Source organism: Papaver somniferum, chromosome 6, assembly GCF_003573695.1.
Source record: "Papaver somniferum cultivar HN1 chromosome 6, ASM357369v1, whole genome shotgun sequence".
Classification (NCBI taxonomy): domain Eukaryota; kingdom Viridiplantae; phylum Streptophyta; class Magnoliopsida; order Ranunculales; family Papaveraceae; genus Papaver; species Papaver somniferum.
The window spans coordinates 142781761-142852426 of record NC_039363.1 but is presented as its reverse complement, the minus strand read 5'-3'; the positions used below and the strand labels follow the sequence as shown (position 1 = coordinate 142852426).

At 36.5% G+C, this 70666-nt stretch overlaps 7 protein-coding genes and 1 non-coding gene across 13 annotated transcripts; 5 read left to right on the top strand and 3 right to left on the bottom strand.

Annotated features, from left to right (window-relative positions):
- The first annotated feature begins 36584 nt into the window (after positions 1 to 36584).
- LOC113289608 (pentatricopeptide repeat-containing protein At2g01860-like) lies at positions 36585 to 38992 on the top strand. Of its 2 annotated transcripts, none has more exons than XM_026538920.1 (2): positions 36585 to 36741; positions 37281 to 38992. In XM_026538920.1, exon 2 carries the CDS (start codon positions 37371 to 37373, stop codon positions 38910 to 38912), a length of 1542 nt encoding a protein of 513 aa, XP_026394705.1. In that variant the 5' UTR covers positions 36585 to 36741; positions 37281 to 37370; the 3' UTR covers positions 38913 to 38992. The 2 variants fall into 2 exon arrangements, with proteins under 2 accessions (XP_026394705.1, XP_026394706.1); XM_026538921.1 differs by lacking the exon at positions 36585 to 36741 and adding an exon at positions 36754 to 37091.
- Positions 37065 to 37127, top strand: LOC113292268. The gene has a single exon (XR_003331752.1). It is a non-coding gene; the product is annotated as a small nucleolar RNA snoR101 (small nucleolar RNA).
- A 627-nt stretch (positions 38993 to 39619) lies between the features above and the next one.
- On the bottom strand, positions 39620 to 43205 carry LOC113289607 (BTB/POZ domain-containing protein At5g48800-like). 2 transcript variants are annotated; one of them, XM_026538917.1, is made up of 5 exons: positions 42627 to 43205; positions 42133 to 42199; positions 40876 to 42048; positions 40252 to 40791; positions 39620 to 40075 (listed from the first exon to the last, which is right to left on the bottom strand). In XM_026538917.1, the coding sequence occupies exons 1-4, from the start codon at positions 43070 to 43072 to the stop codon at positions 40252 to 40254; spliced, it is 2226 nt and encodes a 741-aa protein (XP_026394702.1). In that variant the 5' UTR covers positions 43073 to 43205; the 3' UTR covers positions 39620 to 40075. The 2 variants fall into 2 exon arrangements, with proteins under 2 accessions (XP_026394702.1, XP_026394704.1); XM_026538919.1 differs by having other exon boundaries at positions 39620 to 40065.
- Positions 43206 to 43245: 40 nt separating this feature from the next.
- On the bottom strand, positions 43246 to 46841 carry LOC113289609 (nonsense-mediated mRNA decay protein 2). 3 transcript variants are annotated; one of them, XM_026538922.1, is made up of 5 exons: positions 46533 to 46841; positions 46384 to 46448; positions 46101 to 46276; positions 44464 to 44572; positions 43246 to 43810 (listed from the first exon to the last, which is right to left on the bottom strand). In XM_026538922.1, exons 1-5 carry the CDS (start codon positions 46816 to 46818, stop codon positions 43493 to 43495), a joined length of 954 nt encoding a protein of 317 aa, XP_026394707.1. In that variant the 5' UTR covers positions 46819 to 46841; the 3' UTR covers positions 43246 to 43492. The 3 variants fall into 3 exon arrangements, with proteins under 3 accessions (XP_026394707.1, XP_026394708.1, XP_026394709.1); XM_026538923.1 differs by lacking the exon at positions 43246 to 43810 and adding an exon at positions 43817 to 44306; XM_026538924.1 differs by lacking the exon at positions 43246 to 43810 and adding an exon at positions 43817 to 44264.
- Positions 46842 to 53135: 6294 nt separating this feature from the next.
- Positions 53136 to 55833, top strand: LOC113289606 (probable pectinesterase/pectinesterase inhibitor 51). Its single transcript, XM_026538916.1, has 2 exons — positions 53136 to 54365; positions 54978 to 55833. Exons 1-2 carry the CDS (start codon positions 53303 to 53305, stop codon positions 55661 to 55663), a joined length of 1749 nt encoding a protein of 582 aa, XP_026394701.1. The 5' UTR covers positions 53136 to 53302; the 3' UTR covers positions 55664 to 55833.
- Positions 55834 to 57481: 1648 nt separating this feature from the next.
- On the bottom strand, positions 57482 to 59580 carry LOC113286261 (transport and Golgi organization 2 homolog). The gene is made up of 5 exons (XM_026534923.1): positions 59347 to 59580; positions 59050 to 59233; positions 58440 to 58646; positions 58000 to 58197; positions 57482 to 57862 (listed from the first exon to the last, which is right to left on the bottom strand). Exons 1-5 carry the CDS (start codon positions 59427 to 59429, stop codon positions 57674 to 57676), a joined length of 861 nt encoding a protein of 286 aa, XP_026390708.1. The 5' UTR covers positions 59430 to 59580; the 3' UTR covers positions 57482 to 57673.
- Positions 59581 to 60545: 965 nt separating this feature from the next.
- Positions 60546 to 64689, top strand: LOC113289605. 2 transcript variants are annotated; one of them, XM_026538915.1, is made up of 9 exons: positions 60546 to 61000; positions 61460 to 61508; positions 61590 to 61668; positions 61784 to 61829; positions 61929 to 62027; positions 62684 to 62752; positions 62835 to 63132; positions 63247 to 63386; positions 63576 to 64689. In XM_026538915.1, exons 1-9 carry the CDS (start codon positions 60605 to 60607, stop codon positions 64569 to 64571), a joined length of 2172 nt encoding a protein of 723 aa, XP_026394700.1. In that variant the 5' UTR covers positions 60546 to 60604; the 3' UTR covers positions 64572 to 64689. The 2 variants fall into 2 exon arrangements, with proteins under 2 accessions (XP_026394700.1, XP_026394699.1); XM_026538914.1 differs by having other exon boundaries at positions 61587 to 61668.
- Positions 64690 to 65038: 349 nt separating this feature from the next.
- On the top strand, positions 65039 to 67891 carry LOC113286260 (protein RKD5-like). Its single transcript, XM_026534922.1, has 5 exons — positions 65039 to 65324; positions 65591 to 65762; positions 66418 to 66667; positions 66895 to 67115; positions 67198 to 67891. The coding sequence occupies exons 3-5, from the start codon at positions 66526 to 66528 to the stop codon at positions 67393 to 67395; spliced, it is 561 nt and encodes a 186-aa protein (XP_026390707.1). The 5' UTR covers positions 65039 to 65324; positions 65591 to 65762; positions 66418 to 66525; the 3' UTR covers positions 67396 to 67891.
- The last annotated feature ends 2775 nt before the right edge of the window (positions 67892 to 70666 follow it).

Genomic DNA, 70666 nt, shown 5'->3' with positions numbered 1-70666 from the left:
AACCTTAGGAGAGCCATAGAAGAAGAAATCAGAGTTTGATCAAAATATTTTTCTGCTGCTGCTGCTGCTGCTGCTGAAGAACACGAAGAACAGACCCTCACTGACAGTCGTTCTTCAACAGTGACTACGACCAGCGGCTGACGGTCTTAAAACAACAGCGTAGCAACACTTTTAATTTATCGTTCTTCTGTGACCCTTTCTGGCAGTCTTAAACTCACTGCTTTAGCACTATTTCATCTTTTAATCAACTTTTGGGCTATAAACATGTATTTTGAGCAATTGATTAATATGAGAAGCTAAACCCAAACACTGGGATGACGGAGGAAGCCTATTTCACGCATGTGGTAATTCTAATAATTCTTTTATGACTATTTGCATTGATTTTTAATCGATTTATGATTTTTATTGAATGAGTGTGATTTCGTTTGATGGTGTATGCTTGGTCTATGTATTTTTGATACATCATGCTTTTGATTTACGATCATTGCTTTTCAAAAATCTACTTTTTGGCAAAGAATAAGAGTCCATATTTTTAATATTTGATCTATAATTGATTGGAATTATTATTTGAATCACATGAATGGAATTTGGTGGAATCCTGAGTCTCAGTCTCTCTCGACATTGTGACAAACCTTTTGTATATATATTTTCTATTTTTATTTTAAGTCTAGAACCCAATCTTATCAAGTCCGAGTTGAACGAACTTTACTACCACTTTCAAAACTACATCAGGAAGTTGAAAAGGCAAGGGTACCCAAATATACCTCAAGCTAAAACTTTTCCTACCTATAAGTCCTTTCTCCGAAAGTGATTGTCTATAGACTGAGTCGAGACAATACAACTAATCGGTTCACACTTCATGTGATCGTCTATGGATATGAGATAATACAACAGTGAAGTATGTTTACTTGATACAAAGGTTCGGACTTAACCAAACACAATAGGATTGCTTATCAAGTAAATAGGAATTAACGTTTGTGTAATTTACTTTAATTATAATAAAACAATTATAATGCGGAAAATAAAAGTAAATGACACGGCAAGATTTTGTTGATGAGGAAAACTTCAAATACAGTAAAACCCCGGGACCTAGTCCAGAATTGAATACTATCAGGATTAAGACGCTATACAAAATTACACTAACTTCGTATAGTTGAGACCAAGTAACTAACCCTGTAGTTCACATAGTTTTGTCTGTATTCCCACGCCTCCAACTTATAAATAAGTCACGTACTTGGATCAATCCCTTTGTTTCATATTCCAAACAGTAAAGGAACAAGAAATCGGTTTGGTATCAACTCTATTCAACCAAGTGATATGAGTCGGACAAAGGCTCTTCCGTTTATCTCAACATAAATTCCTTCGTCAGGTATAAATCTATCTTATGTTCAATCACCCAAAGGTAATCGATTATTATTAATCCAACAACACTTTTAATCCTAAGAACCGTGTTGATGCCGATCTACTCAATTAATCAATCCAATCTACCACAAGGATAGACCGATTATTAATTGGATCCTCTTTTACCGAAACAAGTATTGTGCACACCAAAGATTGTAAAACCCAAGTCAAATATTCAATATCTTCTTTGTCTTCAAATCTTCTTAAATCTTTAATAAAAACCTGCACACAGTCGCTTGAATCTCTTGTGATCAATCACGCACAAAACGGAGTCTGTTAACAATGGATTATCACAAGATCGTCTTTAGAACTTATAATAGTCTAAAGATACCTGTCGAAACTCTGAACTAGTTTGAGTGAATCTTATATCGGAAGAGAAGATTCTCAACAAAAAACAAACTAGGTGCAATCAGATTTCAACCACTGTTAGTCACTCAAATCAATCGAAAAACAAAGATAAACCGCAATTATCTAGTTTCCCACCAACGGGTCGCGCTAGAGCTTCTCAATCCCAAAGAAGACTTTAAACTGAGCGGACGTAAGAGATTTCACCTAATTAGGTTACTCTCCTCTCCGATAGGCGGCTACACCAGTAACAACAACAAAAGAGTAAATTTGTTGTTACGAAGGATTAATTTGCTAGAAAGGCAAACTTCATGTATTTATAGACAAAGAAGTTTAGACACCAAGGAATTTCCAAAACCGAAAATATTCTCAAGATATTCATTAAAGCACAAATTCGGTATCCATAAATTTCTCGAAATGCTCTGTCCAAATATAACGATCGAAATATCTCAGAAAATCTAATTAGTAAATGCACATTGCTAATTCTGTAATTTCCCTACAAAATGAAATTAACAACCTTAATTAATGGATTCTTAACTTACTTATGTTTCGATCCTGGGATTCTCTTCCCTTATCCGTTAAGTAATATCTTTGAACAATTATATAAATAAACATTCACAGCACGTGTTCAAAGTTTGTCGACATCTTTACTTAGTAAGTTCTCTTTCATACTTACAACCTTGAAACCGATTTTCCACACTTCCAAACAAGTTTGGAATTGGTTCATCTGACTTTCAAAAACTATGTGATTGATCAAACCAACATTCAATCACAATCATGGGTTTAACGGTTTTACCAAAACAAGTTTCGGTTCTACCTCCATGTGAGTACTACGCATAGTCACACTAGCTTCCCAAATATTCGGTTGACTAGGTACTAGGATCGGTTCCCCACATATATATGGTATCTAACTTATATGTGTTGCACATGTCTATAGGATCGGTTCCCTTTCTGCTATAAACCTTGTTGCATCCCATACAAGGATCGGTTCCCCTTGATGTACTGCACCCCCTACAAGGATCGGTTCCCTTTTCCTTACTAGGATCGGTTCCCTTTTCCTTACTAGGATCGGTTCCCTTTCCCTTACAAGGATCGGTTCCCCTTCCCCAAGGTCAGACATAATACGATCATACCACAGGTGATTACTTAAGATTGGTTTTACTAATAAAAGTTATACCAATACATAAGTCAGGACTTTGTGAATAGTTCTACCAAGAACACAACAAGGTTTGAGCGGTTATACTCTATCACACATATTGGTTGTTCATAAGATATGAAATGAATAACAAAACCAATAACTCCTGGCAATTTCCTTTTCGGTTCACAAACAAGTTTATGAACTTACTTCCTTAGAACACATGTAAACATTGTTCCCTAGGATGAAATCCTCACCTCATACCCATACATAATCACAATAACATTCAAATGATTACGGTGATGTCTTATCTACAAAGTTTAATGGTTAAGCAATAAACCTCGTATTGTATTCCTTAATACTATGTATATCTAGAGTTCATATATGCTTCGCAGTTATGTTTTCAATATGCACGACTTGAAAGATACGTTAGGGAATGAAACAGTTCAAGTCAAATATCACTAACCTCAAGTGGAAGGATGATTGTTGTCGATGTAGCTCCTTGCTTCTTCACATCTTCAAGACTTCGCAATACTTGTAATGTATCATATCCTAATACTTTAAGCTAACCTATACGAAGTTTAACTCTAGTACATAATCAAGCGACTCTTAACATGAGTTTTGATTCACTAAAATATGACAACCAAACTTGACATACCAACGCTTGGTGGGTTCAACCGAGCAATGCTCTAACAATCTCCCCCTTTGTCAATTTTAGTGACAAAACTCTTACATCATATGGATAAAAAAATTACAAGAATTCATTACACTCCGCTTGATTCCCAATTCAACAGCACAGTAAAACTGCTTACATTCAATACTTGAAAATTCCGTTATTGACATTATAATAACAAAGAAAATACTCCCTCTAAGGAAGATAGGTATATATTCAATTCGCACGTCTTTTTTATACCAATCAATATGACATGTTACTCCCCCTTAGTCTGTGATTTTACTCTTTCGTTAGATAAAACATTCAAGTACCAATGTTCTTTTCCCTAGCGATGCCAATCAATATAAAATCAATACCAGTACCACCTATTTACTCCATATATTTCTCCCCCTTTTTCTCACAAAAATGACAAAGAAACGAAAAATAAAGGACAACACGAAAAGAATCTTACAAATCTCGGAATAGACTTGCAAACCTGTAGAGTTAGGCACGAGGGTTCCACACCTCATGTTCTGATAACCACTATCAAAACCGAAACTACAAGTAGTCTTATTTTGATATGTTACCAAGGAAACAATTGTCCGAAGCAATTTTTCCCATTTAGTTTAGCAAACCAAAAATAACTAATCACATTAGTCCGTTTGCTAAACCGATTGTTCAAAAACAACCGCTTAATTCAATAAGACCAAAATAAAGATAAACTCCATTTTTCTCATTAGGTTCTAATTATCCATAAACTTAGACCTTTCAATTTTAAAGAAGCCAAACACTAGGTTAGTTAACTAGCATTTCCTTGTTTAGGCATTCGATTAGACTTGAATAACCGAAACCTCACTTTGATAAGACAAACTAAGATCAGAATTAACTTAGTTTCTTATCCGGAATCGAATTGGACTAAACAACTCATCTCGTACACATATTATTTCGTTAAGCCATAGATAATTCATACAAACCAAAATAAATCAACTTGCATAATTATTCACCTCAACCAGAAGCAATTGAAACAACATAGATATTAAAAGCACCGCAATTGCACCGTAATTTTGTAAGCCTAAACAATTGATACCATACAAAAGCAAGATAACAATAGTTTTTCTTAACAAGAACCAATTGAATCACACACACATCAATTGTACCGAAATTTTGTAAGCCTGAACAATTGATACCACACAATAAAGCAAGATAACAATAGTTTTTCTTAAAAAGAACCAATTGAAACACACATCCACACACACATCATGGAATAAATATCAATTGAACCTAAATTTTGTTAAGCAAAATCAACAAATATATATAATATAAACTCAGGCTTTTCTTAAACAGGAAAACAATTAACTAACAATATTGTTACCTCAAATTTCGCATCCACATCTCCAATATGATAGCATCTTCGTCCAGGGAGAATTGATATCGAAATATCACCACGTTGTCATCCTTACGCATAAATAAAATAATAACAACTCACCTCAACCTTTACCAGAGAAAGGTTGAAAATCGGTTTTAACAATTGCAATAAAATGTTGAAAACCGTCGAAACACATATGCTTTTATGCTAAACCAAAACCGATTCAACATATTGTGACTTTTTCACATACTGTTTCTATTAGAACCCCTCATGATCCTTTGATAAAGCCTACCTACTAGGACTAGAACTTAATCCCGCTAAATCAAAAAGTCACCCAAACCATAAGGGTTCACAATATATGAGATCGAATATTAAGGTAGTAAAACCGAAATCAAACATCCCATAAACATACATAGAAATAAGATAAAAGCAATTAAGCACATGCTATGTAAACCAAAAACTATCACAAGAAAAATTACTAACCAAATAATTTTATTCATAATAGTTTTATTCATAATAGACCAATACAATCAATGAAAGAAATCAAAAATTGATATCTATTATCTTCTCATTTGTGAAACTCTGAAATTGACTTTTTAGAGTTTTCTTCTAAAACCGAAACCGGACCAGCAGATTTCACCGGATTCCAATCATCTTCTATAATCACAAGCCTAGATTCAGGACTCATAACACTGTCATTGACTTCTTTAACTTCCTTCCTCAAATCTTTTTCCATGTTCCTTACTTCACATAAAATTAGATCCAATTTTAATGAGAGATTCTTGAGAAGATTATCATTGAGAGAAGAGATCTCTTCATTAGGAACATCATGTTGAAGCTCTGGAGATGAATCATAATCCCCATCAGAAGACTCAAGACGAAGTTTCTTGTTTGGAAACAATATAGTCCAAATCTTTTTGTTTTTCCGAGAACTGCAACTAGAGGTAGACATTTTGTTAGAGATTTATGAAAATGAAGTAATATATCTTACTTCTTATAACCTTTGGACCCTTTCTTCAAAGATCTTTGAGAATATTTTTTTTATAACCGAAAACTCAAAAAAAAATTATTTGGAAATATTTAAAACTAAATATTTACACCTATACCCTTACATTATATTATCACGGATAAGACGTAATAATTCATGATAATCGGTTAGATTATCCCAATTTGATTGTTGAAATTTCTTCCTTAGGAGATTTCATCAAAGTGTTTGAGCACTTAGATTCACTTCTTAATCTTGTTGTGGGATCATGATGCTCAAAGAGATTATTCTCCTTTTTCGAAGAGATTTTCGATCTAAGATTAGATCTTGATTTTATGGTTTTATACAGTCTCTCTGTCTGTTTAGTATTAAGACATTCTCTTTGAAAATGACCACTTTGTTTGCACAGAAAGAAAACACCAAAACTATTACGTTTTCTGGAATTGAATCCCTCATATTTCTGTATTCTTACCTTCTTGTTTATTGAATCATTCATCCCAGGTGATGAATTTTTAAAGAAGTTGAGTCTCTCTCTCAATTCTGGTTTTCTGCTTTTAATACCCTAATCTCATCTTGACAAGAACGAATATCAAAAATGAGTTTAGATACTTGTACTCTTTCAGAGCATTGAGTAACCTCCATTTTTTTCAGACGCTTGTTAAATTTCTCTTTATCATTCAGAAAACTCTGTTTGAGTTGATCAAGCGCTGACTTTATTTCAGCAATGTCAGATTTAACAAGGTGAGTCCTTTTATCTTTACAAGGGAATGTTTTTTCGAAAATCAAAGGAGTGAACTCTTCATGAGTATCTATGTTTTATAGGGTTCAGAATCATAGATTTCCGTAATGGTTGCAACATGATCTATCTCATTAACTTGATTATTCTCACTAGGACAATAATCAAGACTGGCAGTATAAGCATTTCTTTTTCACTGTGTGTCCTTGGTTGGACAATCTGGAGAGATATGGAAAAAGCCTCTGCACTTGTAATATTGAGGAATAACATCATCATCATCCCAGGTGTCTTCACGTTTATGTGGAGGAACACTTTTCCTTTTTGACACATGTGCTCCTCTTTTTCGATGTCTCAACAGTTTTTTGAATTGTTGAGTAATAAGAGACAAGTGATGGTTTAGTTCACTTCCATCTTCAGTAAAGAGATCTTCCGGATTATCGGAATCTTCCGAGTATTGAGTCGAAACTCCCTTTATGGCTTTATAGCTCAAATTGTCTTTTTGTTTAGACAAATTTTCTTGATCAAATATCTTCAATTTTCCAACTAGGGAACTTCTAGATAGAGACGAAAGATCATTAGCTTCAACGATTGCATGTTTCTTAGAATCGTATCTAGATGGAAACGATATGAGAATCTTGCATACTATATCTTTTTCATAAATAGTCTTTCCTAACGAGAAAGAAGCATTAATTATCTCAGAGAGCTTAACGTGAAACTCCGCAAGAGTGTCGTTGTCATCCATTCGAAGGTTTTCCCACTCGGAAGTGAGGGTTTGAAGTCTAGCTTCTTTCTCTGAAGAGTTTCATTTGAATACGATCTGAAGATTATCCCAAGCTTCTTCCGAAGTCTGACATGTAGACACATGATGTTGTAAGTCACGACTTACAACATGAATAATAACATTCAAACCATCTGAATTCTGCTTTGCAAGTGCCTTTTCTTCGTTCGAAAACTCTGCCAAAAGTTTAAGTTCAGTTTCTGAATTTTCTTTCTTTGGAAGAGTATAACCATCGACGACTAATAACCAAGTATTAAAGTCTCGTGATTGAAGAAAATATCTCATAGCATATTTCCACCATAGATAGTTTGTTCCGTCAAATCTTGGCAGTACGTTAATTGAATTCGATTCATGAGAACTTGAGTTCATTCTTATAGGTTGAATCGCACCAAACACAGATTGTTAGATCTTTTCGTGTTTGCCTGCTCTGATACCAATTGAAAAGGCGAGGGTACCCAAATATACCTCAAGCTAAAACTTTTCCTACCTATAAGTCCTTTCTCCGAAAGTGATTGTCTATGGACTGAGTCGAGACAATACAACTAATCCGTTCACACTTCGTGTGATCATCTATGGACACGAGATCGAGACAATACAATAACAAAGTATGTTTACTTGATACAAAGGTTCGGACTTAACCAAACACACTAAGATTGATTGTCAAGTAAATATGAATTAACATTTGTGTAATTTACTTTAATTATAATAAAACAATTATAATGCGGAAAATAAAAGTAAATGACACAGCAAGATTTTGTTGACGAGGAAAACTGCAAATGCAGAAAAACCCAGGGACCTAGTCCAGAATTGAATACTCTCAGGATTAAGCCGCTATACGAAATTACACTAACTTCGTATAGTTGAGACCAAGTAACTAACCCTATAGTTCACCTAGTTCCGTTTGTATTCCCACGCCTCCAACTTATAAATAAGTCACATACTTGGATCAATCCTTTTGGTTCGTATTTCAAACAGTAAAGGTACAAGAAATTTGTTTGGTATCAACTCTATTCCACTAAGTGATATGAGTCGGACAAAGGCTCTTCCGTTTATCTCAACATAAACTCCTTCGTTAGGTCTAGATCTATCTTATGTTCAATCACCCAAAGGTAATCGATTAAGATTAAGCCAACAACACCTTTAATCCGAAGAACCATGTTGATGCCGATCTACTCAATTAATCAATCCAATCTACCACAAGGATAAACCGATTATTAATTGGATTCTCTTTTACCGAAACAAGTATTGTGCACACCAAAGATTGTAAAATCCAAGTCAGATCTTCAATATCTTCTTTGTCTTCAAATATTCTTAAATCTTCAATAAAAACCTGCACACAATCACTTGAATCTCTTGTGATCAATCACGCACAGAACGGAGTCTGTTAACAATGGATTATCACAAGACCGTCTTTAGAACTAACAACAATCTAAAGATCCCTGTCGAAACTCTGAACTAGTTTGAGTGAATCTTATATCAGAAGAGAAGATTATCAATAATAAACAAACTAGGTGCAATCATATTTCAACCACCATTAGTCAATCAAATCAATCGAAAAACAAAGATAAACCGCAATTATCTAGTTTCCCATCAACGGGTCGCGCTAGAGCTTCTCAATCCCAAAGAAGACTTTAAACTGAGTGGCCGTAAGAGATTTCACCTAATTAGATTACTCTCCTCTATGATAGGCGGCTACACCAGTAACAACAACAAAAAAGTAAATCTGTTGTTACGAAGGATTAGTTTGCTAGAAAGGCAAGCTTCGTGTATTTATAGACAAGGAAGTTTGGACACCAAGGAATTTACAAAACCGAAAATATTCTAAAGATATTCATTAAGGCACAGATTCGGTTTCCATAATTCCTGGAAATGCTCTGTCCAAAAATAACGATCGAAATCTCTCGGAAAATCTAATTAGTAAATGCACAATACTAATTCTGTAATTTCCCTACAAAATGAAATTAACAACCTTAATTAAAATATTCTTAACTTACTTATGTTTCGATCCTGGGATTCTCTTCCCTTAGCCGTTAAGGAATATCTTTGAACAATTATAGAAATAAACATTCACAGCACGTGTTCAAAGTTTGTCGACATCTTTACTTAGTAAGTTATCTTTCACACTTACAACCTTGAAACCGATTTTCTACACTTCCAAACAAGTTTGGAATTGGTTCACCTGACTTTCAAAAACTATGTGATTGATCAAACCAACATTCAATCACAATCATGGGTTTAACGGTTCTACCAAAACAAGTTTCGGTTCTACCTCCATGTGAGTACTACGCATAGTCACACTAGCTTCCCAAAGATTCGGTTAACTAGGTACTAGGATCGGTTCCCCACATATATATGGTATATAACTTATATGTGTTGCACATGTCCATAGGATCGGTTCCCCTTTCTACTATAAACCTTGCTGCACCTCATACAAGGATCGGTTCCCCTTGATGTACTGCACCCCTTACAAGGATCGGTTCCCTTTTCCTTACTAGGATCGGTTCCCTTTCCCTTACAAGGATTGGTTCCCTTTCCTCAAGGTCAGAAATAATCCGATTATACCACAGGTGATTACTTAAGGTTGGTTTTACTAATAAAAGTTATACCAATACATAAGTCAGGACTTTGTGAATAGTTATACCAAGAACACAACAAGTTGTGAGCGGTTATACTCTATCACACATATTGGTTGTTCATAAGATATGAAATGAATAACAAAACCAATAACTCCTGGCAATTTCCTTTTCGGTTCACAAACAAGTTTATGAACTTACTTCCTTAGAACACATGTAAACATTGTTCCCTATGATGAAATCCTCACCTCATACCCATACATAATCACAATAACATTCAAATGATTATGGCGATGTCTTATCTACAAAGTTTAATGGTTAAGCAATAAACCTCGTATTGTATTCCTTAATACTATATCTATCTAGAGTTCATATATGCTTCGCAGTTATGTTTTCAATATGCACGACTTGAAAGATACGTTAGGGAATGAAACAGTTCAAGTCAAATATCACTAACCTCAAGTGGAAGGATGATTGTTGTTGTTGTAGCTCCTTTCTTCTTCACATCTTCAAGACTTCGCAATACTTGTAATGTCTCATATCCTAATACTTTCAAGCTAACCTATATGAAGTTTAACTCTAGTACATAATCAAGCGACTCTTAACATGAGTTTTGATTCACTAAAAATATGACAACCAAACTTGACATACCAACGCTTGGTGGGTTCAACTGAGTAATGCTCTAACAGAAGTACATATGGAATATTAGCATGTCAAAATCTCATTATTGTTCCATACCAAGGGAAACAATAATTGGGTTACGAATCGTCATTCGTTGGATCATGTTGTTGAGTTGTCTTTAACATGAAGTTGAAGAATGTGAAGATGGATTCATACTCGTTCTACCTTAGTTGTTTGTTGCAATAAGAATTTGGGTAAATCTCGTAGTAGGTTTTGTTTTGGAAGTATTGTATGTTGGCCAGGGTTTGATATGTTCCAGAAGTGAATAGTTTGATTTTCAGTCTTAGTATTTGAAGCATGTGGCTACAAATAAGTTGCAGGACATGGATCATTGGATGCGATGTGATATTGGTTATGGTGGAGTTATGGATTCTTATTATCGTATAAGAAGCAGTTGGTAGACACAGTTTGTAGGGTTTGTTTGTCTGTGTTGAGTATGGCATTGTGTCGGGTAAACAATGTCTTGGAGTTTCTCTTGTACTGTTTTCGATGGATAAGCTAGATAGTTTGTGATCTTTTGATTCTTGTTGATGACATTCAGTCGAAAAGTTGTTTGGTTGTGCACCATTTGAAGTCGATCGGAGCTAGTTGAAGTGCAATACCGTTTGAAGAAACAAGTTGGTCTATTTATGTTGCGGATACATTCCTACTTTGGTAAAGACCCGTTGTAAGGAATTAAAAAGGTATCGCTTGGACACTTCAAGATTTTAAAGAATAAAGATACAATACTACAATGTTTATGGTGGTATGGCTACGAGCTAGCGCATACTATTTGGAGAAAACACGGTGCATGAATTTCAGAAGGGCTACAAGTTCGGCATGTTTTTCCATCAACCTTTTATTATGCATTGGCTATTTGATTTCCAGATGATCAGTGTGAGACTTTCTGTTGGATAGAGCTACATTATAGCAGTGATAATATTCAGCGGTTTGCTCATCTGCTATGGTTATTGAAATTGATTTCAATAGTGACAGAGCCTGTATAAATGAATGTATAAATTTCTATTGAGAAATTTGGTTCAGCAACGATATAGTTTCCGTCAAGTTATTTTCTCTAATTAGCATGAGAAGATAAACACAACAGCGTCTTGAATTGCTTGGATCTTGAGGAAGTTACCAAAGGTTTCAGATTATGACTGGGTGTGATTGGGTCTTTGTGTGAAGGACGGATTATCATATTTTGAACGTTGGTGTACGTTTAGAGCAAGATTGGGAAAGGGATATGCACAAGGAAGAATGTGTGACTTTATGCAATGTTACGAGGGTAACAGTGAATTCTTCGACGATGGTCACAGTTATATCTGAGTCCAAATTGTGTTGTGGTTTGACTGTCGCGAAGTCAAAAGTACATGCTTTCTTAAGAAATTGATAAAAGACTATCTTGAAAATAATGTTAAAGCTCGTAAAACGGACATTGTTGTCAAATCCCATTGAGGTTGATGAAGTGATGAAGATGATTGGTGTGTCAGCTGTTGAAGACTCTGTGAAGCTGGACATATTTAGTGTGGTATGTATACATTAGTTAAGGATATGATGAGATTTTTGAAGGAGTAAAACTCAATTAGGGAAATATGGTCGTAGAATCATGATCCAATCGGAGATAGGCTCGTAAAGCAAGATTCATATAGATGATCTCGAGATTAGAACGCAGTGTAAAGGATCTGTAGATTGGTTATAATTGGTGCGCAGTTAGTCATGCTCAATATGCTTTGGTACATACAAGATGGTTAGTTTCTTGGAAGCTAACATAAAGGTTGGTCTATTACAAACTAATTCAAGGTTTCTCGTTAACTCGCGTTGGAGGACATGCTCGTGGAATAGAGCAAGTATGTGATCAGTTGTTTAAATAAGCAATTGACTCAGCTGGAGTTTAGAAACGAAGATGAAGACTATGGTTATGCTAAGTGGATTATAAGAGCGTAACATTAACTCAGGTGGAGCAAGGAAGGCCAAAACGGAGTAGTGTTCGTAGCATGGAGGAAATTCGAAGGTGAGAAGACTCAAAGCGCATAATGACTATAACTAAGTTCGATGGTAGCACATGGACAATTATTGTGTATGGTCTGATTGAGTTGGCATGGAATATACCTCAAATGGTGCCAATCAATGTGGAGTTGTGAACATAAAGGAGTAAGGTGTATTTTCTCAAGATGTTGCATAACGGGTGATCATATGATGATGGTTGGTAAGATGGTCAAGATTTTTCTCCATGGTGGATATTTGTACAATCACAGATAGGTTGGATTGTTAAGTCTGAGTTGGTGATGTTCAAGGTTGGTTTGCTCTCTTATGGTGGAGGTTCTATGGAACAATTTGGATGAACTACATTTCGGTTTGATTCCTATTGAGGATATGTAGGCAACCAGTGATGGTGCAATCAATGTTCAGAAGATTGAGGGATAACAGTTGATCGTCTCATGCATGAATGCATGATCCGAGGTGGAGAATTGTAAGGAAACGGTGGGTTTCCTAAACTGGGTCAACTTCCATATATAATATGGGTTGCCTAATGGACCATGGTTTCCTAGTATGAGTTGGTTTCCTAAACCAAGGAGGCTAATACTTGGGAACCAAGTTTGTGACTCTTATATAAGGAGGTCTAGGCTAAGTGTTTTTGTCATGGAATCCTCAATGTAAATCTCATAGAGATGTGAGGGATTCATCCCACCTATTGAGGTGGTTATGTGAGAGACCTAATGGTGGAAGGAGTACATCATTATGGTGCTTATGGGAAACTTATCGATGTTGGAAGATATGTCGTTATGGAGTATTCATATGGAGATGTTGGGCTGAAGGAGTCCACGGTAATCTATGTCAGGGTGTTGAGCTGAAGGAGTCCATGGTAATCTATGTCAGGGTGTACAACATCTTTAGTTTCTTCATCGGGTTGTCAGTCCTGCAACATTTAATGGTTCAAAGTCCGCGTAGAGGTTGCGTTGACCCTCTTTTGTTTTGGGTATAGCCCAGACCAATACCACATCAAATCTTTTCATCCCTGATATTTCTTCGTCCAAATCTACCTTAGTCGATGTAATTGGTGACATTCAGGATCAACATGATTTGGGAAACAATGATTATATCACGGTTCAATTCCTTGGCATGAACCTTGGCATAGTTTATCATGCCGTAAGATAACTACACAGACTTGATATACGACCATGTTTGCACATGTAACCAGGTGAAAATATTACCTCGTGTGTGATGCTACACTTTGGTTTTTGTTGCACAAAAATGTCTTTTTGTACACCACATGTCAAATTTCATTACCACCTTTTTCTATAAATGCAACAATATTAATAAATGAGGCGGAGAAAATAAGACAACTTGCAAGAATGGAAGTAGACTACCAGAAAATGAAAGAGCTGGCTAATTTTGGCACACGAACAGAGGAAAGAATGAAGGCCACATAGGAAAAGACTGCAAAAAGTGGTTATAACAGAGGAATAGATTAAACTTCAAATTATATAATAACAAATTTGATTAACAAGTCTTATCTTGTATAACCACAAAAAGGATGGGCAACAGAGATTATGTCATGGCCCGACCAAACTTCACATTAACCAAATCACGCGGTAACGCAAGACCATAAACCCAGGCTACCCATAAAAATCTCCTACCACAGAATGCCATGAAGGCATTTAAAACCAAGAGGGATCCTTGGCTTTAAGACCAAAATTACGTATTTTTAGGAAAAGGAGGTAACTCCTCAACAATTTGGGACTCCTCCAAGAAGTATTAGACTTAAGCTCATAACCAACCTTTCCTGAAACGTAATGGCAGACTAAATCCGTTTCCTGAAACACAATTATCTTGCTAGCTGAAACATAGTTAATATTTTAGCAAATGTCATGACAAAATTTACCGAAGAGCAAAATCGGAACTTTTTCTATACATTCAGTGAAGAGATTAATTTATCATTACCATTTTACTCTTTCAATCTATTTTGTTATATCAACTTCCTCATTTTTTCTCCAATTTCCCCTAAAGGTTTCAATTCTTTTCGGTGTTGGAATTATTTCAAACATGAATCTGGTCAATCATATTTTTAGGATATTTTGAAATTCGAAAAACTAGAATTTTAGTTATTTGAGATATTTTTGATTTTAGTCTTTTATGTTATCCTAGTCTCTAGGAAATTTACATTTTAGTTGATATTTTGTTTTGCAATCCTAAAGTTTATGAACTATCTTTCAAGTACGGTTAATTAAGTTTTAGGATTTGTAGGTTTTTATATTATGTAGCCTATAAAAGGTCGGTCCAAAAATCAGTGAATCATATATGAAGAATGGTTTAAGTATTTTTATTTCACATGTTTCTTTTCAATTTTTTATATTTCGTAATCAAATTTTGTACATTTGGCATCGAGAGCCAGACGATCTTGTGGAGACCGATGGAAACTAATGGTACGCTTCTGCAACCACATATTCTTATATTCAATGGTGATAACTTCAAATTTTGGTATATTAAATTGAGAACTATTTTCATTTCTCATGATTTATGGTTATGATGAAATTAATCCAGATGAACGGCTAACTGCAACACAAAGGAATGAGTATAGAGAAAAAGTGAAGAAAGATGCAAAAGCTTTGTCATTCATACAAGAGGGTATGAATGATTTAATATTTCCAAATATTTTTAACTGTAGAACAAAAAAAGAAGCATGGACCTTGTTGCAAGGACAATATGAAGGTACTAATAAGGTAATTACTATGAAACTGCAAACTCTTCGTCGTGAGTTTGAAATTTTTTCCATGGGAAACAATAAATCAGTGCAGAAATTTTTCGACAAAGTTATGAAAAATCTGAATGTAATCAGGTCTTATGGTGAAGAATTCTCTGATCAAAATATTGTGGAAAAGTTATTAAATTCTCTTCCCTCCAAATTTGAGCATATGGTAGATGCTATTGAAGAATCCAAAGATTTGTTAACTTATTCTTTGTATGAACTAATTGGGTCTATTCAATCACATGAACAAAGGTTGAACAAGTTACTGAAATTGGAATCATGTGAAGAAAAAACTCTTATGGCTAGTGAAAAGGGTATAAATCCTTCTTATCAAAAGAGGAGCATGCAAATTTTTGTGTAGGAGCATCTGATGAAGAAGAAGAGTTGATTTTATTTTAATGATGATACTGATGAAGATGATTATATGATGATGTATGGTGGAGATATTATGATGATAATGTTGATGATGGTGGCAAAGAAGATGTTTGAATCATGGGAGGATGTTGGAATTAATTCAAACATGAATCCAGTCAATCATATTTTTAGGATATTTTGAAATTTGAAAACTAGAATTTTAGTTATTTGAGATATTTTTGATTTTAGTCTTTTATGTTATCCCAGTCTCTAGGAAATTTAAATTTTAGTTGATATTTTGTTTTGCAATCCTAAAGTTTAGGAGTTATCTTTCAAGTACGGTTAATTAGAGTTTTAGTGTTTGTAGGGTTTTATTTTTCGTAGCCTATAAAAGACCGGTCCAAAATCAGTGAATCATATACGAAGAATGGTTCAAGTATTTAAGTATTTTTATTTCACATGTTTCTTTTCAATTTTTCATTTTTCGTAATCAAAATTTGTACCAAATTACATAAATATTGACATAAGTACCAAATGATTGAAGTGTCTGTCTGGTTTGGCTAATTTTGAAATACAAAAATGTTGAGCCACTTCAAAATGATCAGGAGGTTGTGATGTTAGAATTTTGGAGACTCGGGGATTGACATGGGAGAACCCAAAAATGTTGATGTTACTTTAAAATATCTATTGGATACTTTTTTAAAGCAGATATGATCAGGGGATATCCGTTTGGGTAGGTACCATTGACATCCAACGAGCTACTCATTGAGCCGTTCCACTATACAACGGCTCCGGATCACCTGTTCCTTATCTGTGTGTTCCTTTGTGTCCTTCCAATTGGGTACCGACATGTGGTGTTAATTTATTTCCTCATATTTTACCACCCGATTATCCGGTTAATCTAAGAAAGAGAATTCAAAATATATGCACTTTCCTTTTTCGTCATGAAGTCATTTGCCAAGCTATACTCTTTTTTAACCAACATGGTTTTTCCATTGAGAAAGTATTACCCATCTTCCAATTGCTGATTAAAGCGAATACTAAATGGAAATGCAATTACAACATGTATTTTTACTTATTTAAATTCTTCATAGGTAAATCTTCTGAGTCTGACAATGTGTTAGCCATGATGAAGCTTATAGAATTTATGGTTTTGTAGGATATATATATGGATATACATGGATGTTAATTATGTAGAAGAAGATCACCAAAGTTAAGTGAGTTGAATTAGATATTAATCTTGTCTTGGTTTATTGTGTTTTTTTTTTAATGCAAAATCAAAGACTCACAAAAATAAGAGAAAGATGAGCAACAATAGAAAAAAATCAAGAACAAGAGACGCAGGTTATGAAGATTTTGCTGTTAAAAAGGATTAGGAAGATTTAAACAGACAAGCAGAGTGTACGTGCGATGCACGTTGTCGAACCAAGAAGCGAGAACTATACACATAGGGGTGTAAATTTTGCCCGGCAGTCCGAGGCCAAGTACCGTCCGCCTTGTCCCATGACAGCCCATGGGTGACCGTGGCCCTTTACGGGCTGGCCCGACCTAGCCCATTTAAATAAGAGGGCGGGCATAGGCCACAATTCAAATTTTCTTGCCCGGCCCAATACCCTCCCTATTATCCCGTCAATGCTACCCGCCAGTGTTATCCATTTACCTAGCCTAAGTGACTGTTCCAATTTTGTTTTATCCTAGAATATACTTGGTACGTATACTTAATACAGTCAACCCTCATAGTTTTCATATGTATTTCTTAACTTTTATTTCATAGGAGTCTAATTTTGTTAACCATATAGAGAAAATATTGAGCAAAATCTAAGGCACTTTCCTTTTCTGATGATTCAATTCTGGAAAAATTATAGGAAGTTTGGTGTATCTTATTCTCATCTCAATTTCTCGTATTTGATTATTAATTTTAAGTAAAACTTGTGTATTATTACTACTTTCTTTTTATTTTTAACAATATATATGTATAATATATATTTGTTTGTAATATTCAAGGCCCTCCCAGCCCTACCCGCCCGAGCCCAAATTACAAAACAGGCTTGGGTAGGCCATGGGTACTTACTGTAGATAAATAACCCTGCCCGCCCGGCCCTTTTAATTTCATGGATAAAAGATGTTCCGGCCCGCCTTATACCGTCCCATTTAATAAATAGGCCGGGCTGCCCGGCCCGGTCCAATTTACACCCCTATATACACGGGACAAGAACCAAAAATACGTGAAGTAAATAGTGCATTTTTTATGTAAGGTACTTATACATGTTTATTATTTCAAATAAATCCCTAAATAATCTATATATCCAGGCGAAGTCCTTTTCGATCCAACATATGAGTTATAAAAGCAAATCATATCTGATGCATGCCGTGAAAAGTTCACACGGAAATAATTTTCGGAATATCTTCAGATCCGACGGATGAATTTTAAATTCGGAAAATTGGACTGCTAGGAAGAGTGGAGCTTTGAGATTCTTGCTCTGATTTTTTTTTTTGAAAGAAAAGAAACTTTATTTGATATAAGAGCAGTTACAAGTTAGCTTCTGTTAAGTAGAAGCTTCCTCCTAATTAAATTAAGAGGATTGGAAAACCACACTCCTGTATACATATGCTTACGAGAACACTTTGCCAGTTGATCCGTTGGTTTATTACACACCCTATGTACAAAAACAACCACACAGGAAGAAAAAGAAGATACCATAGCTCTAATGTGGATGAAGAGATTGGAATCTTCTTTGTGGCAACTAGTATACATGAAAACAACATCAGCCACACATTTATTATCTGTTTTCACAATAACTTTATTACAGCTAAGTTGTTGAGCCCATTGCATACATTCTAGCACTGCTAAGGCTTCTGCTTGATCAATATCCCTAGATGTGAGTGAGATACCCATACCCAAGCCAGTAGAATTATTAGTTTTACCCATAGAAGCATCCACATAAATATAAAACTATCCTGCTGGAGGGGGTGACTAATGCATGAGCTGAACATAAGGCCTAGGAGTATCTACAACGTGATCTAAGGCAATGTCTATATGATATGAATTGCAGAAATGATATACGCAATGATTTGTACTAGTAGGATTGGGTTTAATGTGTTGAAATACAAAGGAACATCGAGACTTCCATATCTTCCAGAAAGTAACCACAATCAAATGAACCAGTAAAGGTTGTCTGAAGGAGATAGGTTCTGCCCATTAGTCCATGATTTTAACCACTCTTGAATATTGCTGATAGACAGTAAGTGATGAAGAATATACTCTGAAACAACAAACCAAACTGCTAGAGCAAATGAGCACTAGATGAAGAGGTGTAACGTAGTTTCACCACATAGAGGACATAACATATTTTTATGTTGTAAATGTTTGAACACCACTGTAGATACTGGAAGGATATTATGACATAACTTCCGTAAGAAAAGTAACAATTTATATGGTAGTTTTAAATGCCACAGTTTAAGCCAGAAGGTTCCAGTAAATGGTGTAATGGAATGTTGTGATTGTTGTCATTGTAATATGAGTTGGTGATATGTGGAACTTATAATGAATTGTCTAGACCTGGTAAGAGACCACTTAATTAAATCATTAGTGTTGGATATAACCTGATTTGCTGAATGTGCTTGATTTGCTCCTGCATGAAGAATTGTTGAAGCTGGTCCAATTTCCACTGCTGCTCATCAATGAACTGATGTAAAGTGGTAGCAGAATGACCAAATCTCATATTTTCTGGTTCAATAATAGAGTTACATAACCATTTATGCTTCCATGGATTAATAGAACAACCAACACCAACAATCCATATATAGTGTTTCCTCAATTTGTAGCCCCTGAAGAATACTCTGCCATATCCAAGTGCCTCTGCTAGGTAATTTATCATATAGTAGATCTTTATCTTTAAAATATCTTGCTCTTAGAACTTGTACTCATGGGGTATCTGGTTCTGTAACTAATCTCCATGCCAATTTAGTTAACATTGCTAAATTAAACAGGTGAGGATTTTTAAAACCAAGACAACCAAATCTTCTAGGTAAGGATACATAGTTTTAGGATTTAGGAATACCTTTATATGTGGTCTTATTCCACCAATATTGTCTCTATATTCTATTTAAATCTTGAATTGTAGTCTTGGGCATCCTAAAGTAGTTCATATGGAAGTTGGCCATTGAGATGAGAACTGCTTGTATTTGAGTAGACCGTCCCGCCGCCTGATTAATAATTTTTCCTTGCCAGCCTTGTAGTCTAGATTGCATCTTGTCAACGGTACCAACAAAGCATTGTGACTTGTTTCTTGAAGTGAATAAGTTTATGCCTAGATACTTCTCATTAAGTGTCATCTGTTGCATATTAAGCATGTGCATAATATCCTCACAAGCTGCTGAAGACAGATTAGAGCTAAAACATACACTTGATTTGGAGTAGTTGATTAGCTGGATAGAAAGTAAACTGAATTTTTGAACCACATCCATTAAGTTCTGAATAGCCAAACTAAACAAGTGGCAATCGTCTGTGAAAAACAGGTGAGTAATTGTTGGGCTTTGCATAACTGGTTTCACACCTTGGATGAGTCCTTCAGATTCTGCATGTTGTATTAATCGACTAAATCCTTCCATGCATATAATAAATAGGAAAGGTGAGAAAGAATCACCTTGTCGTAGTCCTCGAGTTGGGAAGAGGCTGGATTAGGAGATCCATTCACCAATAGAGAGATAGAGGCACTGCTAATGCATTGTTAAATAAGATGACACCAGTGAGGACAAAAACCCATTTGCTGCATGATTTGTAATAGGAAAGACCACTCCATACGATCGAATGCCTTGGACATGCCTAGATTGATTCCAAAAACACCCGAGTACCTTTCTGTTCGCTTCATATATGCAATAACTTCATGCGCAATGATTGTATTGTCTGCAATATTTCTACCAGGAACAAAGGCAGCTTGCCAGGGAGAAATTATCTTGGTAATTATGGGTTTGAGTCGGTTAGTGAGAAGTTTCAAGATAATTTTATATGATATGTTACATAAGCTAATAGGTCGAAAGTCTGTAGGTTTATGAAATGATTGATATTTGGGTACAAGAACTTGAAAAGTATGGTTCAATTGTTTTAATAAATAACCAGAATAAAAAAAAGGATTGTACCATTTTAGTGACTGAGGTACCCACAATATTCCAAGCTTTTTGATAAAAACCGGCTTGAAAGCCATCCGGTCCTGGTGCCGCCCAGGGTCTAATTTGAAATACCGTAGCCTTGACCTCTTCTGTAGTAGGAATAACCGTCAAATTTGAGTTGTCTTCATCTGTGACATATTTGGGGATAAGAGATAAGAATTTTTCATCCATTGGGGTGGGGTGGGGTGGGGGTGGGGGGTGGAGTGGGGGGGGGGGTGGGTGGGTTAGAAGAAGTACATATTGACTTGAAACGTTGAGTTAGAATTTTAGTGATATTTTCTCGACTTGACTACCAATTTCCTTCATCATCTTGAAGTGTATCAATGTGATTACATCTTCTTCTATAGTTTGCTTTTGAGTGAAAATATTTGGTGTTTCTATTTGCAGACTTTAATATGTGTTCTCTTGATTATTGAAAAATAATACTATTGTAAACATCATACAATTCAATCAATTGCTCCTTCAGCTTCTGAATATGATGCTGATCTTCTTGATATTATATGGCTGCTTGAAATCTTGATTGAGTATTGTTTATCCTGGATGTGATATCTCCAAAAGTAGCAGCTACCCATTGTCTCAGAGAAAATTTTATGGATTTAAGGCTAGCAGCAAGTTTATAAGCATGAGAACCTTTTAAATTAATGTTCCAGTTGGATTCGATGATGTCTCTGCATTGAGGATAATTAAACCAAAACTCATAACAACGGAAAGGCCTTATTATAAGTGGAGTAGTTGAATCAGTCTGCAGTAATATTGGTGAATGATCTAACCCCATAGGCAGTAGGTGATAGAATAAGGCATTTTTATATTGAGCATCCAATCAGGAGTGCTAATGCCCTGTCTAGACGAACTCTTACTTGAGCTGATTTTTGCCGATTATTACACCAGGTGAATGGACTTCTAGAGAAAGGTACATCCATCAGACCCATTTGATCAATAGCCTGAACAATTGAAGAGTGTGAAGGAGCTGTGTGAGTTGAAAAGGATTGCTTCTCCGAGATACATAAAGTGATATTCAGATCCCCGACTATTACCCATGGTATCGAGATGTTGCAACTTTGCTGAGCAATATACACCCATTGCGCTTGTCGAAGAGCAGTGTAAGGTGATCCATACATACACGTAAGCATCCAATAGTCTTGTTCAGTGTTGGACTTGACCAGAATATTAACCATATAAGAAGTATTATCTTGAATGCTAAAATAAAAACCATCTTTCCACAATAAAGCTAATCCACCCTTTCAACCAATTGGAGGAACAAACCAATTGTTCACATAATTCATACGACATAAGTAACTATTAATTTTAGGAGGATGGTTTTTAGTTTCTGACAGAAAAATTATATCAGGATCATAGTTTCTGATAGTGTGATGTAAATGGTTTCTAGTGGTGTGATTTTCTATACCCTGACAATTCCAGGATAATATATGCATGATGATGCAGTAGATGGTGAAATGCAAAACAATAAAACGAAGCAACTTAACAAAAAAACATATATTAAATGAGATAATGAAGAAGGGGTATGAGTGAAAAGTAACCTGGTCATCTTGCTGAGCATAAGGTGAATGTCCTTTGTCAAAATTAACGAGATTGTTGGCTATATTCTGCATCATCTGGACATTGTAGCTAGTTGATGTTCGAAACTCAATCATTGATGACCCTGTTAGAGCACTACTCGGTTGATCTCGCAAGCGTTGCTATCTCAAGCTTGTTTGTCAAGTTTAGTAGCCAAAACTAAAGCCTTGATTTCTTGTCTACTTATAGCTAAGTCTCGGACTAGGATAGAAAGTGTAGTTGAGCTCTAGACTCCACGGCGTTCATCATGCAAAAACGAAGAACTACTCAGGGAACTGGTGGATCTTCATCACAAAAAGGTATGTGGAGAGATGAACTTATCTATCACTCAAAAGTCTATCTACTCTATCTCCTATCTTGAGACAAAAGTCGTATTGCTATATAGACTTCGATTCTACACATTTGCTATTTTGAGCTGAGTTTATCTCGCTTATCTATTTCTCGAAATATGTGTTGGTATGCTTTTGCTTTGTCCAAGTTCATCTTTACTCGTGACGAAAGTCATGTTAGTTATTTTAATCTCTTGAAAATCGCTTTGATGAAAAATAGTGTGTGAATAACCACTATATAACATCCTTTAAGAATGTTTCAATGATTGAAATGAGAGTTTAGAATATATAACCATGTTTGGATGTCAACATTGTATGTGAACTCATACTTGTGTAAGTCCAAAATCCTTGAACCAAAGTATGCGTACTTTGCTTGTTCAAGATGGCCGGAGCTAAGTCCGCGTACCCGTACGTGTACTGTCGGAAGTTCACATCCGTGAATTTCTGCTGGACTTTGTGAACTAAAAACAAGCTCAGTTCGGGTATTTAAGTATGCGTACTTAAGTGGGTTATTTTCTAAAAACAGTTTAATTCGTGAACTAAGACATTTATAAATTAAGGAATGCAATCTTTGCAAACCGTGGCTATAATGTTCATGAATCGATTTGAGTGAATCAAAATTGTTTTTGCTTCAATTGTGTCTTGTTTACTTCTATGAGATATGAGTAATTGAACAACTCTCTAACTAGTTCATTTGAGTCATTTGAACTAGTTGTAGTGAATATGAATAAGGTTGATATGAAAGTGCTCATATGGCTAACCATTGGTTTACTATTGTTGAACCAACTAGGTGTACACGTTTAGGTATGGTTACTCAAACCTAAATGAAGTTACATTTCATTTGTGTATAACAAGCTAAGTTCGATATAACGGTTGAAAGATATTAGCTTGAATCTAATCAGGTTTTCATCTAACGATGAATATTGAATGATTTTTTACCAAGGTAGCATTGATTGCAAACCCTGATTTGAAGACTATATAAATGTGAACTCTAGCAACTAGGAAACCTAATCCCCATACCTTCTGTGTGATACTAGTTGTATAAGCTAGAGTCGATTCTCCTTTAACCTTAGGTTTCTATCGAGACCCTGTAGGTTAACGACTTGAAGACTTTATTGGGATTGTAAAGCCAGACCCAACTATTTTCTCTGTAGTTCTATCGTGATTGAGTACAATCGTAAGATTGGCCTGAGATTAATTTCTCCATAGGAAAGATAGAGAAGTAGTCACAAATATCTTCACCTCATCGTTTGTGATTCCACAATATCTTGTGTCACTTGTCGATTAATATTATTGTGAGGTAATTGATATTTCTAGGCCGTTCTTCGGGAATATAAGTATGGTATATCAATTGGTTCCTTTTCACCTTGATTTATCAAAAGACAGAACAAAACTCGTAGGTATTTCTGTGGGAGAAATATTTATTTATTATGGTAGACTTTTCTGCGTGATACAAATTTATTTATTAAAGTCTTCGACTTTGGGTCGTAGCAACTCTTAGTTGTGGGTGAGATCAGCTAAGGGAATCAAGTGCGTCGTATCCTGCTGGGATCAGAGACGTAAGGAGCGCAACTGTACCTTGGATCAATGTGAGATTGTCCAGACCGAAGTTAGTTTGTAGTAGTCTAGTGTCTATAGCGGCTTAATGCAGTGTATGTTCAATCTGGACTAGGTCCCGAGGTTTTTCTGCATTTGCGGTTTCCTCGTTAACAAAACTTTTGGTGTCTGTGTTATTTCTTTTCCGCATTATATTTGTTATATAATTGAAATATCACAGGTTGTGCGTTTAATCGATCAATTGGTAAATCCAACCTTTGGTTGTTGATTGAAATTGATTGATCCTTGAACATTGGTCTTTGGTACCGTTCAAGTGATTTCTCTCGTATTCAATCAAACTCGCATATTTCTATTTGCTTGAGTTGGGATTGAATCTAGAAATTGAGATATAACTCTTTGATATACTTTTATTAAATTGAGTCCGACTGTCTAGTTGATTCTCTTAAAAGTATATTGGAGTTAGTCCATACAGATTGCAAAGAGAAATATTGGGTGAGGTTGTTAGCCCCCCACTTCCTCAATTGGTATCAGAGCAGGCAAACACGTTTAAAGACCTTATAAGTCTGTGTTTGTAGCGATCTGACTCTATGGACATAAATTTTATCTCCATAAACGTACCACCAGTTTTCGATGGCTCAAACTACTTGTGGTGGAAAATCGCTATGCGTGATTTTCTACAAGCTCGTGATTTTCAAACATGGGTACGTGTTGTTAATGTTTATGCTCCTCCGGTTGATACAAAATGCGATGTGTCTATACCCAAGGATATTGGTAGATATAGTCAAGAAGAAATCCCTGTTGCAAAGCAAAATTCCGACGGCTTAAATGCTATCATACATGCCATTATCCTAGATATTCAACATCATGTGACTACGTGCACAAAGTCCAAAGAAGCCCGAGATATCTTAGAAACCGTATTTGAAGGGAATACCTGTGAAAAACAAGCTAGGCTTCAAAACCTAAATTCTGATTGGGAAAACCTTCGTATGGCAGATGAAGATTCATTTGATGAGTTTAATCACAAAGTGTCTGAAATTTTTAATGCATCTTTTGTATTGGTTAAGATTATTCCTGAAAAGAACATTGTGATGAAAATTCTCAGATCTCTGCCATCCAGATACGATTCTAAGAAGCATGCCATCGTTGGAGGAAATAACCTTGATGAGATTTCTAGAAATACTCTAATTGGAAAGTTAAAAATTCTTGATCTTGATCAAAACACAGTCAGAACATCTGCGTTCAATGTTGTGATCAACCCAAGTGAATCTTCTAATTTGTCTTGGGCTGATGAATGTTGTTCCAATCATGTTGATTTTGATAAATCACTGATAACAGAAAAGATCAAGGATTTTTTGAAAAGAAGTAAAAGATGTGAGAAACGTCTATCTCTAGTTAATTCTTCAGATGATTCAATACAATAAAAATCTTCCTTGTGTGTCAACATCTTAGATGCGTCTGATCTGTGCAACGAACTTTCAGCTGTTGTAGCAGAAACCTCCACCTACTCAGTTTCTGATTCAGAACTTGAGTGTGACACAAAGATTTGTGAATTCTTGAATAAAAGTAGAGAGATTCACCAAGAAAATCTTCAACTAAGAGCTTCGTTGAAGAAACTTGAATCATCGCTCCAGGTGAAAAATCTTGAGATAGACTGTCTTAATGATGAATTCACCAGAACCATGTCTCTAAAGAAAAAAGAGATTAATACTCTTAAGAATGACCTGCAAAGGTTATCCGGAAGTTCTGACAAAATCTCAGCAATGTTATTCGGTTAGAAGTCCTTTGGAAACACAAATGGCTTGGGGTTTAAAGGCAAAACTGTAAACACAAACAACTCTCTTGCTCCGACTAATGCTGGAACACTGTACGTTGAATGTTATGATAAACATAAGGCATTTCAACAGAACAAAAGATCTTTATTGATTTGTTCGTTTTGCGGAAATGCAAATCATGTTCAGAGTATGTGTTGGAGATTAAAGAGAAACAACAAAAGAATTGCCAAACTTTAGGAGAACATGCAAAGGATGAATCTGGAATTGGATAATCAACAATGTTTTTAAAAAAAATACAGAAATTCCAGATTCAGAAGAGGTAAGAAATATGTTTATGCAACAAACCTTGATAAGCCACTATGTGGTAAAGAGGTGAGCATTCGACTCACTTTGTCGCTGTCTAATACCAGTGACGTTCGCATCCTCATCTTTAACTTGAGAAAATGAGGTTTGCATTAAGGTGACTCAAGTTTTGTATTTTTTCTTCTTCTTATTTTTGTTAAGAAAATATTCTCCTGGTATTTTAGATAACGGATAATGAACCATGAAAGACTTGTTCAAAGTTCTTCTAGGGTTGGCTGCCATTAAGTCTATTTATAATCATTTGTAATCAAGGTCCTTCATCTCTTTTCTCTTTGAAAGATACAGTTTCATGGCTCCTGTAACTATAGACACCACAAAAAGGGATGCAGTTGAAGCGGTTAATGTGTATCTGTGTGAAGGGATCTCTTCCTCAAGGATGAAGAAAGAGAGATATACAAATGATGAAGAAGGTTCTTCCTCTAACCGCCTCTTGTCTGTTTATCATTTTGATAATAACTTTAGAGGTATGGTGAAAGATTTCATCAACAAAAGAAATGATTTAAAATCTCAAATTGTTTCCTCTTAGAAAAGATAACTCACTACGAACAAATGTTGTCTCTAACAAAGAACACCTTGCGTGAGCTAAAGAGAGAACTTAGTGAATTAGCTGATATTTCTGAAGACTTATATGAATTGAACAATCCCATAATCAATGGGTTTTTCAATAATGAGAAGGAATTCTCTGTAGATGCTCTGAGAAAGCTCTACAATGTCTAGGAAACTTCTTATGAGAATTTTATTCTTGTGTCTTTAAGAAGGATAACTAGGGTTTGGAATAACCATTATTGTGATTACACATAGCTATGTCCAACGTTTTCATCTTGCAATGTTTTTAGATTTATTTATTTAAATTCTAAAGTTTGTTTGGAAGATTATTTTTGCAGTATTAATCTTTATGATTTCATATATTGCAACTTGTTATGGGATATGTGTGTTTGCGTCCGTGAACTATGATTGTCCCATACATGGTCAAAAGTTAAGTCCTTCATATGTTAATATGCAAGTATTGATAAAAGATTAAATGAAACTTTGACAAAACAAAAGATAAGCCTATTATGTCATTATGAAAATATTGATGGAAGATAGGATGAGCTTTTGTGTATAAAGATTAAGTCTATTATATGTCATTGTGTAAATGGTGATAAAGAATAGAATAAATCTTTGTTTATTTCGCAGTATTGATCTTCCCTGATCCATATTTTTTATGTAAATACTATGCGGCTCCGTAAGTTCTCTTATGTGAGCATTTCCGATTAAATTAATCATAGGTTCGCTTGTGATTAATTTAATTGATATTTTTGGATACAAATTCACATTCTTATGTGATTTGTTAATGTCCAAAGAAATCCTTATTTTCTTGTGAAAGTAAGATCGTTCTTGTTGTTCTTTCAGGAATGACATTTTATGGGGGAGAGTTCTTAATTGAACTTGTGCTTAATTGCCAAATCTTTGTGCTTAACTTGTGCTTAATTGCCAAATCTTTGTCTCGATTCTATATATTGATAGTGCTTATTTTTGTACTTATTATGGTGTTTTATGTGTGTGTAGGTATTTTTGTCCAATAAACATTTTTGGAAAAATCGGCTCGAAAAGTTGTCGAAAAGCGCACCCGGAGGGCACTTGCTATTCGGACTCTCACTATGGATAAGGGGCACTCTCAAGACATCCCAAAGGCACCTGCTATCGGCACCCCTACTATGGATAAGGGTCACCCTTCTTCTTCACATTTCAAACAGATTTATTTTGGCGGGAAAATGAACCCACACACCTACAGATTAGGGTTCGGAATTCAACAGAGTTTTAGAGAGATTCAAGGTCTGATTTTCGTTGGGCTGGACTTTCTAGAACATTACAGGGTTGTTACGTGTGTTTGGGTCGAATGAATTGGGTTGAATAAGCCGGGAGAAGGAAACATAGGTGTAGGAAGTTCACGGCTTGTAGCGAACTTCTGGATTTGTTTTTGTCTGAGATACAATCGGATTTGGTTGTTGCTTTGGAGTCAGTTAAGCCTGTTTCTATAAAACAGGACTGGTAAGTCTGTCAGATTCGATAAAGTCGTGAGATTTCGTCGAGTTCAAGCTAAACAGAGGATAAGGAAGTTTCAGGATTTTCTTCAGCTATAATTGGAAGTTACGTGAAGTATTAACAATATACTGATGGATATGATTGAGGATACCATCATTGAGAGATTCTGGTACGTTGGATTAAACTTGGAAGACGCGTGCATAGAAAACTTGAGAGAATTATTCTCGGGACTTGCTGTGAAAGAATAATCAAGATAAACTTGAGTTGTTTAGGGTTTACTTGAGAGTTTTTGCCTATATATAGGTTGGTTGCAAGTCATAGAAGGGTTACGAACAGTTTGGGGTAGTTTAGATAACCACAGAAAGCTCAAAATTGAAATTACAGACATTCAGTTCTGCTGGTGTAGGGGAAGAACACGAAGAACATACTACTCCCAGAGACAGTCGTTTCTTCTACAATAGTTTTCATATATCGTTTCTATAACAGGTGTTTGTAACGCTTATACACCGTTACAAACTGTCTGCTTAACTAGTTTTCTCTTTTTTTTTCACCCTTTTGAGCTATGAAAACCTATTTTGAGTATGTGAATAATATGAGGAGCTAAAAAAACCCTTAGCCGAGGCGACGGAGGAAGCCATTGTTCCATGAAAAGTGTTATATTTCTATTTTAATTAATTCTTGCAATTTCTTTTATGATTATTTGTATGGAACTAATATTGGAAAATTGATTTTTATTGAATGATTGTGATCCGTTTTGATGGAGCATGCTTAGTTTAAGACTTTTGATGTTTCATGCTTGATGTATACAATTGTTACTTCAAAAATCTATTAGAGGCAATATATTAGAATCACTTTAAACGCAAAGAATTGCATGAATATTGATTAGATTAAATCACTTAATTGGTCAATGGTGGAATCCTGAGTCTCGGTGCTTTTTATAATCTTGATAACAACTTCATCTTGAGTTTTTATTTTAATTTAAGTCTAAAACAAATCTTCACAAGTCCGAGTGAACGACAACCTTTTACCACTATCTACAACAACATAAAAAACCACATCAATTTTCGGCGCCGCCGACGCGGATTTGTATTAGGTTTTAGGTTTTAGATTTATTTTATTTCTTTTAGAATTTTTGTTCTCTTTTACGCGTTTGGTATTTTTCGATTCTTTTCAGATTGGAGCGAAGCTACAAGGAAAGAAAAAAGTACTATAAAAGGAAAGCATAGCCAAAGAAGGAAAGAAGAGAGGAATCCAAGGAGTGAAGAAGAAGATTTTGTGTATAGTTATTTTGTTTTATTTTTAGAAACTGTAAATAGGGTTTTATTTTTTTGTAATTTTTCTTTTTATTTTTGGACACTTTTTGGACTGGGACATTATTATTTTTAAACCCTACGGAAGGGTTGGTTTAAATAAAAACTGTGTGCAGAGAAGGACGGTGATTACGATATCGCCTCGGCCCCTCGGGTTCGTACATGACATAGGAGTCGTGGCCCGAGTCGACTTCAGCGGTTCTTCGCCCGTCTGGTACGGGAGGTAAGTTTTTCGAAACACCCGTGAATCCCCTGTCAACGGGTTTACTGTATTCCTTCGTTTGCATATATGCTGAGGACTTGAAAACGGCTGCTTTAATTTCCTAGTAAAGGGCAAGGACTGGCCATACAAGATAAGGGTTCGGATTTCATCACCGTTCTCTTCTTGCCCGCCTTAGGAAAACGAAACCAAACGCGAACCTAAGCCTAAACTTTTGACTAGAACGAGACCGATAGGGTAACGAGCTTAATAGGAAAGTCGTTCGAAAAATATTGGTTACTCTTTTGAGCATACTTAGAAGTTCATGATGGTTTCTGTGAGTTGAATGCGTGATTGCGCCGCCTTGTAACCGGTGAGGCCTTGGGTATCAAAGCTCCACTGAGATTCCCTCGCCTCGATTCAACTTACTTTGACACGGATTGATTCCAGAGGGGTTTGCTCAGATTGTAACGAGTTCCTTTACGAAAGAATAGAAGCTGGTCTAGAAACAATCTAAGTGGAACCATCATGCTTTTTGTTTGCTAGAAAATTAGGTTTTATTTGGTTGAGTCAGCCTTGTTTTGTGATTGCATAGAATCCCAAATATCCCGATAGTGCCAATAATGGCAACTTTAAAAGCTTTGTTGAAACCTACTAGGACTACTCGTCCCTCCTGTATCAAGTTAGCTGAAACTGAAGCAAATTATGAACTTAGGTCTGGGACCCTACAGATGCTCCCAATCTTTTTAGGGAAAGAAAATGAAAACCCATACTTCCATGTTAGGGACTTTGAGGAAATTTGTAGTACCCTAAAAATTAGAAACCTTGATGATGATGCTTTGAAACTCAGGTTATTCCCCTTTTCCTTAAAAGATAAAGCCAAGTCGTGGTTGTATAGTTTGGCTTCCGAATCAATCAAAACATATGAACAACTTACATCTGCCTTTTTGAACAATTTTTTCCCTAGGCACAAAACATCGTCTATTAGGACACAAATCTGCACATTTTATCAACAGGAGGGAGAGTCTTTGTATAGGTATTTGGAAAGGTTCAATGACTTATTAGCCCAATGTCCTCATCATGGTTTAGAAAAGGTTAGGCTAGTTCAAATCCTTTATGAGGGTTTAGATTATTCGACAACAACCATGGTTGAGTCTCTATGCACTGGTGGTTTTGAAAACCAAACTGTTGATGCGGCGATGGAATCAAAGTATGTACTTTGCTTGTTCAGGATAACCGAAGCTAAGTCCGCGTACCCGTACGCGTACCGTCGGAAGATCACATCCCGTGAATTTCTGCTGGAGTTTGTGAACTGAAAACAAACTCAGTCCGGGTACTTAAGTATGCGTACTTAAGTGGGTTATTTTCTAAAAACAGTTTAATTCGTGAACTAAGACATTTATAAATTAAGGAATGCAATCTTTGCAAACCGTGGCTATAATGTTCATGAATCGATTCGAGTGAATCAAAAATGTTTTTGCTTCAATTATGTCTTGTATACTTCTATGAGATCGAAGCAATTGAACAACTCTGTAACTAGTTTATTTGAGTCATTTGAACTAGTTGTGGTGAAGATGAATAAGGTTGATATGAAAGTGCTCATATGGCTAACCATTGGTTAACTATTGTTGAACCAACTAGGTGTAGACGTTTAGGTACGGTTACTCAAACCTAAATGAATTTACATTTCATTTGTGTATAACAAGCTAAGTTCGATATAATGGTTGGAAGATATTAGCTTGAATCTAATCAGGTTTTCATCTAACGGTGAATATTGAATGCTTTTTCACCAAGGTAGCATTGATTGCAAACCCTGATTTGAAGACTATATAAAGGAGAACTCTAGCAACTGGGAAACTTAATCTCCACACCTTATGTGTGATACTAGTTGTATAAGCTACGGTCGATTCTCCTTTAACTTTAGGTTTCTATCGAGACCCTGTAGGTTAACGACTTGAAGACTTCATTGGGATTGTGAAGCCAGACCCAACTATTTTCTCTATAGTTGCGTGATCTGATCTTGTTGTTTATATCGTGCTTGAGTACAATCGTAAGATTGGCTTGAGACTAATTTCTCCGACAGGCAAGATAGAAAAGTAGTCACAAACATCTTCGTCTCATCGTTTGTAATTCCACAATATCTTGTTTCGCTAGTCGATTAAGATTATTGTGAGGTGATTGATATTTCTAGGCTGTTATTCGGGAATATAAGTCTGGTATATCGATTGGTTCCTTTTCACCTTGATTTATCAAAAGACAGAACAAAACTCGTAGGTATTTCTGTGGGAGACAGATTTATTTATTATTGTAGACTTTTCTGCGTGATACAAATTTGTTTATTAAAGTCTTCGACTTTGGGTCGTAGCAACTCTTAGTTGTGGGTGAGATCAGCTAAGGGAATCAAGTGCGTAGTATCCTGCTGGGATCAGAGACGTAAGGAGCGCAACTGTACCTTGGATCAATGTGAGATTGATTGGGGTTCAACTACAGTCCAGACTGAAGTTAGTTTGTAGTAGTCTAGTGTCTGTAGCGGCTTAATGCAGTGTGTGTTCAATCTGGACTAGGTCCCGAGGTTTTTCTGCATTTGCGGTTTCCTCGTTAACAAAACTTCTGGTGTGTGTGTTATTTCTTTTCCGCATTATGTTTTGTTATATAATTGAAATATCACAGGTTGTGCCTTGAATCGATCAATTGGTAAATCCAACCTTTGGTTGTTGATTGAAATTGATTGATCCTTGAACATTGGTCTTTGGTACCGTTCAAGTGATTTCTCTTGTATTCAATCAAACTCGCAGATTTCTATTTGCTTGAGTTGGGGTTGAATCGAGAAATTGAGATATAACTCTTTGATATACTTTTTATTAAGATTGAGTCTGACTGTCTAGTTGATTCTCTTAAAAGTATATTGGAGTTAGTCCATACAGATTGCTAAGCGAAATATTGGGTGAGGTTGTTAGACCCCCACTTTTTCAGACCCCTCAATAGCAGAAGATACCCTAGCTAGGCCTGTCAATATTTGTCCGATATCCGGTATCCGTTTCCGAGTATTCGAGATCCTATAGGATTTTATCCATTTTATCGGATCGGATATTTTATCGGATATTTCTTCCTCAACATATCGGAAACGGATTAGACCCTATCCGAAATGTTAATATCCGATATCCGATAGTATAGGAACTTATTTGTAATTTATCCTAATTTCGAGTCTAGTATCGGATAAATATCCGATAAGTGTCAATTATGAAAATGTTTTACAAGGGTTTTTAAGCTTTTTTGTTATAACCGGATATTATCGGATATTTATCGGATATCCGACAACTTAGCCTATCGGAATCGATATTTGATTTTGATATCCTATAGGATATTATCGGATATCGAATATCCGGTAGTGCTTAACCTGTCGGATATCGTATTTCTAAATATCCGACGGATATTCTTCCATTGACAGGCCTAGCCCTAGCCTTAGTGGAAGAAGATCTACTTTCTCCATACTCTAAAGCAGGCATATTCCTCTTAAACCGACGAGGAAATCGGAAGCGAGAGCTAGTAGTTGCTGAAGTTGAGTCAGCTGTGAAATAGTCAGCAACATAAAATCCATCTTCAGGCCTTGTATAAGTAACTCTAGCTTGTCTTGAAGCTCGAGGAAACGGTAGTTCAACTAAACCAGTAGAAAATCTTGGATTTCTACTTAGACGAGGAGTAACTCGATTTTGAAGATGCCCATGGTTGTGAAGAAAAGATTTCATTTCTCTAACTCTGTTAGCTGTTCTAGCACAATCTTGTTTACTATGATCCAAAGTGAAACATTTATGACAAATTCTGTGAGGCTGTGTGCGATAGAGAAAAACCAACCCATTGAGATACTCCCGCAACATTTTCTGTCATAATTCCCCTTATCATTGGATAAGAAGTGTTAATATTAACAAACACATAGACATCTCCCCCATCAGTAGGAAAATCGTATGAAGGATCAACTTTCAGCACATTTCCAATAAGAGAACCCATTTGACGTGGAACCACTGAATTCATAAATTCTAAAGGAATATTTTTACGTAGAACCACTGAATTCATAAATCTAGAGGAAGATTTTTAAGTGCAGTCCAAAAGGTTTGGTTTTGAAAATCTGGTTCTCTATAGTTTATAGTTGGGTTCCAAGCATGAATAATAAAAAGCTTACCATCCAGAGACCAAGGAGTACCAACTAAAACGAAGTTCAGATCATCCCATTCATCAGATTTAATAACAAAAATATTAGGAGCAGGACATCTCAGATAAAAATTTCTTATAAGATCATGCCAAATAAGATGAGCAACATCCGCTGCTTGATAAGGAGACATTCTTTTCTCAAATAAGACTTTACCAATGATCGATTTCTCCCAGACTTCAACTTATTGTTCTATATCAGGGTTTGGGTGTTGAATAACTCTCTTAATCTCCTCAGAGTGATGATCAGATGCATCATTGAGAGAACGATTCATGCCCTCCAAATTTTGACGAGATGATGCCGTGCTTAATAGTAATGATATTGCAAGGAGAAAAGGAATAAAACCTGTATTCGTAGGATGAACCCACCACCAATTTATAGCATTCGTCACCGCAATTGGCTCCAATATTTGAGTAGAACGTGGATAAGTTATCTCAATTACTCTGACAATATGGAAGAGCCACTGAGAGCATTGAAAAGACACCAACAACAGATAATTATCCAGATGAGCATATTCGAAAGTAGTAGCCAACAACCTGCAAACAAGTGATGAAGACAATACATGTAAGTAGTTGTTAAACAAACGCGCAACTTTAGACATTGAAAGGCCTTATACAAGGCAGAATGACCAGATAAAGAAAGTTAATAGTATAGAAACATCAAAAAGAAAAGGGTTATCGATGTAAAGAGTTACAAATCAAGAATGACAAGATTTTTAATACATATTACAGAGGTTGGTATCTACTATCCAATCATCACAAAGATTCTATCATACGGATGAATTGAAAACAAGAAAAGATGACCTAGAACTACTGCATAGATAAGGGACAAAATTGAGCAATTAACAGATCAAAGAAGAAATTAAAATCATGAGAAAACAACAATTTATACAAAGATAAAAGATTTAATGATGAAAAACGATCAAAATAGTGAAGGAATTCAGGGTTGACTAGGATTACGCGTGGTTTTTCTCGTGTTTTTTAGTGGGCAATTTTTATTTTTCATTATCTCTCTTGCTCTCGTTAAAGGGGGAGATTCCGTAAGTTTGAAATATTTTTATTCTTTTTCCTATATTTACTCATTTTGTATGTTTGGTAATCAAAATAATAACACATGACGACTTCAGTCAAACCTCGATAAAAGAATGTTCAATAAATGAATAACCTCGCCAAATGAATAAATTTTTCTGGTCCCGACTGGGTCAAGGTGGTAAATGAATAACCTCGCTTAATGCATTAGTGAATAAAAAAAATTGAATCCTTAAAGGCCCTATAAAATATAAAATATAAATGAATAATCACTAAATTTCCATATAAAAAAATATACTCTCTCCGTTTCTAAAAAATAGGCTTGTTTGGTTTTTATAAAAATTAAGAAAACTAATCATTGAAGTCAATTTTCTATGTTTTTTCCTAATCTATCCTTTGGTCCCACTGATTTGTCATTAGAGAAAGAGGAAAGAGAAGTGGTCCTCTTTTTGTATTAAGAGAGAAAATGGAGATAGAGAAGTGGTCCCTCTATGAGTATAGTAGTAAAATCATAACATTTGACTTTCCACGTATGTAAACAAGCCTATTTTTTTGACATATCCAAAAAAAAAAAACCTGACTATTTTTTAGAAACGGAGGGAGTATATAAGAATCAAACAAAATACACAATCAACAAATTTTAAATAAAAATACATGTAGAAATAAACTCAAAAAAATTCATATATGGTTAAATGACTTTTTTTTTCACCAAAACCAAAATGCATCACATCCTTAATTTTATGCAATCCTTGCACAATTTCTGGAATATTTTGCTCGTGATGTATCAGGTAATTTTTTAAAGTGACCATCGCTTGAAAGGTATCTTGAGACGAAACATTTGGTACGACGCTATTATCATCCGGTCCAGTACCATTCTCATTAGGATAGTTGAAAACTTGTTCGACAACATGTTGGATATTCCATAACCGCACCATTCTCGTTAGGATAGTTGAAAACATGTTCGACGTCCATCAAATTTCTATAACGTAAATAAAAAATCATACCAGTTAATCCTTGGATATCTTCTTCTAATTGACCATTTTCTAATTTTGGAACATTTATATCTTCGAACCAAATCTTACAATGAGGGAAACAGTTTGCAATTGTTTTTTTCCTTTAGCTACGTTTGTACATCTTCTCTTATGTAATTTAACTTCTTAATTAAGAAAATATTGTCTAAATGAATAAATATTCATTTATCGATAAATAAATAATCCCACTAAACGAATATTTTTTCTTGGTCCCGTGGTCATTCATTTATCGGTTTGACCGTATATATTGGCGAGACACCGTGAGACACCTAACTAGGAGACAGGCGACCCGAAGCCCTATCCAGCACCAAGACCTATCAGTTGCGTAACCTTTTCTCTCGGGTTCATCAACGGAACTGGTAGTAAGGAACCAAAACCGATCCCTAATCGACTTTGAGTTCACTATTCTCCTTTAAAAGCAACACCCTGGTTAGGGTTTCCTCAGAGGTATATCTTTCTTCTTTCTCCGTCTTTTTTTTTCCTCCAAAGATTTAATAGATAAGGAATTTCGTCTGTGTATACTGAGCTATTACGATTTCCTCTTTATGTATCTTGACTGAAATCCTTTGAGTGGATAAAAACTTTTCTTGCATTTTTGGTGAGGGTGCAAAACCCTAATTAACACCTCCATACATTTAGGGTTTAGGGTTTAAAAGTAGGATATATACTGATAGACTTATATGCTTCGCATGTGGTAGCATTTTTCATCAGTAGCACACGCCGTTTAATTTTATCATCTTGGTTTCTTGAGTTGTCTATGAGCAAATGATGTTTTACACTTGATCGCTGAACTTGAGGTAAGTTAATGTTAGACAAGATTAAAAGCTGATGCTCTCTGTTGCCGCCATAATACTTGTTTTTATTGCTTCTGTATATTTGTTTATCGACTCATAATTGTTCTTATTTTTTAGTTTATGTAGTGTCTTAATCTTGATTCCTATGAGTTGTTCAGAATGTTTACTAGTTCATATATACTGATGTCCCAGCGGAGATACCAAAACATTGGAGTACTTCTTTAGGTGGTCTGTACAAGTTCAGGACGAAATGGAACATCTATAAGTTCAATAACCTTGGCAATGGATTCAGTGCTGTGCAATTTTCATGCAATATTTGGAAGACAAAGTTATCCGTTCCTGGGTCAGTCTGTTGGTTCTCATTTCATCGCAGTTAGGGTATCAAATTCTCGGGGAAGCTCAAGCAGTGTAACTCGAACGAAAGCTGGGAATACTCACCGGAAATTAACCAAGAACCTTCGATACCCTCGGCGTGCAAAACTTCCTCCAGATCCCAGAAGTAATCTATTCTTTCAGAAGAACAACACTATTGAGGAGGACCTAAATTGTAATGAGCTGCCCAACATTGATGATGAGGATGGTGGTGATGATGAGGATGGTTTAGAATGGAGCGCAGATGAGGTCGATGCAATTTCTTCTCTTTTTCAAGGTAGAATTCCTCAGAAACTTGGCGAACTGAATAGGGAAAGGCCTCTCCCACTTCCCCTGCCTCATAAACTTAGACCATTGGGGCTTCCAACACCAAAGAGGCATGTGAGAATGGCTTCCCCCATGTTATCTTCTTCACGAGCATCTGTATGTAAGAGAGTTTACAAGAACCCAGAATTCCTCATCCATTTAGCCAAAGAAATCAGAAGTCTACCATCGGATAAAAATGTTTCTGAAGTTCTTAGCAAATGGGTTCGATTCCTTCGGAAAGGATCACTTTCTATGACAATACGAGAACTGGGTCATATGGGTCTTCCAGACAGAGCTCTACAGACTTTCTGTTGGGCTCAACAACAACCTCAATTGTTCCCTGATGATCGCATTCTAGCCTCAACAGTCGAGATCTTAGCAAGGACCCGGGAACTGAAAATGCCATTCGACTTGCAGAAATTCACAAGCACAGCAAGTCGGCCAGTTATTGAAGCTTTAGCAAGGGGTTTCATAAGAGGAGGAAGTTTATATCTGGCTAGAAAGCTCCTTTTAGTAGCTAAGGATAATAATAGAACACTGGATGCTAGCATTCATGCTAAGCTGATTTTGGAACTTGGGAAGAACCCTGACAAATACAAGCTTGTATCAACTTTGTTGGATGAGCTAGGTGAGAGAGATGACCTAGAATTGAGCCAGCAGGATTGTACATCAGTCATGAAAGTGTGTGTAAAGCTCGAGAGATATGATACTGTTGAAAGTTTGTATAGTTGGTTCAAGGAATCGGGACGAGAGCCAAGTGTTGTTATGTACACTACAATGATACACAGCCGGTACAAGGAGAAGAAATACAGGGAGGCATTTGCCTTGATCTGGGAAATGGAAGGATCAAACTGTCTCTTTGATCTTCCAGCTTATCATGTCGCAATAAAATTATTTGTTGCACTGAAAGATCTCCCAAGGGCTGTTAGATATTTTTCGAGACTTAAGGAGGCTGGTTTTGCTGCAACTTATGACATTTACAGGGATATGATAAAGATTTATGCAGTGTCAGGAAGGTTGGCCAAGTGTAAGGAGCTTTGCAAGGAGATTGAAAAGGCAGGATTCAAGTTAGATAAACAGGTGGAATCTCTAATGCTTCAAATGATAAAAGATGTTGGGTCAGTTAAGAGCTGTACTGAGTTTTAAGTAAAGTCAAAAATTGTAATTTCTTAATTGTATCTGTTGGACATTGTTAAAATGAATTCAATTTTTTTCCTTGCTTTTAAGTTGAGCAACGGTTCCAGCCTTCCAGGCAAAATCTTAACAGGATGAACTTAAATATGCAGTTCTTTTTGGGGGCAAGCAGTCTGCCAGGGGAAATATGCACAATTTGTCTTGCATATGTTAGGACTTGGATGATGGAGTGAAACCACAACCCGCGGTTACCGTACAAAGCAATGAGACTATAGTGCATAGTTTTGGTAAAAGTCCATGAATTTGTTCCACCACCTTCACTAAAACATTTGCAGCAAATTAGCTAACGTGTAAAGGTCTACTACTTCTGAGAAGTCCAGAGGCACTTCTTGCTTCTGCCTTCTGTATCCAAACAGGCTAGAAATCATTTAAGATCAACCCACTCGAACTGCTGAAAAAGAAAACCCACCCAGAAGTCCAGAACCTACATTTCGAGAATCAATCTGAAAATTCATCAAACTCACCATCCTGAACAAACCCAGATATCAAAACATTCCATGTAACAGTCTCTGTAATGCACCAGCTTACTAACCCCGATAGCACTGGTTTCTTACTAGAGCCTACACAAAACCTTTCAACGGAGCATAATACCTTTACAATGCATAGACTGGGTTTCCCACTGGTTTAATTTGGTAATATGGTAATGAATAAAAGAAGTATGAAACAGAAGCATTGATTGAGAAAACACTGCAATTATCAATAGCCAAATGAGATGTTCTCAAACAACACAGACACACTCCTTAAATGAGCACTATTCTTGCAACCTGTGGAAACATAAACTTAACATCCTGGTGGCCAAAGGGAACAGGTTTTGGCTTACCGGCCATCAAAACTTGAAGGGTGGTGTCTAGTTCAGCCACGCCCATTATCATTGCCTGATTATCTGCGCTCTGGCATATGACCTGGATTTTCTCAGTGATGTGAAATGGGATTTACAGTTGTAGCATTTACCATCTGTACACATCTTTAAAAAAGAGACCGGATTACAGAATACCGAACAGTCAATCCGAAAGGTCAAGTACTACTCGATCTCTTCAAAACTAAGGACGGAAACTGTAATGTGTATGTGTAGATACATATCCAAAGAAGACGAGATCTTTTTCTACTGCAGGAGACTTAGCACAAACATAGAGCACGGTTAAGATCAAAGTTTTTAGGATGATATGAAATAAATAATAAAGGCCTAGACTATACTCCTAGAAAATCTATTGTCTGTTTACTACCACTCATAAATATGATCAGTTCAGACTTCAGGAAGACAAAATATACGCTGTGGAGAGTATGCAGTTACCTAGTATATATGTGCCTCACACATTTTCCTAGTCATCTTAAAATCTGTTTCTTGTGAGTGTTTTGATGGCGACGACAATCCCCGGGAAGAACTATGACTGAACAAACTCATCTTCTTCATCATCCACGAAAAAACAGTCAAGTTATGAGAGCCAGAAGATTTTTCCATGTTCTTTTTCATGCAAACATGGTCTTTTTCCAGATCATTGAGCCTCATTCTCAATCGAGTTAGTTCAAGTTTCAGCTCTCGGTTCTCTCTTCTTAATGATGCATAATTGTCTTTGGGAGACATAGCTGCACTGAGCCCACCACTACCAACCCGCCATGACTGATGTAATGTTGGTTTATGATCAGGGTCTGGATATGAGCTGCATAAGTTATTTCGAAGCCTTAATTGCTCAAAATAGAGAACTTGAACAATGGACTGGATTGGAAGGCGTTCATTTTGTGCAGCATGTGCACCAGCTTCCTGCGAAAGCTTTTGGAAATCAACTAGTTTGCAGATCCTCCTTTTCTCTGTATCAGAAAGTCCCTGATGGGCCTGAAAAAGTTCAACCACAAAGGGTTAGAAAAGATATCTGATTATACTTAAATAATCCGGCCAGGACAAGTAATAGATGCCTACTTTTAAATAAATATCAATGGCTCGGTATAAACCATCATGGGATGTCCGAGCATGTTCTGGCAAAGATTCTGCAATGGCCATGAACTTGGTGAACTTCAGGTTTGCATCAGGAGCTATTTCAGCCAAGTAGGTGTCAATTAATTCTGCAACTTTGAGCAATGCACTCTGACAAGGAGAATGAGATCCTTCAGACTCGTAGGCAGAAGTGTATTCCATATCATCTTCACTGTCATCCTGCTGAGAGAAATTTACCAAGATTCTATGAACTGTATCAACATCAAATAAAGTATCACTAGGATGGCGAAAGGATGGGATCAACAGATCATCCAGAGTAGCTATTTCCAGTTGTGACCCAATCCTCCTTTCAAGATCAAGCCTGCAATTACTCGTGCAATCAAGCATCATTGCAGTTCGTAACATTCCAAAAAGGAATGAGATAGGGATGATGTGTTTCTCCACAGGTAATAAATTGACAATTGTCTCAACTACTAGTCTTTGGAGATGATCGAAGGAACCAACAATATCGTCTTTTGGTTGAACAGCTGAATTCCATTGGCTGGACTTTTTGATCAAAACTTTTTCCGCATAATCCATAAGTGATACACCAATGCTCTCTGGACGAAGCCCTCGACATCTCATGGCTGTTATGACTCTCTGATATAAATCAATTCGAAGAACAGAAAGATCTTCAATCCACCAATCTCCATCACCATTGGCCTGCCTATTTGTTTGAAGCCTGCCTGAGCTGCTGTATTCTAAGCGTGAAAAACTTGATGCTATTTGTTCAACGCATGCTTTGGAAGCAATTGCGTCAGTACATTTACTAACTATTTTCAGCTCGTCAGCAAGGGGGAGAAGGTTCTCACACTGTTGCAGCACTTGAACGCACATCTCAAGATTCTTGCAAACAATGGTATCTATGTAAGTTTCTGCACGAAAACCAAGATTACCTTTTGCATATTCCTCGGTCATTTCTAGGTAATTAGAAATGCAACAAAGTTGAGCAACATTTGAGGACGTGATCTCAAAGTTTACTCCATAACAGAACTTTGCAGCTAACTCAAATGATTCTGCACCCCCAGGTAAACCACAAAGTTCAACCCTTGAAAGATCAGTATCTCTATGATCTGCAACTAACTTTCGAATTCGTCCACTACGAGAAACGAGAGGGAACTGTATTCCACGAATAAAACAGATCAGAAGATGTCACACAAGAAAAAGGACAATACAAAGGAATCAAAAGATATGCGCATATACCTTGTGTAACGCAAACGTTGCTCCATCCACTTCTATAGTAATGTCACTATGGACATCCAAGAAAATCCTACACAAGTAGTCGAAGGAAATAAATTAAAAGAAATCCATATTATAAATGATTTATCTCTAACCGGACAATCTCCATCTTAACAAGTGTCCAAGGAAAATTCAAGAGACAAAATAATTCTGCTCCAGAGGTTTAAAGTAAGTAAATTAACACATAAGCATAATTTGTGTAAACTGCTTGTGTTAATTTTGAACTCATTCTATGTATAAAATGACCAAGATTTCACCTTGGAATACAAAAAACAGGGTGAAAGAAAAAAATAAATAAAAAGATAACCATATCACCTCCTCTTCTTTAATCACCAAATTTATAAAGTTTTTAAGCAAAAATGTATAGAAACCAAAGAGAAGTGAATTTTGAACTTAAACAAAAAGATATACCAGTAATAAACATGGATATGTTTTAGAGAGAGAGAGAGAGTAAATACCATTGAGTGTTGCAGCGTTGCTTAGGACATTTGGACAAGCAGAGATGGTGGTTATGGTGATTGAAGTTCATGTCCATGACAGAAAAGAATGGGGAAGAGAAGTGCAGTGAAGTGAAGGAAGAAACAAGAATAACAAAAGTAGAAGACAAGGGAAGTATAGACAGACTAGAGAGAGAGGGGGGAAGAATTTGTTGTTGTTGCGGAGTCATTTTCAACAAATAGTTGACGTGCATAGAGAAGGAAAGGAAACACTTGATTAAGTTTGAGTGCGCAACTTTCTTCACAGGCACGAGTGTGGTGGTTGGTGGGTCATAGCTAATTCCACACACTCTTTCTCTATCCAAATATGAGGAAAAGAGGGAGGGGGGAGGAGGAGGCATGAATGAAGGAGGAAAATATATTGAAAGAAAACAGGAAAATCCTGGAAAGAAAAAGTGAAAGAGCATTACTGTAGGTAACAACTGGATTCTTGACACTAGTAGTCTAGTAGTAGTGTAACACTACAACCAATTTTAACGAGCTCCCCGCAAATTTTGCAAGCTCAATTTCAGTACCATATGAATTGGCTTTGACAATTGTTGGAAGCATTTCTATCAACAGATGTTTCGAAGAAGAAGAAGAACGCAATAGTCTTTGATACCTAAGCTTTTGAAATACTGTTACAACAACACAAAAAAAATTGCAAATTAAATTCTAGGCCGTGTATTCAGGCATCTGAAATTAGACATGATAAATAGTTACATATACTTCTAACTCTAACCATCTTCCAGATAACCAGACCTCTATTTCTTCCTATCTATTTCAGCTCCCTTTACGTAATCATACTCCCACGTCACTTCTGTGTACGTGATATATTAAGCAAAAATTCAGGTATCAGAATACAAACGAACTAACCGTAAAGACTGAAATGGTGTGTTCAAACGCCAGTCTCTTTGTTTTTTGTTAAGCGGTCTTCCTTTCCCTGCTTTCTCTCTATTAACCCTCACATCAGCGATACCCCAAACACAAACTGCCAAATCCAAATCAAAAGAAACAAGCCTGAAAATACCATCTCCTTCTTCTATCGCAACACCACCTGTTTCATCAACAGACTCTAGAAAATACTTCACGTACATAGCCCGATCTTTGAACCGGTCCAGGTCTTGTGGAATACGAACAACTCTTTCGACACCCGGTGAAGAGACCTAAAAGTTACATCGTTATCTTGTCAAACCTCTGAAAGACAACCTATTAAGCACAAAGGTCTAATGACAACTATAAGAATAATAATTTAATAAATGATTCTGGTAACATTCAATTATTAGAGAATGAACCAAGTAAAAGGAGAATCAGGAAAGCTTGATTTTCAATAGTAAACCAAACTTCTCATAGGATGTTTAGGAACATGACTTTTCTCTGAACCAACTTGTTAAGGCATCATCAATGTCCTAGTAGCTTCTGAAAATTCTTCAGCATATCTGTGTCTTAGAACTATGAATTCTGAGATGTTTCAACCACGAAGTGCTTCAGCTAAAACTAGAAGTAGAAATTGATCAATGTTTGCTTAAAGCGCCCCTAATATCTGAGCAACTCAGCCACGCCAAATAAGAATGTCGTCTAGCAAAAGGCTAACATCCGTTCCTTCCTCTGAATCTGAGGCTAAAGCCCGGCATAAAGTGACAGATCTAATGAGAAGTTGAACTGGATCAAGCGTGTAAACCCCCGAAAAGAAAAGAAGAATAATGTGTAAATCAAGCATGAATCTACAGGTTGGGGTTGCAGTTTGTTAAGGTAACATGAGCGATATTCTGTTAAACTTGACAAACCAATAAAAGTAAAAAGGCTTAAAAAATTCTACCTCCAATGACACATTCTTGGGCACAGATCCAGCCTCCTCTGCTTCGTCCAACCGTGCTCTATAAGCAGAAGAGAATGCTTCAATGTCCGCCATAGTTGGAGAACTAGACCTATCAAAATCAATTTATTACATTAAGATTTTGTTTTGATGAAAATATGAAGGATAACAAGTATAAAGTGAGTAAACAAAAATGGACACAGGAAATCACAATGTGGAACATGGATATTATTGCATACCATTGCACAAATTGACTAGCGGAAATTCATTATGTTAAGAAAGGAAGTAGGTGTAAATCCATGTCATATCTTCTATGTTTAATTACATATAACTGCACCTGATAAGATAATCATAATAACCTAAGTTACAAATTTGAAAGAACAAAACCCTCACCTGAAGTTCCATAGAGTTTCCATAGCATAGCAATCACTTGTTGGCGAGAGAGACCTTAATCTTCTCTCAGATGTCATGCATGTCTAGGAGAGAGCTAGTCCTAACTGGTTTAAGAAGATTTCGGCAGCAAAATACAAGTCTTTTAAGCTATGAAAGTATAAAGTTTTCGAGAAATGCTTTTCTTAGAGCACAAAAACGCTTGAAAGGTTATCACCAAAAGCACGCAATTAAGATTTTACAAGCAAGAATTTACAATTTCATTTTTCCGATGCAACACTCATAATTTATGAAGCACTTCCTTTACAGGTGCAAACTGTCCAGTTGACTACTCTTTGGTATGCGCGGAAACGTGATGCGGAACAAGATTGGTGCGATATATTATATGACACTCGTAGTTACATAGACAATCTACGGGCGTTATCAAAATCTAAGGAACGTAAACAGATAATAACTATCACACATGCAAGTGCACTATGTCCAAAAGAGCCTTAACTATACATATCTTAAAAAGAAAAAAAAAAGAGCAGATACAAATAGCATGGCAAAAGCAAATAGAGTGCTGGCCTTTATCAGTTACAAGCTTCATTTTCCAATCATCAATGTTATTAGTTTCAGCAGACAGTGTACACCTCATAACATCGAGCTGAAACCATCCCAAGGATTACTGCAAATCTCAATCCACCCAAAGATGTTTAATCGTAACTAGTTTGAACCATCAACCCCACGATATCTTTTCATGCTTTGACAGTCTTGACGACTGAAAATTTGCTATGGGGTTTGCTTTTACTGAGACGTTGATCGTAGAAGCTAGGCCTTATTTTGTTAAGTTACAACTCTATTTTCGCTTTTGCCATATACAGTAGAAGCTAGTGTCTCCCAAATTTATAATGTGGTATCATTGTCAAAGTTTGACAATGGTAGAAGGCTGGCTCTATCAGAAAGAATCTAAGTGGGGTGCAGGGGCAATCCCTGCGTGTTCAGTGGTCAGGTTGCCGGATTTGCTGGAATGTTTAAATATTTTCAACTGTAAGCATCAAATACTTGTGTCCAACAGACCTGAGTCCCCATTGCTCTCCATAAAGTTAGCCCCTACTTGTTTCGAACAAACCTAAGCCGTAGAGTACTAAAGTTTCCAGCAGGTCTTTGTAAATCCAAACAGTGCTATTAACACACAAAGATCTATATAATACTTGTTCATGAAAGGATGTAAGTAATATTTGTTCATGTGGCTTGAGAAAAAGACTCACTTGTTTGAGAGCTTCTCAATGCGAACTCGAATGGTTGAATTCACAAGTGTCTTAAATGCATATATTTTTAAGTCACCATCAAGTGAACTTGAAACTTCCTCAGCTATAGCCAACGCTTCTTTATCCCACGTCGACCCAGCAAGTGAAATGCCACCCCCACCCCCTCCATCTCCAACCTTCCAAGCAGTTAGGTAGTAGAGTATAACTTCATACGTCAGTAACAGAAACGTAACAACATTGCAACAGTTAAGCTTCAATGTAAAACAATCACAACGTAACTCACATAGAGTTCACCCTCGTCGCTCTCATACAAATCTTCATCAAAATCATCATCATCACTAAATTCCCCTACAACAAATTTCCCAATAAACAAAATGAAAACGAATAGAAAAATCATAAAAAGAAATTGAAAGAGTACGAGAAGGTAATTACCATCTTCATCTTCGAAATCATCAAAACCATCATCATCATCATCATCATCTTCTTCTAGTTCCGCTACAATATCTTCATCTACTTGCTGTTCTTCCTCTCTCACAAGAGGTGAATTCCTCTTCTTCTTGGCATGGGTAATAAAAATCCGACCATGATTATGAAAGCTTTTTAGGTTTTGGGAAATACAAGATGGAGGAGGGCAATGAAACGGGAAGCGAGTTTGAAGGTAGTACCCTAGCGAATTACAACTAAAGCTTTTTAGTACCAAATTCTGAGATGCCGCCATTCCCCCAATTTTTCAGCAACAGCTTGAGCAGGAAGGAGCTCCTCATCCTTAGCATGTGGGGACCATATGGGGAGAGCAGTGGGTCCATTGCTACCAAACTTGCCCAACGAATCCCTCCACCTAGTCCTACACTACTAGAGTGATATAGAGTAGAAAATGTTTGATGGAAACAGCCAATAATACTCGTAGGTTTTACACTTTCCTGTGATGAAATCAGCTACTAAGAGCAACTGCAGTGGACGACCAAACCTATAATTATGGTCCAGGGACGAGACACAGCGGGACGGATTAAAGATCAAAAGCTGGACCATAACTAAATTCCGGACCATATTTGGTCTGGGACCAAGACCAAAACTATATATAATGGAACGGATGTATAATCACCGTTTGTCATCGGGCGTGCATATAAACTACGCCTGTTGTGAAACGTACGTAAAGACACCGCCCCACAAAGAGGCGTGTATATAATTTACGCCTGAATGAGGCGTTGCTGAAATGTTCGCCCGATGGGACGTTGGTAAAGTTTACGCCCCACACCAGGCGTTCATAAAGTTTACGCCCCAATGAGACAAAGACTATATCAACGCCCCAATGAGACGAAGACTATATCAACGCCCCAGCCCGGCATCAACGCCCCAATGAGACGAAGACTATATCAACGCCCCAATAAGACGAAGACTATATCAACGCCCCAGCCCGGCGTATGTATAGTTAACGCATGTTTGTCGAGCGGACATAATAGCTCCGCCCCATTTAAAGCTTCAGAAAATTTCAAAATTAGACAAATTTGTTTTTGAAATTTTTTTATACCGTTGGTAATTCGAACGTTGAAGAAAATCGAACGTTGAAGAAAATCGAACGTTGGAAATTTTCCGAGGAAACACCTATATATACACATGAAAGGGTGTAACATTTTCCCACAACTAATACTTCAAACTATCTATCACACCAATAAGAAGAAATATTATTTCTGCTTTCAAATCATTTGGAAATTTTTCTGCATTTTTCTTACAATGGCACCAAGAACAGCACGAGGTCCAAATTTTACGACAATTGAAGATGTAACAATGTGTAAAATTCATTTATCTATATCTCAAGATCCTAGTGTTGGAGCTGATCAATCAGAGGCGACGCTGTGGACTCGTATCAAGGATGATATTGAACTTCATTTATCTAATAATCCAGAGCGCTCTTGGAGTTCCTGGCAAAAACGATATCAGGGAATAAGTAAAGATGTGGCGTTATTTTCGGCAAAAGAGGCAGAAGTGGAAGGTGAATATCATACTGGATGGGGTCCTGAAAAGAAGGTAAGCATTCTTGATTTTTTGAAAAATTATATTCTAATATTTAATAAGCGCTCATGTACTTAAGTGTTTTTAAAAACATTAACAGCTTGAAGAAGTGAACAAGCGGTTCAAGGAATGCAACGATGGGAAAAAATTTAAGTACGAAGAGTGCTATCCAATTGTGTTAGAAAATATAAAATATAATCGGCGATCGACTTTTGTATTCGATACGACTCACGATTTGGACACTTATGAGAATAACGAGGAAGATGAGGAAGGACCGCAAACAACAACCCAAGGAGATACTTGTAACGACACAGATGGGGGAGACATAAAGAACACATATCACCAGCCATTGGTTCACGCAAATATTCTTTCCCATACACATTTACAATCGTCTTACAGAACCTACGAGTAGCTTCCAGCACAGTGGTTTCTCCTATGCGTAAGTACTCGTCTATTGCATCTGCCGCACATCCGTAAGCTAACATTCGTACTGCTGCTGTTACTTTTTGATGAGGGTTTAATCCTAGAACTCCACAAGCATCGGGCTTTTGAACAAAATATCTGTTTGCATTGGTAACACCTTCCACTATTCGGTTAAACAATTGTCGACGCATTCTAAATCTTCTGCGAAAAACATTGGGTGGTTGGTTTGGGTACGGAGAAAAATAGTCGTTCCATAGAAGTGAAGCCCCTGACTCACGATCTCTTGGTATTTTGATACGAGTTTGAGGCCATTTTGAATTTGTAATAAGGACTCCCAAACTAACGGCCATGTTATTTTGCATAATTGCTATTGCATCATCATCCGAGGAATAAAAACTACTGTTAGAAGAAGAAGAAGAAGAAGAAACAGAAGAGCAATAATGAGCGGTTTTCTCATAGTTTTCCATTACTATATGAAGCAGAAGAGAGGTATTGTTATTCATATATTGAGTGATCAGGTCTTTAATTTATAACCCATTTTCAAGAGCATTAAAGTGACAACAGAAGAGAGGTACTGATTTCCAAAAAAGATAAAGTGTTTTCCAAAAAAGAGAAAGTGTTTGTCAGTGACTATACAATAAGAGTAGACTTGAAATGACTAGTCGCTGAAAGAATAGATAAGCATCTAACTATCAGTAGGTCTATTATGACTACACAAAAAGATAAGAAAAGATAACACCAAAGACAGGTCATTTAAATAGTCATAACAAATTAACTATCAGTAGGTCTAGTATCCGAAGTCGACGATCTTGGTGCCATAAAAGGAATGTGCGTTTTCGGAGTGGTATTGACTGAGGACATTGTTGAAGGTGATCCTAGATTCATAGCACTCCAAACTTGTGGTGGCATTGTTTGGGAAAAGGAACCGTATCCAAGGGGAGGTTGGACAGTGTGCGGCATACGGAAAAGAGATAGTTGTTGCTGCAAATCAACGTTCGCATTATTTAGCCTTTGTATTTCTGCTTCTTTCGACATAATAACGTCCATCCTCTCCTTCGTTTGTTTTAATGTAAAATCGCGAAATTGTTGATTAAAATCAGCATTTTCTTGAAATAATGTGTAAGCTTCATGCTGTGAAGAAAAGATAAAATACATAAGTACAAATATACAATAAAAAATCGAACGTACAATAAAAAGTCGAAAGTACACTTACGTGGGATAATAGATGTGGAGGAGGGATATGTACATGTTCAGCAGGTTGTTCAATTGGTTCCGTATACAAGTCACCGACATACCCATATGTATGGGCTTCCCAAATAGGATGAGTCACATAATCTTTGTAGTTGGTTACCAATCTCCAGTATTGTAAATATATATCATAATCTTTAACAACTTGCACTATCTCTATTGCATCGACCAAACCTTCTTTTTTTAGGCGTTCAGCTTGAATATTGCCGATATCCCCTATAACTGTGTGTAGTCTTATAGGAACAGCGAAAGTACAATGGTTTTGCCTCCAACACCTTTCACCAAGATACATGTTGTGATGTACAGTTAGAAAGGGAATAAGAATTTAGTAAGTATGTTATATAGAAACAAAACCATTAAAAAAAGGTACTTGGCATTTAACAACAATTATTGAATAAAATTTAATTATTAACTCACAATGCCCATGTAAGAAAATATATATCTCGAGTCTGATAGCCGCGTAGCCGTGCATCCCATATCAGATGCAAGAACTTCTCTGTATGATTCCCATGGGCGCCATGTCACTTGTTCAGCAGTAAGCTTACTCAGTAAATCCCTACAACGAAAAATATCATTTGTATTCTTCGGTACATTCCATTTAGAAGATACATGCCATTTTTGTTCTGTACTCGCCTCTGGGACTTCTGGTCGACATATGCCCAGGTATTCATACCCCCAAAACTAATCCATCAAAATAATTAGCCAATTTAATAACTTAGCAACAAAATAAAAAATGAAAGGACAAATATATATCTTTAAATGAATACCTCTAATACTTGGAATGGACCACATAGTGCCTTCTGTCTCCTCCCAGATAAACGGAGTGCCACATACAATTTCGAAAACGCGGCACCACCCCAATCATACGTGGATACTACATCAAGATTTTCAAAAGCATCTAACCATCCAGCATCAATATAGGTCTTTGCATTAGAAAAGAAAAAATGTCCCAAAACATACATGAAAAAGGCAATTGCTACTCTATGAGCAAGGGTGCTATCATTTTCAGCCGCAATCAACTTGTCTTCGAAGAAATATGACCTTAAATATTTAATTGTAATTGAATTTGAAACCCACGACGGTGCTTTTGGACTGAACGTGACATCTTGGATATCCGGAAAGATATGCTCACGAACATGTTCAAATTGGTACTTCCCCGAATCATAAGGAACATCAGGCCCATCACCGATACTCAGTCCAGTCAACATGAGCCAATCTAGGGGGGTGAATCCCATCTCACCAAATGGGAAGTGAAAAGTGTTTGTTGTATCCCAAAACCGCTCAGCAATATAATCAACCATTGAATGGTTGGTTTCGCTACATTGTATGTTCAGAAAATTTTGCCATCCCGCTTTTTCAATAATATATTTAGCTCTAGGACAGTGTTGTGAAATAGTTTGATAGTGATGAATTACCGATGCCAGAGATCCACGATGTTGATACTTCAATTTTTGCTCCCCTGTAAATGTGATGTCCATAGTAGCGTGCGGTTTATCATCTTGCAGTATAGGAAACCTCCATAACCGGGGAATATCAATCTCCTTAATTTTACCAGTACTGATTAAGTTATAATCCTCTTCGGCTACAAATTTTTGTTTCTTGTTCGTCTTCATGCGACCATTGAACCGCGATGTGAATTTGTTCAACATCTATGCACACACAAGATAGATGCAATTAGACCAACCCGCGCCATTTCTTATTTTTATTAGTCCAACACCATTTATATTCCAAATACTATAAAAATCCTTAACACAAACTATATCAATTTCAAAATCTATAATTCTACGAATACAAATTAAATCGTCACCGATGCATTTTGAAAATCCTTTCAACATTCCACAACCCAATTTAATCACTTCAAGATTCCATAAAAATCACTAAAAAATCAATTCCATACATATAAATTAGCTCTTCTACATATGTAACACACAAAATGTACATAACTACAATTTTTGGCATAACCACGTGAATTGTAAAAACACATATTAATCTATATAACCCACAAATTAAGTGTTGTACATATTTGACAAAATTTCATAAAATCTTTTAGCCTAATTCACATGAACATCAAAAATAAACCAAAAAACAACTAAAATTAATCACCTCCAAATTCAATAAAAAACAATACAAATTCAATTATTTTTAACCATATTCACATATGTACAAATCATCTCTTCTACCTATATAACACACATAATCTACATGACTACCAATTTTTACGGTAGCCAAATTTTTTAAATCTATTCCACCCACAAATTAGATCTTCTATAATTATTTTAAAATTTCTTTTAACCAAATTTACATAAGCATCAAATATGGTTTTCTTCACATACATATTATTCTCTAAAATCATAAAACACACATACCCAATTATATTTAATCAATTTCATATTCATATTTGTTCTTTAAAACCCATCTTAATATAAACTAATTTTAACAAATAAAACCCTAAATAAATTATACAACAATACGGATAAAAAAAAAGAGATTAAGAAAAAAGAAACATACCTCTTTTCTAACCGGGATTCATCAAGTATCTCGTTTTTTTTTTTATTCTCTTTTCCTGCTAGTTACCGTGATGTGTTGTGTTTGTGGGCGGTAGAAACAAACAGGAGGTAAACAGGAGGTAGAAAAGAAAAGAAGAAAAGAAAAGAAGAAGACGGAGAAGATTAGGGTAAACACCAAGTGAACACGTGTGTTATACGTGGTGGTTTCTCTTTGTCCACACGTGCTCGATACGTGTGTTAATTTGGGTCCAACACTATACGTACGCCTGACAAGGGGGTGTTGATTATACGTTCGCCAGACAACGGGCGTTGATTATAAGTTCGCCAGAATGAGGCGTTGATTATAGGTCCGCCTGAATGAGGCGTTGATTATACGTCCGCCAGTGTGAGGCGTTGATTATACGTACGCCTGAGTGAGGCGTTGATTATATGTCCGCCTGAGTGAGGCGTTGATTATAAGTTCGCCCGAATGAGGCGTTGATTATACGTACGCCTGAATGAGGCGTTGATTCACCCGTCCGCCACACCAGGCGTAGATTATATCTACGTCCCTTCTCCGAGCGTTAACTATATGTACGCCCCACAACGAGCGTATTCTTTAACAACGCCCCACAACGAGCGTAAACTATATCTACGCCTCTTCGGGACGAAGATTATATGAACGCTCCACATGCAAGCGTTCATTATACATCCGCTCGACTAAAAATACTCCACTGCCTTAACGTCACACTCCAGACTACTCTCAAATTTGATCGTTTGTTTTGGTCTTTGATCTTTGGTTATGATCGTACCATTGTGGACGCTCTAAGAACCCATTTCCCATGGTCTCTATCCCATTTCATCTTCACCTATAGTGGCCACGCTTTGATTTCCCACTGCAAATCCCGTGACTCCCCCACTCAAAAATTACCCAGATTTGGCAACATCAACAACGACGTTAGACATTATCTCACAAGATCACTCACACGCACCGACTAGTATTACCCACCATTAATATCACTCACTCTCTCTCACATGCCTAGAAAACCCTTAAAACCCTTCTCATCTCCATCCTCATCATGTATTCTGAAAAAGAGAAAAATCTTACTGATTTCCATGGCTTCATTTCTCATTCTCACGATTTTCTCTCTCATCCTCTTCTTTTCATTATCACCATCCTCTGCAACTCACCGCCACCATCACTTAAAACCACCACCGTCACCACCACAACAAAATCAACTAGCCCTTTCAAAGATTGAATTATCATGCAACGCTACGAGGTATCCTGAAATCTGCAAAACCAGTCTATCACAATCTGGAAACCTTCCGCAAGATCCGAAACCAGTGGAGATCATTCAAGCTGCAATTTCTATTTCAACCCAAAATCTCAAAACTGCCCAATCAATGGTTAAGAGCATAATTGATGATTCTTTGAGCAATCCGAACCGTTCAGCAGCTGCAAACAATTGTATAGAGTTCTTGCACAATTCTGAGTATAGATTAACATCAGCCAATGATGTTTTACAAAGTGGAAGAATCAAAGATGCTAGGGCCTGGATGAGTGCTGCTTTACTTTACCAATATGATAGCTGGTCCGCTCTAAAGTACGTCAACGACAGTCAATTAGTCAACAGGACAATGTCATTTATGGATTCATTAATGGGTTTCACCAGTAATGCCCTAAGTATGGTCGTTTCATACGACTTGTTTGGTGATGAAATAGCTTCATGGAAACCACCTAAAACCGAGAGAGATGGCTTTTGGGAGAATAATAATAATAGTGGTGGTGGTGGGGTGGGTTTGAGTACAAAAGGTGGTTGCCCGTCGGATCTAACAGTAGATGTTACAGTGTGTAAAGAAGATGGAGTGGGGTGTAAATATAATAAAATTCAAGATGCTGTAGATGCTGCACCAGATAACAATGGGGAAGGGAGATTTGTGATCAAAATTAAACAAGGGAGGTACCAGGAGATTGTAAGGGTGCCACTTGAGAAGAAAAATGTTGTATTTTTAGGTGAAGGGATGGGAAAAACTGTAATTTCAGGATCTTTGAGCGTCCAACAACCGGGTCTTTCGACATACAACACAGCAACCGTCGGTAAGTATGCATATTGCACAGACATTGAATTTTTCTTGATTTTTGGTGATACACCAGTGTTATGCGTGGCGGACAGTAATTGCTCTTATATAATCTGACCGTGTTAGTAGTAAGTAGTTGCACCACCTAAAAATTGTGCACCTCTCGGGGTGAACGCGCTGATCTAAGAATTCGTAAGGTTTTACATCATAGTCGTGGGCAAGAAATTCTGTGGTTATGTATTATTTTCCTTTGTTTTATCTTGGCATGTCACATCGAGAAGCCATGTTTCGCATGTGATGCCCTTAACAATGCTTTATACTTGGTCAATGGGTTGGTGACGTTGGTCCTACATAGAAAGATGAATGTTGTTTGTCGGGCTTTTTATTTGTTTCATTTTCCTGTTGGAGGATGTTTTCTGTTTCGAGAAGAAAAACTACCAGAGTTTGAAATATACTGCGGCTTAATTATTTTGGAGTTTATTGAGTAATGGTGATTGCTTAGTATTAATAGCATTTGTGAGTCTGTGACTACAATATTGCCAATTTATTGAAGTTAAAATTCTCACTGTAAGATGCATTTTGAGATTTGGTATTATGCATTTTGAGATTTGATAGTGTATGCTTGCTGCAGGAGTCAGCGGGGATGGATTTATGGCTCGGGATATAACATTTGAAAATGCAGCTGGTGGAGAACAACACCAAGCAGTGGCATTTAGATCAGACAGTGATCTTTCCGTAATTGAAAACTGTGAATTCCTTGGCAATCAAGATACAGTATATGCTCATTCTTTACGCCAATTCTACAAATCATGTCGTATACAAGGCAATGTTGACTTCATTTTTGGTAATTCAGCTGCAATCTTTCAAGATTCGGTGATTTTAGTTTGTCCTCGCCAACGGTCACCAGAAAAGGGAGAAGACAATGCGGTAACTGCCCATGGCCGGACGGACCCAGCACAATCAACAGGTTTTGTTTTTCAGAATTGTTTGATCAATGGTACAGATGAATACATGGATTGGTACTATAAAAAGCCTAAGGTTCATAAGAACTACCTGGGTAGACCTTGGAAGGAATACTCTAGAACCGTTTTCTTAAATTGCTATTTTGGGGAGATTGTTTCCCCACAAGGGTGGATGCCTTGGACTGGAGATTTTGCTTTATCAACTCTGTATTATGGGGAGTTTGAAAACACTGGCCCTGGAGCTAATATTTCTGGCAGGGTTGGTTGGAGTAGTCAGGTTCCAGGAAATCATGTCCTTGCATACTCTGTTCAGAATTTTATTCAAGGTGACGAATGGATTCCAGGTTCAACATAGTTTATCCTAGTCTCCGGATTGCAGTTACTATGGTTCTCAAAATTACAAGATTGTAAAGTTTTGGTTTCTGTTTGAAAGGGCGAAGTAATTGCGTTCATATGGTCCATGTACTTGCATAGAAGAATAAATGAACCAATACATGAAAATCAAAATTTATTATTGCAGCTGCATCTTGACTCTACCCAATGTTCTGAAAACCGGACCAACCCGGCCGGTCAGCCCAGTGAATCGGTGACCCATTCACCTTTCCGGGCCGTTCCCACAGTGACCCAGCAAATTCCCTAAAAACCAGCTTCTATTGTGAAAACCGGGTGTCCCGGCCGCGTTGATCCGTGATTCAGCCGACCCAGTACGATTCAATGGGTCGATAATAATGAAAAAACAAAAATCTATTCAGCTAAGAATCAAAATCGCAAAGCAATTTCTTCAAATCATGATTCAACGCACACTCATATCAAGATTAATTGTAGAATGGATTGACAGAACATCCATAACAAAAGAGTTTAGAGAAGTTCTTCTTGTCTGTCTAAGAGATATAAATTCCCATTCAACAAATTGAAATTTTTATGATCTTCGATCTATTTTGACCCAAATGAAAAGATCAACAAAAGAAAATAAATGAACAACTTAAAACAGGGAGGAAAGAAACAACAAAACACATTATTTGATGATTACATTACAGACCATGAGAAGATAAAAGTTAATCTTCCAGCAAAATAAACAAAACCCTTTTATTCTCTTTTTGTTGTTGCAATTCTTTGCCCCTTTTTACATGCATACAAATCTTCAATTTCTTCGTTTCATCTAAAAAGTTGGGGGTTATATGCTTGAGATATGAAGTTGAGGTAAAAAGGACAATGGTACAGAGAGTTAGTAGTGATGGATGGAAAGAGGAGTAGGGAATAGGGATAGAGAAACTTGGGCCGACGCTTTAAACTCAGGTTAAGGTTTGAGTGGTGAAAACCGTAAATAGTTAACATTTGAGGGATAGAGAAACTTGGGCCTTTAGATTAAGTTGAATCTCTTGACAAAACTAATCAAATTATCTTATCCGTCTCGGTCCCCGTTACTTAGTCCCACCACTAGTGTGTTTGCAAGATTTATGATAAAAGACTTGACAAAAGTAGTGGACGTGTAAGAAGTTGAGCTAAATAATTTTTTATACACTTGACCTAGTGAATCCGGGTTGATTCACTGGTTGAACCACTGACTCTTGACCCGTTAAGTTTTCCGGTTCGCTGTCCGGCCGGTTTTCGGAACATTCTACCTAGCTTGACTTGTGGTTTCTAGAAGATTTTTTTTTCTCTTTCTTTCTCTCCCTTACTCAACCAGTGTAGTTAATTTCGGCCGAGATGGCCGACATACCGCCGATAATATCGGTTTCGGTGTTTCACCGAGATGCCGATATTACCGGTATTTGCCGGTATTTGGTCGATATTTCACCGGTAATCATCGAAATATCATGTCTCGATACTCGATCGATATTCACCGAAATCCGATATTGACTGCATTGTACTCAACAACTCAAAAGTTTACAAAAGTAGAAGGCCAAAACAGAAGGCCATGGTGGTTTCTGGAAGTTATTTCTTACTTCTGCTTTCTCCAAAAGAAGAAAAACCGAAGCTAATTCACTTCACTTATAGTTTACGGCAACTTAAGAAGCAAAGGGAGGAAATATACTGTGGCTTGGATTATGCAGCGGTTTGACACCAGGATTCTCTTTTAGTCCATTTTTGTATGTCCAACAACTGTTGTCGATTTCTCTTTGCGAAGATTGATAAAATAATAAATGCTTCTGGCATCGAGATTCAAGCATTACACTTCATAATACGGCACGAATTCTTTTATTGCTTTTCCTCTCTTAAGAAGAGAAACATCACAAACTAAAAATACAACAAATTTTGTCCAGAATCTGGATGATGCATGACTACAGAGAATACAACAAATATGTTACAAGAAAATTTAAACTGACCATGGAAACACCACTAGCGTTAAGAAATCATGTCTTGTTCAAGTAGTCAATGAAGAGGCAGATGGTTCGACACTGCTGTCAACTACTTTGGCTCCTTTTACATTCTCTATCTGATACTCTACTGTCTGTACCTTCCATGTCTCTTTCTCAAGATACTCTTCATAAATGCTTACATTACCAGCTGCTGTCACAGACAAAGCAGCAGTGCTTCTAGTCCCATAACGGCCCTATACATCAAAGAAGGGGTTTTAAAAATGTTCAACTTTGAGTAGTGAGCAAAATCGATAAAAAGAATACTTTATATAGTAAGCAAAACAATTTATTTTATTTTACTTCAATTTGAGCTTTAAGAGATTTATTTTACCATTGGGGTATCACATTCGACGAATATGGCACTTGCTGGGAGTTCATATTCGGGACGACGTATGCCAGGTAACCTACTTCTTTCTGCTCTAACAGTGTCCCTCATCAGTTCTTTCACCATCTCTTTCAACTGAACCTCACCACCGCGTTCACTATGTTGGTCAAGTAGTTCTTTGAAGTTTTGTCCCAAACGTTCAGTCTGAAATGAGGTTGAACAAATTGTTAGAAGATGCAACAACGGATTGAATTCTAGCACACACAACAGACTATCCAAAATGAGAACAACAATCAGTCACACATGATACTTTTCGTTCGAGAACTGCAGTATATCGACAATAGGCTCTTTGATTGGTTAACTTCCGAAAATCTGGGCCGGTTTCAGAAACAATTGTATTGATGGCATTGTAGTTTCCGGTTAAGTAAGAGGACATGTTATCTTACCTTAAACCAGGGAGAGTCTAATTGTGCATTTGAAAGCACATGTATACCAGGTGAAACCACTTGAACAGAAACACGTACTGCTTTAGGCCTGTTGGTGACATATACCATGACTTTGGAATGGATGTCTGCTAGTACCAGATTAAACCCATTATACTCATCTGCCTCCTTTATCACTTCATTAGCAAATTCCTCAGGACTTTTATCACTCTGCAATAGCAATCAGTAAAAAAAGAATCCCAAAGTAAAACCAATTAAATAGAAATAGAATGACTTGATAAACTCATGTTCGACACACAAATCAGCCTTTTCCGCACAAAAGCTAGAAAACAAAATAACCAAAAGTTGCTTTTTTCCTTTTCTGGATAATCACTGATTGAAACATGAAAGAGATACCCGAGGTCTCTATATCAAACTAGAAAGATCAAACATAGTGGGTAATGGGAATTAAACTGAAAAAATAATGCGGCAATCAGAAACTGGAATTGTCAAGTGTAACTAACAGTCTAACACCAACAATCTATTTAAATTGTAATAGCCAACAAATATATCATTCATTGAGAAATTAAAACAAACATGTACGGTGGGTTAAGTAACCAAAACAATTTCTTACCTCTAAAAATTTCATAATCAATCCTCCTCTGCTTTTCCTCTCAGGATATGGAGGAGGTTCCATGACATTAGTAAGAAACCCTAGTTTACCTTTTCTTGAACAAGCTAACCATGTCCCCCCTGCCAATTCATCTTTCCCGCCTACTATTTCATCACCTTCCCACCATGATATTGGTTTAGTAGGTCTACAATCAACAAAACAAAAACCCATTTTTATACGACCACAAAGATCCTAACACCAAAACCCCATAAACAAACCAAAGCCAAAATATGAAAAAAATAAATCAAACTGTAGTACCTGTCATGAAATTCATCTCTGTTTAACAAGAGAAGTAGTGGATAGCGTGGATGAGCTTGCCATATAAAAACCACTATACACATTGAATTGCTTGATCAATTCACAAAATCCAAAATCTAAATAAATTTACACAGTAGTGGATTTCAATTCGATGAAAGTTTCTTATTAACTCCTTAATTAACTTCAATTCCCTTGATCTAGCTATTAGAATAGTTGATTAAATCAGTTTCTCTTCTAATTTAATGGATACAAACAATGTAGTTAATATCGGATATCGATTCATCTCGGCCGGGACCGATACACTGGTACGATTTTATATTGGGGATATTATCGTTGAAATATCGGTTCTACATTTAGAGACTATAATTTTATATTAAACATTTCTCCACACATTTTCGGATAAGATATAATAGATAACATCAATTTTATCAAAAAAAAAAAAGAGTAACTTTAGTAGACTTGTTTCGAGAGCTACATGCACCTCTACTACCACCTGGAAGACTTTCTTCGCCAAAATTACCCTTAAACTTTATAGAAAACGACCAATACCGTCTCATATCAGGAAATATAGGAAAATTTCGTATCGACCGATACGGCCAATATTTGACCGAAACGGCCGATATTCGACCGATACAGCCGATATTATCGGGCAAATATCGTATCTCCGATATCCTTCTTATCGTATCGTTCTGGGCCGATATCCGAAATATCCCCGATATATCTGCCGATACGGCCGATATTGACTACATTGGATACAAACAAAGTTATCAATCCCTGGATTTCTGATTCTTTTCTTTCTTCTTTTCTTTGCTTTTTTTTTCCGGAATAATAGTAAAAAACAAAAACTGCAGTTGATATTAAACTGGCAGTGTACGTCTCCACTTGTCGCACAATCACAGCAATAAGATAGTACGATCAGTACAACAAAGAATAACCATCACTTTACTGTGGGTCCATCCAAAAATTCACCCTAATCATTAGTCGCATGATTACCTTTTTCATTTTCCTCACCAGATTTATGATCGGACAATCACGAATAAATTGAAAGATTCTGTGCGACTTAATAAATCGATTACCAGTGGAGGAGTACGGTTTTATGTTGTTCCGGTAAGTAGGGTAACGAAACACTTGCACAAACCCCAAAATATAAAATAAACAAACAAAATTACCCTGTTTTCTCTTAGAGAGAGAGAGAAGGGGGAGGCGGAGAGAGCACAACCACAAAGATAATACTATTGAATACAATCAAGAAAATCAAATGGGTAAGATAGTGGAAGAGAAGCCGAAGAAGAAGAAAGGAAGACCTTCTTTGTTAGATCTCCAAAAAAGAAAACTTCTCCAGCAACAGCAAGAACAACAAGAATTACAGAAAAGAAACCCTAATTTTTTTGGGAATATCCCCAATTCTAATTGTAATAATGGTGGTGATGAAGATGATGAGGTGGACGGTAATGGTAAAAGGAAAGAAAATAAATTGCAATTTGTTGTTAAATTACAGAATTCACAACAACATCAAAGTCCATTTTTGAATACTAATTCTTATAATTCGGAATCGAATTTATTGTTGGATGATGGGAATGGAGAGAATCCATATAAGAAAAGAAAGATCAATGATGTTGTTGGAGATGGATCTGCTCAATTTTTTGATCAAACGGTGGGTTTAATTTTCTTAAATTGGTATCTGTGGAATTGGGTATTTTTATAGATCTAGGGTTTTTGTTGAATGTTTTAATGGCGCCAAATTTATATCAGAATTTTTCATGGACACCATCGTTGTCCGAAAGAATATTTGTAGATGGATTTTGGAGATCGTATTTGACCTTTAGTCAAAATCACGTTAGATATTTCTCTTTGGTTATTTTATTTCATTTATTCTGGATTGCATTTAATCAAGATACCTAAATATTAAACTATCTTGTCTGGAGAAAAAGTTTGTATTTGTCTTATCTTTCTCTCAAATTTCCCACCTTTTTTTTTCTTCTTCTTTCTTTTACTCTGATTTATATCTGTACTTTCAGTTCTACTATTTCAAACCCGTTTTGGGTTTATTGTAAAATTACTAATCCTAGCTCAACAAGTGTTTTTAATTAATATTTTTGTATGTTTTTTGCAGGGAGAGAAACACAATTTCAACTTCAACTCAACAAGTAATACTCATCAGGGTAAGTTATTAACATCTGAAGGGATTTTTTTATTGATTGAATAATGTTTTCTGATTTTCTGTTTATGATGTTTATTAGCAGGATTATCTTTGGAATCAGGACCCACAACACCTTTACCAGACAAAAAGTTGTTGTTTTTCATCTTGGACAGGCTTCAAAAGTGTGTGTTTTAGCTTCTTCAACATTCGGCTTTACTTTTGTTTTTAGTTTTCTCACTTAATGATATGTAGGATTTTGATGTTAATGGTTTTCTTTTTCTTTCTTTTTTAATGCAGGAAAGACACTTACAGTGTATTCTCGGAACCTGTGGATCCAGAAGAGGTGCTTTGATTTTCAACAATGAATACAGTTCTTTTCTTGCAATGCTATTTGATTTCTGATTAATTTAATGAGGATTTTCTGTTCTGTTTCCTTGAACAGCTACCAGATTATTTCGAGATTATACAGCATCCAATGGATTTTGGAACTGTTAGAAAAAAGTTGGATGTCGGGGCATATGCTTCATTAGAGCAATTCGAGGTTTGTTATATACAGTTCTTATGTTCCAGTCACTGAAGCCTTTTGGTGGTTGTGAATTTTCTGTCTGAATCAGTTTCTCCTTCTTTTCATTCTTTCAGGATTGGTAGAGTTGGTTTTGCAATTCAGTGACTAGTTATTTACTTATTTAGTGTTATGATCGTCTAGGGCAGTGATTGCTATAGAATATCAGATTGTTATCTGGCTTGGCTCTATCAAAGAAAATTGTGATTTATTTGATTTAGCGATTTGTTTCTGAACAGAGAGAATTGTTGTAATCTTGTTTGAAACCAACTGTTTAGCTTGATTCCTTCTGTTCTCCTTTTCATCTGTCAGTGGCTCTCCAATGATATTGCTGCAGGTTTATGAGTAGAAAACAATCATATTTGCTGCAGCTAGATTTTGTTAGCATCTCATTGTATGTGGTGAATGTTAAATTTTATGGCTACTTCAATCCAATTGAAAGTCGTTGGTGTTGATCACCATAATTTTGTTCGGCCCTAGTTCTTTATGCGCTCAATTTTTTTTTTATGTCGTCGTTGTGTGCCCCCCTCCTTGTATTATTCGATGATGCAGGAAGCTTTTCTTTGAAGTATATACTGAGTGAGTGATACTGTTTATGGGTTTCTTGAAATTTATTTCCTCATACTTACTTGCAGAAAGATGTCTTTCTGATCTGTTCAAATGCAATGGAATATAATGCACCAGATACCATCTACTTCCGACAGGTATCACTGACATTCTACTAATTCTTGAAAGTCAATTTATGTTTTTTTTGCCCCGCGCTCAATATATGATTGTCTGTTCCAGGCAAGATCGATAAATGAGCTGGCAAAAAAGGATTTTGAGAACTTAAGGCAAGATAATACTGGTCCTGAAGCACAACCAAGAGTAGTAAGAAGAGGTAGGCCACCAAAGCATCTGAAAAAGCCTGAAATCTTTTCAGATGCAGCTCTAGCAACAGGAGTAGATAATAGCATTTTCTCAAACTCGTATAATCTAAGGAAAGGGCCTGTGTCCATTGCTAATGATACACCGGCAAAGACTCGATATAAGGAGGCTAGTTGGTCGACAGAGCGTAAGTGGGATAGAAATGATGATTTTTCAGGTTTGAAATTAAACTCATTACTGTTTATTTTGTTTGAATTTCTGTTCTTTATCTACTTTTTAGGTCTTCTGCGGCCCTGCTTCAGTTTCTAAGTTAGTTTTATTCCGTCCACAGGTACGACATTCAAGGCAATGTCAATGAAGATTGGAAAAAAACAAATCATCCTAGATGAAAATCGTCGCAACACGTATTTTCTGCAACCAGAGCCTTCAATTTTTACCATCATAGATGATGAAGAGAAACAGTTAATGAATGTAAGTGTTTTCAGCATCTTGTGTGTTTTAAGTTTTAGACTTCATAGTATGCGTACTTGGATAATTGAAGTGTCTTTTCACCTCAAATTTGATCTAGGATATTTCCCAGTGGGTGTCACAATGAGATTATAGTTCCCTGCTAATGTTTATTTCAAGGATGTGTCTTAAAAGTACATTACCCTGGATCAGGTGGGGCTTCATGTGGAGCGTGGGTATGCAGAAAGCATGGCTAAATTTGCTGCGAATCTTGGGCCTACTGCATGGAAAGTAGCTGCTAAGAAGATTTCAAGGACTCTGCCTCCAGGAACCAACTTTGGCCCTGGCTGGGTTGAAGAAAAAGAGGTTGTTCCACCACATCTACAGATGCCTCAGTCAACGTGCTCACCCCGACGGCCACCACCACATCCTCAACAACAACTGTTTTCTGTGCCGCAATTATCACCATCTGCTACTGCATCTCCAATGGAAGTGAAAGGTGCTAAATTGTTGGATAATCATGAATTTTCAGATAGGTTGAGGTCGGATATGCATCTGATCAGAAGTTTCCCTTCGTCATCTACTTCTGTCCCTTCTTCGATATTTATGAGCAAGGCACCTGAATCAATTATTGAACATCAGATGTCCACTGTGAAAGGACCTCAAACTGGGTACGATTCAATGAACAGTAGCAGCAGTTCCGGGATTAAACATCCTCACTTCCAGATTCATCAAAATCCAGCGATGCTTACTCCTGCTTTGAATGGTTTTACCGGTGGGTTCGGATATAACCCTGCCAATCAGGTGGCAAACCATTGGCAAACTGGGCACTTTGGTTCGGAGGGTTCTGCACGAATACCAGATGTACTTTCTGGAAGCAACAACTTAGCTCATTCAGTGGCTAAGAACCATTTTGAATCTGAAGAGCATAGGTTTTTAGCACCATCAGGGTCTGCTAGTCCAATGAATTTCAGTATGTCTTTATCTGGTACCCACCACAACGAGGCATCAGCAGTGTCAGGAAACACTGGAATGATCCAAATGCATCCAAATTGGAGGGGAATAGGATCATCAACGTCGGCCCTGCAACAACAGCAGAAACAAATTTCTGTTCCACCAGACTTGAACGTGATGTTCCAGTTACCGAGTTCCCCTAATCCAAACATACGAGGTGATTCACCCCAGCCGGATTTGGCATTACAACTCTGAGGTTAGATTAGTTCATTTTTGATCAAATTTTTTCTTGTAATGGCAGTTTTGTACAGATTAAATTAAATCATTTTTACCCTATTTTTTGGATAGAATAAACGAAAATCTCATTTGTAAAGAGAATTTTGTACAGTTACTTTCTGAATATTTTACTACTGATTATTACAGCGGTTTGCTGGGTTCTAAATGTGTGTTATGATTTGCTGACACTTCTCCAACATGCGGGACTGTGTCAGATCTTAATTTTTGATTTGACTAGAATGCCCTCAACTGTTTGTTCATATTCGCTGATATCGGCACTCTTGTTTAGGGGTATTATCGTGAGGAAATTTTTACTATGGTATCCACTCAATGGTGTAACCTAGGATTCTTGAGCTAGGGCTTCTGTACTCCCGAGGAAACGAAAATGTGCATATGTCCAATTTCAACCGTCGGATGAGCTTCAACCAGCTCTCTAAATAGTTTAATCTCAAGGTAATTCAGCGGGTGGAAGAATGAGGATGACATTGGCCAAGGAGGATGTCAATTTTTTGTTGTGCAAAACAAACAAATTTCTTAACTGAATCACTGCTTTTAATCATTAGACATGTTCACAATTATACCCTTTTCTCTTTGTTAATATCACCAGAACAAATCCTCTCAACTCTTTTTCTTCTTTTCTACTTCTTCTATTTACTTCTAAGAATTTCTCAGTTTCTTCAACTCCATCTTGAAATGACTCACTTGTAGTTTTCAAGAAAGTCTTAAATGAAGGTATGTTACAATCTCAATTGTCCTCTAGTTTTTGTTCTCTGATTGGTTTTTTGCTTATTTTCTTTTCACTCAACTGGAGAATTTAGATTTTCATTTGTCTACTATCTGGTTGTATGAATATTTTGTTTTTATCGGCATTTGGTTCTTTTTGAAACTTATTTTAAGCTTATCATATAAGAAGTGTTCATTTTTATGAATTTTGAGGATGGGAAAGATAAGAGTGTAAAAATTATGAGAATTTATGTTCTCAGCTTGTTCTTATGCAGAGATAATTGTAGCTCATCACCATCCACTACGCTCAAATTGTCAAGAGTTGAAGAATCGAATCTAATTGAAGGGCAAGTAACTGGACATGGGTTTCGCATTTTTGTGTTCCATGTCAATTATTCACTTGTAGTCTTGTAGCTTTCTCCATTCATACTGCACTAGTTATTTCAGGTACCCCTTTTTCTTTTACTTCTTTTTTAATTTCACTTTCATGTGTGATATAAAGTTCAAATTGATCCTGTCATCATAAACATATGCAGTTAACTTACTTTGTTTTGTTCATAAAGAATGCTTAGATCATTGTCTGGGTTAGAAGAACTCTGTTTTTATTTGATAATCAACGTTTTTGTATTATCAGAAGTTCACAAATTGTCACCATTGTATTTGCATGTGTTTACCCGAACCCTTCTTGAAGGTTTTGAAGAAGTTAGTTAAGTTGTTTCTGATATAGTTGGCTTATTTTGTTTTATTCTTAGTAAGCCTAAACCACTTTTTGGTAGAATTTGTTCTTTTGTCCTAGTTGATAATTACAAGTGCTCGTCATGCGCACGTGCATTGCACATTGGTAAACACTGTAAAGCGAAACAAGGCAAGGTTCATCTTCTAGTTAAGGTGCTGACACAATGGATGAATGGCTTGTTTGAAGCTTTGGAACATTGGCTAGATATAAAGTTAATATTGTGGCATTTCAAAATTCAAGAACAATTGATTCACTATTCGTTTTCAGTCAGATTATGTTAATATCTCCTAGCTAGCTAGATTTGATTGGCATATTCTATCTGCGGTAAAAAAAAAATCTTTACCAAATACTGTGTTTCTTTTTCAGTTACCCAAGTTACGAGCTATCCCAGCACCGGCTAATGATCTCGAAAAGGTTTTCAGCTTGAGTTGTGGAAAAGAAAACATTGAGACATCAGTACTTGGAAAAGTGGACATGGCTGAAGAAAGCAAAGATAAGTTCCATCACTCTGCTAGAGTATTAGCCATGCTTGGTCAAGATCTTAACTGTCTTCCTCATCCCATCACTGAATCAAGAATGCCGGAGAATCTTCAACAAAGTGACAAACTTGAATCAGGTTGGAAAAGTTTCCTAGTAGTTCAATCTTTTATCCATTATAACATTTAATCTCCCACTGGAATCTAAATTACTTAAATAGAACTAAAGTCAAATTTAGTTACGACACTACAAAGCATGGTTGAATTTTATATCTGATATCTTTTACGAGAGTAATTGTTGTATGTTTGGTCATTTCGTGTATTTTACAATCGTTCATCTTCTTATTGTTTGAATGCAAGACTGCAGACGCTGTAATGAAGAATAAGAAAAAGAGGGCAGCAACAGACCACATAGCCAGAATTGCTTTAGCCGATCTCGCAAAATACTTCGACCTTCCAATAGCAGAAGCTTCAAGAAATCTGAAGGTTGGACTCACTGTGCTCAAGAGGAAATGCAGGGAACTCGGTATACCTCGTTGGCCACATAGGAAAATCAAATCCCTCGACACTCTCATACGAAACCTTCAGGTGCATTTCTGTAATTGATAGCCTTGTAAATTTATATATGATGCCAAAAAATCATCGTCGACTGACATGAGAGATGCAACAGGAAGAGGCAACAAGGCAGGAGAGAGAGAACAAAGCAGCGGCAGCTATGGCTGTAACGAAGAGGCAAAAAATGCTAGAAAGAGAAAAACAAGGCATAGAGAGTAAACCATTCATGGAAATACAAAATGAGACTAAGAGATTTAGACAAGATGTTTTCAAGAGAAGACATAGAGCTAGAGTTTTTAACAAAAGATGCTAGCCATAATGGCCACATCTCCGTTTAGCTAGATGCCTTCACATTCCAGCAACAAACAAACAATAAATAATGGAATCTTGATAATAATATCAAAAACTTTTCATTTTGCTGTTAAATCTCTTTGTTTTCCACCATTTTCACTTGTAATTACGGCTTTGCTTGACTGTTTCTAGTCTGGCAAAGTCAGTTGAGCCCCAGTACATTTTAGATGCGCCATCAAGAGCTTCAACCAACTTGAGTTTTTAATCTGAACCTGTTACCATTTCTTTGGAAACCTATTATAGGGGCTCCAAGGTTTGAGTTTTGAGGGCTCCTAAAGGTTCTATTGTCCCAAAAGGGATAAAGGGGACCTAAACCATATTTAAATATACTAAAATACCCTTCATCCTCTCACCCTCTTCTTGTCCCACACCGCTCTCCATCGCTTCTTTTTGCACTAATCATGGATTATCAAAATTATTCATCGTCGATTAGGACCTCTATAAAGATTATGGGACGTACCGATGATTCTAAGAGAAACAAGAATCGTAAGAATCAACAGTTAATCCATCACGTGAATACCAAATGATGAAAATGAAGAATTGAACAATCAAGGAGTTGAAACGCCAGTTAATCAACCCGAAATGACTTTAATAAGGCAAAAATCAAAAATCCATCTTATTTCATTAGTTTTTATTGCATGAATACGTAGATTCGATTGGATTAGGGTTTTCAAAAAACTGTTTCAAGAGTGACCGTAGGTATTTGTACGGTTTGAAGTTCTTATTTTTTATAATGTAGGCATTTGTACGGTTTGAATTCTTCAAATTACCACACCGTACCATTAACTGCTACATCATTTGGTTTTTGAAAACCGTAGGTCAATTTGAAATTCCCTACCATAGGTTAAGTTTCCATACCGTATGTTCATCTGCGTCTGTGTACGGTGTGGTTTTAAAACCGTAGTGGAATCACCTAGCTTCCCCACTGTATTGGAAAATTCCACACCGTAGTGGTAACTGGTAACTGAGTAACCGTATCTGTATTTTGAAAAAATTTCCACACCGTAGGTTGTATGTTTGGTAACTGAGTTGGTATACGGTTTGAAATCAAACCGTATGTGTTATTCTCATTGAGTTTCACACCGTATATTCTGTTTTCAGTACTATGTCAAGTTTTAAATGGTAAACTGCTCCTATTTTGTTGGATTGTAAATAATCTCGTAATACTCCTTCCCATGTATGTATGTAAATAGAACACAGATCATGGTGCCAATTGATATTAGTTGGAGCAATGTGGTTAGCTAGAAAGGAATTCACTGCCACATACTACTTGTCCTAGTTGTCCTCTCCACAAAGTCCATCGCCTTTTCAGAATACTGCTAGTTTATTTGTTTCAAGTCTTATATTGCTACTGCTCGTCAAATTATCTTATATGTATGGAGTACGTTACTGTGTATGAAATCCACATCTTCTTAGTGCATATAGCTGACTGCTGAATGAAATTGCTTAAGAATTCTGTGGAAGCCATGAGACCGACACTTGGTTAAATCTAAACCACTTTCTTCTTCAATAAATTAAACAACACAGCTTTGTAATCTGCTTAGAAGTAGCATTTCTAAATGTTGACAAAATTAATAGGAAATTAGGAATATTACATGTAAAGGTTGCAATATTTGCTTTACTTTGCTCTTTGTAACTGTTTGTATCCCAATTTTTTGATTTTTTCAGCTTTGTTTACTTCATTATATGTGCTAAACATAGTTGATGACACATTTTAGGAATCGACAACCAAGAAATAAGAAGGAAAAGAAGAAGAGAATGCAAGAAGTATCACCAAGTCAGGAGCAAACTCTAACCCCTCGTAACAAGATTCCTTTGGGCGCTAAACAAAGGAACAAAAGTATCGTCATTGGTGAGCCAAGACAAGAGAGTATTGACCATTCACTTCTGATATGTGAACAACCAACTCTAGAGATTGCTGAGATTCAAGAAGAAGGTACAACTGTTGGTCCTTCGGTTACTCAACTTGCAAACGAAGGAAAACAGAGAAAGAAGTATGCACCTCCACCTTCTGCAAAACAAGTCATCGAAGCTACGAAGTTGTTGCCACAGAAGGCGGATGTCACTGCTTGGTGTGAGCCTAGAGATGGAGGCAAGGTCCTATTTAGTTATAAGACATCATGGGCTGCACGACTTTGTGCTGCACAGGTAAAAATCTTTCCCTATTGATTGTATATTAAACTAGCAAAACAATGATTAGTAGAAGACAAATGAAAATCTGATCATATACTTTTTGTTTTTCTTTGTTTCGATCTGCTCAACTCTGAAATAATCATTTTGGACAGTTTTGAACTGCTTGTTAGCAACTTTAAGAGTTCCTTTTGATATGTAATAAAATTTTCCCAATTCAAAATTATTTTAGAACTTATTTGAAATTTCATTAAACTTATTGTATGTTTTTGTAGGATCATATAACAAGGGTCCCTAAACTGAAGCGTCAAACGATCCTTTTTTGATCTTTGGATAAAGAATGTGAAAGGGTTATAGAGTTGGTAAAAGCTTTAGGGTTATGGACTACAATTGAGTATGGGCAGAAGGACTTTGATATTATTACTTTTTCCGGATTTAGGGAAATATTTTGGGGCGAAACAACCACTTTTCACCTTCCGTTCGGCGAGATGACTATCACCCTGGACGACGTTTCTCAAATTACCGGGCTCCCCGTGGAAGGTAAAGCTGTCTTTGAGGGTTTTGACAACCAAATTTCATTTAAAAATCTTTATGAATTAGACTTTGAGTGTCTTGGATGGACCAAGTATGTGGCTGAAAAAGAGTTTCGGTCTTCTGCTGGAACTGGAACCAAACAATCACAAAAGAAGCCTAAAAAGGACGGAGAAAGACAATCAACTAACATAATGAGAAAGATTAAATTGAAGAGTTTAAGGGAAAAGTTTGAAGGATCTTTGGAGAAGGAGAAAAAAGTACTGATGGACGAAGCAAGTATTAGATATACATCTATAGCTTATTTGTTGTATGCCCTTGGAACTGTTAATTTCCATGATCTTTCGGGTAATAGGGTCAATGCTTGCTATCTACAGTTGTTGAAGACACTCTCTTTTGATTACATGACTAACAACAGACAAAATGAAGCAGTTATGACATTCCATTGAAGAAGTTTATCTCTGGTTTTCAACCTACTATGGAGAGCAACCCAAGCAATAAAGAAGTTCCCAGGAATATGAAGACTAAACCAAACTAGAGGACTCCAAATAACAATATCTCTACGAGAAGAT

Excerpts from the sequence above, each read along its gene's own strand:
- LOC113289608 (XM_026538920.1), top strand. The coding sequence starts at position 37,371 with ATGGATTCAGTGCTGTGCAATTTTCATGCAATATTTGGAAGACAAAGT.
- LOC113289607 (XM_026538917.1), bottom strand. The coding sequence starts at position 43,072 with ATGCTCTTTCACTTTTTCTTTCCAGGATTTTCCTGTTTTCTTTCAATA. Across the intron at positions 42,200-42,626 it reads CAACGCTGCAACACTCAATG|GATTTTCTTGGATGTCCATA; the intron begins GTATTTACTCTC and ends CTACTTGTGTAG. Across the intron at positions 40,792-40,875 it reads CCATTGATATTTATTTAAAA|GCCCATCAGGGACTTTCTGA; the intron begins GTAGGCATCTAT and ends GAACTTTTTCAG.
- LOC113289609 (XM_026538922.1), bottom strand. The coding sequence starts at position 46,818 with ATGGCGGCATCTCAGAATTTGGTACTAAAAAGCTTTAGTTGTAATTCG. Across the intron at positions 46,449-46,532 it reads TGATTTCGAAGATGAAGATG|GGGAATTTAGTGATGATGAT; the intron begins GTAATTACCTTC and ends AATTTGTTGTAG. Across the intron at positions 44,573-46,100 it reads ATTGAGAAGCTCTCAAACAA|GTCTAGTTCTCCAACTATGG; the intron begins GTGAGTCTTTTT and ends TGATTTTGATAG.
- LOC113289606 (XM_026538916.1), top strand. The coding sequence starts at position 53,303 with ATGCCTAGAAAACCCTTAAAACCCTTCTCATCTCCATCCTCATCATGT. Across the intron at positions 54,366-54,977 it reads ATACAACACAGCAACCGTCG|GAGTCAGCGGGGATGGATTT; the intron begins GTAAGTATGCAT and ends TGCTTGCTGCAG.
- LOC113286261 (XM_026534923.1), bottom strand. The coding sequence starts at position 59,429 with ATGTGTATAGTGGTTTTTATATGGCAAGCTCATCCACGCTATCCACTA. Across the intron at positions 59,234-59,346 it reads AGAGATGAATTTCATGACAG|ACCTACTAAACCAATATCAT; the intron begins GTACTACAGTTT and ends TGTTGATTGTAG. Across the intron at positions 58,647-59,049 it reads TGATTATGAAATTTTTAGAG|AGTGATAAAAGTCCTGAGGA; the intron begins GTAAGAAATTGT and ends TTGCTATTGCAG.
- LOC113289605 (XM_026538914.1), top strand. The coding sequence starts at position 60,605 with ATGGGTAAGATAGTGGAAGAGAAGCCGAAGAAGAAGAAAGGAAGACCT. Across the intron at positions 61,830-61,928 it reads AACCTGTGGATCCAGAAGAG|CTACCAGATTATTTCGAGAT; the intron begins GTGCTTTGATTT and ends TTCCTTGAACAG. Across the intron at positions 63,133-63,246 it reads TAGAAATGATGATTTTTCAG|GTACGACATTCAAGGCAATG; the intron begins GTTTGAAATTAA and ends TTCCGTCCACAG.
- LOC113286260 (XM_026534922.1), top strand. The coding sequence starts at position 66,526 with ATGGCTGAAGAAAGCAAAGATAAGTTCCATCACTCTGCTAGAGTATTA. Across the intron at positions 66,668-66,894 it reads AAGTGACAAACTTGAATCAG|ACGCTGTAATGAAGAATAAG; the intron begins GTTGGAAAAGTT and ends GCAAGACTGCAG. Across the intron at positions 67,116-67,197 it reads CTCTCATACGAAACCTTCAG|GAAGAGGCAACAAGGCAGGA; the intron begins GTGCATTTCTGT and ends GAGATGCAACAG.